Below are 59681 nucleotides of genomic sequence, written 5' to 3'. Positions count from 1 at the left end.
GAACAAAAAGAAGTCATTGAGTGCCAAATCAGGGGTGTACGGTAGATGACCTATCAATTCGATGTTTTGAGTGCTCAAATAGTCTCTTGTTTGAGCCGATGTGTGAGAGCTCGCATTGTCATGATGAAGAACAATCCGGCATCTCTTGTATGTTTTCCTTATTTCACCGAATTATGGCAAACAAATGGTTGTGTATCAATCAGAACTTACTATTCAGCGATCCTCTAGAGGCACTGTTGCAATATGACCAGTTTTCCCAAAGAAACAGGTCACTATTTTCTTTGAAGTGCTTTGTGTGCGAACAACTTTTGTTGGATTTGGTTCATCTTGGAACACCCATACAGTCGACTGCTGCTTACTTTCGGACTCATACGAATATATCAATGATTCGTCACCTATCACGATTTTATAAACGTCTTTCGAAGCACCGAGATTGAATTTCTTAAGCATTTCTTTGAACGATTGTCAAATTGTGTAGGATCCAACACGAACATAACTTTCGCATAGCTAAATTTTCATGTAAAATCGCATATATGCTGGTGGAACTAATGCTTAGGGATGCATTAATATCACAATATCTGACATGACGATCTTGCTTAATCATTTCGCACACAGCATCGATGTTTTATGGCACAACAGCCGATTTTAGACGACCTTCACGAAACTCGTCGGACAGCGAACTACGACCACGACTGAATTCACTAAATCAGCGATACACGGTGGTTTTTGATGGAGCTTCATCTCCAAAAGTCAAATTAAGTTGATTGATGCACTCTTGTTGTGATAATGCACGTCGAAAATCGTAAAAAATCTTCACACGAAAATGTTCATGATTCAGTTCAATTTTTTACCGAGACGAAACTTTCAACTAAATATATAAAACAAATAGCGTCCGTGCGAGAAAATGTTCTTGAGTACGTACATCGTAAAAAATGTCAAACTTTACGATGGAACCGTCAGAGAGACTCACATGACAACAGTGTTGCCAATTCCCGAAATATAAATAGTGACCCTCGTAAAACCAGGTGTGTTGGTAATTATTTTACAGTTTGTAGTGTCCATAAGTGTGCCGTATTATGAATTGGTATCATAAATAAAATGTCATTTTATTTTACTGAAATTAGTCTCAAAACTATACAAGTTACGTTCCGTTAAAACATCATCATAGACCTATAATTTTTTGAAAATGCCAAGTTATTTCAGACAAAAAACCTGTACTTGCGGCACGAATTACTTTTCTTGTTTCATCAAAAGATGAAGATGCTTAAAGTCATTGTATGCTGGTAGAGACTCACTCTGTGTTTGTTTCACCAATAAAAACGAGGTTTCCATAACCCAGATGAGGTCATTTCAATATTCGAGACAAAGAGCGTTGCAGTGGTGGATTTCGAAGTTAAAAAATAGCTTAAATGTTGTTTTGGAATGGCATCCATAAAATCCATAAATTGAAATGATTAACTCATTTAAAGTTCATTCTCTTGAGTAGCCTTATTGTTTTGATACATAAATATTCATATATAGGTGAAGCTAATTGCAACTCTTACAGTAATGATAGTAATAGTACTTTAGTATTTTGTGTGTTTTTGAAAATCTGATGTATCAAGTAGTTATTTTTATGCAAATAAATAAATTTATTTTAATACTATAGGAAAATTAATCCAATCTTTATTATAAGAAAAATGCCAGGAAAATTTCGAGAAGGGAAGAACAAACTCAAAGCCAGATTTCATTCAAACCAAAATAACTATTGCTAGTAAATTAGTTACAATTTATTATACTGGGAAGAAAATAATTTCGGTAATGTAATGTGAAATTTATAATTAGTTTCATGTTTATTTTCATCATAATAAGACTAAATTTAAAATAGATATTTGTTAGAAAACTTATTTTCAAAAATATATAAATTTTTCTGTCTTCCTGATCAAATATGACTATAACTTTTTTTTATTACTTACATTAATACAGTTTGTAAAAATATATTGTAAATGAGTATGTTAACCAAAGAACTTATAAATAGAATAATTTTAATTATATTCGGTGATAGCTGGGCCGGTCCAGCTCTGTCGTGCAACTTGAATCTAACTTGCGTCCACCTGATGATGTCTCGAGATATTTAATATAAGCCTATCTTCTTACGCTAGAGACCTTTATGGAGGAACAAGAATTCGTAGCATAATTCTACAGCAACTGCAACGTTATTTTTTGTTATAATTTTCAAATCGTTAGGTTTGGAATGTATTACAGTAGTCAGCATCATTAACTTAATTAATACATAAAACATTGTTGTTATTATAGTACTACATTGATTGAAATCGGATTTCAATTTATTATAAATGCGAAATACTAAGTAGTTCGATTAAATTCGTATATAACAGTTTAATTGAAAAGTCCCCGGCCTGGCACATAGATGGCACTACTAGAATTAAATCCATATTTTTTAGTTGGCCCTAACCCTTGAAAGATACGTGTATAAATTTTACAGATGGCGGATCATTAGTTTGTGAATTATAACATTTTGAGTGAGGCAACTTTTATTATTGTGAAAAAAATTGATCAAAAAGAATTTCGCCTGTTGATAAAATATTGTTTTTTGAATGGAAAAAATACAGTTGAAGCAAAAACTTGGCTTGATGCCGAGTTTCCGGACATCGCCCCAGGATAATCAATCATCAAGGATTGGTATGCTAAGTTTAGACGTGTTGAAATGAGCACTGGAGACGGTGAACGCAGTGGATGCCAAAGAGGTTGTTACCGACAAAAATATTTAAAAAATCCACAAAATGATTTTGAATGACCGTAAATTGAAACTGAATGAAATAGCAGACATTCTAAAGATATCAACAGAACAAAGTGGGTGACGCGTCAGCTCACTATTGATCAAAAACAATGACGAGTGGATGATTCGGATCAGTGTTTGAAGATGTTCAAGCCTAATGAACCTGAGTTTTTGCGTCGATATGTGATAATGGATGAAACATGGCTCCATCATTTCACTCCGAAGTTTAATCGAGAGTCATCCGAGTGGACTGCACACGATAAACCCGTTCCAAAGCGTGGGAAAACGTCACCGTCGGCTGGCAATGTTATGGCGTCTCTATTTTGGGATGCGCATGGAATAATTTTCATTTACAACCTTGAAAAAAGAAGGACCAGGAACAGCGACAACTATTACATAGCATTATTGGACCATTTGAAGGACGAAATCGCCGAAAAACCGCCGCATTTGAAGAAAAAGAAAGTGCTGCTTCACCAAGACAATGCACCGTGTCATAAGTCGGTGAAAACGATGGCAAAATTCCATGAATTGGGTTTCGAATTGCTTCCTCATCCACCGTATTCTCCAGATCTGGCCTCCAGCGACTATTTTTTGTTCTCAGATCTTAAAAGAAAGTTCGCTGTGAAGAAATATTCGTCGAATGAAGAGGTGATCGCCGAAACTGAGGCCTATTTTGAAGCAAAGGACAAATCATATTACAAAAATTGCATTGAAACGTTGGAGGGTCGCTATAATCAGTTTATCACCCTTGAAGGGAATTATATTGAATAAAAAAAAACAATTTTGTCAAAAATATGTGCTTTGCTATGGTAGTTTGAAAGTTCCTTTAACATTCTTGTTCTAATTTCTGAATGTTAATGAATTTAATCATTTCTTAGCTATTTTTATTTTGTTCATTGCGACATTTTTCAAACGAAAGCGAAAACTAGCTGGATCGAGAGGATGGACTTTTATGATGAAAAATATGTTTATTCGTGTAAATTACGGTCTATTGCTTGTTTTACTAATACATCGATAATTCATCAACAAAATTCTTTTTCAATAAGAAATAAAAAACATATTTTTGGTGGATTTTGGAAGTTTCAGTTATAATAAAAATGACTGGATGGGTTTGAATTAACATACAATTAGGGAATAATTAAACTACTTACAGTTTTTTTTTATGAAATATATTTTTTGTTACTTTTTTATTCTGTGACCTCCTACCGACCTATAAGTTTATTACCAATAATCTCGAAAGTTTTCGAGAAATTATACGTAAAAAAACTAAACTATATAATAGAAAAAAGAAAAATTATTCCAGAACATCAGTTTGGCTTTCGCAATAAGCATGGGACTATAGAACAAGTGCATAGACTTGTAAACCAAATAAACGCTGACCTAAATGCCAAAAGATATTATTCGGCTGCCTTCCTAGACATATCTCAGGCTTTTGACAAAGTATGGCATACGGGCTTGCAGGTTAAACTAAAGAAACTTCTCCCTTATCCGGACTATCAGCTATTAAAATCGTATCTCACTGACAGACATTTTATTGTAAATCAAGGCGATGAACATACCGAACTAAATCCCATATATTCAGGAGTTCCGCAAGGTAGTGTACTGGGTCCAGTACTGTATCTTCTGTATACGGCTGATCTGCCCACCACAAAAATAACTACTGTGGCAACATATGCAGACGATACAGCAATCTTAGCATCCCATGAAGATCCAGTCACAGCATCAATAAACCTACAAACCCACCTAGAGCAAATACAATTATGGTTGAAGACATGGCGCATTAAAGCCAATGAATCAAAATCCACGCATATAACGTTTACCCTGCGTAGAAGAACATGTCCACCAGTAAATATCAATCATCGTCAACTCCCCCAAGCAGAGCATGTTAAATATCTTGGTATGCATTTAGATCGACGCCTAACCTGGAAGAAGCACATACTCTCTAAACGGAAACAACTAGGACTAAAATTATATCAGATGTATTGGCTCATTGGGCGCAAATCCAAGTTATCATTAGATAACAAGGTATTGCTGTATGAGTGTATACTCAAGCCCATTTGGACATATGGAATTCAACTATGGGGTACCGCTAGCAAATCTAATATATCCATCATTCAACGGTTCCAAAATAAGGTGTTGCGTGCCATTGTTGATGCTCCGTACTATATTTCAAATAAAGTGATACAACGCGATATTCCTCTAGAACCTATAACGAGTGTAATCCAACGTGTTTGTGTGAAGTACTTCGAAAGAGTGTCAGTGCATCCCAATGTACTCGCTAATCAGCTAAATATGCGACGTGATAGTGAAGTGCGTAGACTAAAACGTTTAACACTACCTGATCTGATTACTGGACATATGTAGAGTTTAGAATAAGCATTAAAATAAGACTAATTAACTAAAATAATATTTTATACAGAAGATTACTTAATGAAGTGATTTTCTACATGCCATGTATATTTAATATAAACAGAAGAAATACTTATTGCCTATAGGGCAGATTGTGGACTCACGAAGAGTAATAAAAAAAAAACTTTTTTATTCAAAAACTACTTTAATGAATGAAATGGAAAACAAGTTTTAATTTACACATTACACATTCTTTGCGAATATAATAAGGTACAAAAACAAGGTTAAAAAATAATAAAACATAAAATTAAAAGAGTCAAAATAATCAACAAATTTCGCATAGATTATGTACAATTGTTTCGTCATTTTTTTTCAAATAAATACTTCCATACAATATTTCCAAGAAGTGCCGGCTGGTATATGATCATAGTGGGCAATAATTTAAAGCTATGTACATATGATTCGCAAGCTCTTCTTTGGTTATCTTTTTAAGAGGTAAGATTTATTTCTAGAATCATGAGTCGTTCAAATAATTAAAAGTCGTCAAATCATCACTGCGCGCTGGACAATAATAAGTCTTCAAGACCATAATTTCCAAAAGTTGAGTCATATGAATGTCCATATGACACGAGTTTAAATCAATAGAAATCCCATAGTGTTTGAATATGGTACCATTTAGAATAGTTATGAGTTTCTTTAAAGGAAATTTCATAAATATATTTTGTACAATAGTTTAATACTAAGAATTAAGTTGTTAATTCTGATGACGTAGGCGCGGACGCCATTTAGTTTTGTACGTGATCGGTATATAAACTGTTTGAACAATTACCAAAAAGTTATAGGATTTTCGACTAATTGTAAGAAATGTACATGTTTCTAATTATAGTTACAGCTAGTGAAGTGAGCCTTCATCAGCCTAATGTTAAGTAGAATTAATATCACAGTTGAAGAAAACAAACAAACGCAAAATTCTAATCGAGGTAGTAGGTAATAAAGTCACTTATAGTCCTGAGACTGAACCTTATCGTGTCCATAATAGAACCGCCATGAACCAAACTAACGCCACACTCGTCTGATAACGAGGACTCGTCGAACCGTTTTGTACTATAACCGTAGGAATTTCTTCATTCGTCGGCAATTTTGTCTTGGTGACGTTGTACCGATGATGGTTGTGGAAACAGAGCTTGTTCATGTTTCGCTGTATGGCCACGCAGTCGTAGTCCTCTGTACCATCGCATTTACATGTCTTGAGATGCGTGGCTTTGGTTTGACGGCGGAGGATGCTGATGGAGTTACTGCACTTGGGCGTGCACTTCTTCCCGTGGAACATTGCCTTGCAGTTGCGCCGGTAGTACTCGAAGGCGGTGGAGCATTGAGCGTCGGCGTTGCAGATCCACTGGGCCACCCGGCAGGACACCACCGGCGATTCGATGATCTTGGTCACTTCCGGTCGACATATTTCCGGCCCCCGCTTTTGCTCTTCGCAGTTGCTGTCTTTACACTCGCACTAGAAATAAAAAAAGCGTTCTTGAGCATGTCACTTTGGATGAATCAACTAACGTTACTACTATGAAGAATAATTCAGATTTTTAATGTAAAATGGTTTTCAGCTTTTTCAAAAACAAAAAAATTATATTCGCAAGACAGAACAATCTATAGTCATTCCAATAAAACAGTCAATACACGTCATCAACGCCGTTAAACGTATTGCCGTCTCTGAATTCTCTTTCCTGAGCATTTTTCATTCCCATTTTATTAATTAGCACTAATCTAGTTAAAATGAGACAAAATGAAGTCTGATGCGTCCGAACATGTAGCCAAACCGGTCTAAAAATTTCGATTTCTATTGGTACTAGTTGACAGTGTTGCCGTTTGTTAACAAACTGTTGTGGCTGTTTAATTAACTGTAGTTTGAGTCCTTCAATAAATATGCATTGATAACGTGCATTGACCGTTTTATTGAAAGGCTTTTATTACGTTGTATGCGAAGGTACATTCAGTCCTTTCGAGCCTCATGGCTTCATTCATTCGAATCCTACGTTACTCAAAATTATATTCATTAGCTATAGTTAAGCTGTGCGAAAGAATTTTATATCGATAACGTATAGCTGGCAACCCCGAGACGTTTATCTGGGAGGTTATTGAAGGGTATTTCCACTCATTCAGTACTCGACTATCGTTTGGTTTAGACGTGCCACCATCGACAGCCTCGTCTCCAGATAACACCGCTGCCATCCGTTTTATCTATTTCGTATTTTCCACATTTTTATATTACTTTAATAAATAACGGTCACATAATGTAAACACCACTGTTTCATTTCGTTTTACCTCCATTCACCTAGTCACATCATTTACCCTAAAGTGCAAAAAATTTTTAAGACAAAAAATGTTGAACAAAACTAGATGAAGCGAAATATTCACTGGCAAGTGCTATGTATTTAGAGAGAATATAAAGTATTTGAATGTATCTGAAAAATCTGAATGTATCTGTAAAGTATCTGAAACTATTATTGATGAAAACAACTAACGCATTTGAAGCAAATTGGGCTCAAGTTGAAGTTAACATTAAACAGTTGTAAACTATAGTCTGTTCAAAGTTATTTTGTATATGCGTCAACTAAATTTGTGACATAAAAGCGTCGCAATGTTGCCGCATCAACCCGAGTTTTGTTCAGTATGACTTTACATACAACAAAATTCTAATCTAAATAAAATAATTAAACAAAAATATTATCAAATATAATTTATTTTAACATTATAGTACATCTAAAAACTACAGTTAATTATACAGCCACAATAGTTTATAGGTTATAAATAACCTCTTATCACTATTGCTTTCAAGAATTTTGCATACGTCTGACAACCGGACGACTTTGACGGGCTCATTTGTTTACGTGTTCGAACTAATCAGACAGCATTGTGTCTCTTTTTAACTAGAATAAAATGAGAAGGAAAATATTGTCTGATTCTAAAATGAATTTACAAATTGCGGCAGGCAACACATTAAACATTTTGATGACTTATGTACAAGAAACTTTTAATAGACTATATACAAGTTCGTGTAGTTTGGTTCGCTTCAATCTTCTAATTTCCTGCGTGTTGTTCAGTATCTATAATACTTGCACGTTGCTGCGATTCAATAATCTTTTATTTATTGATAATAATTAAGGCTAAATCTCGAATAACTTCGTAGAGTGATTTCCAGGTTACTGTTTTCTGAAAGTTTGAGCATGACTCAAGTGATATAATTAAGTTTTTGTCTTTTACCGCGATAAAAAATGACATAAACAGATTTCCAGATATTAAAATGTATTTTCCAGTTTCTAGTCTATGTGTGGATATTGTTATCTGCCACTTGTAGTTTTTATCTAGCTTTAGACATGTCTTTTGCCTCAATGACAATATTGTTACATGACAGTACTGTCAGTTGAGTTTAAGTCAGACACACTTCATCACTTCATCATTTAAGTTTTAAGGAAAGATAATGCTTTCTTATATTGCCCGACAGAAAAGCGGTGGTATCAGTTTCAGACAAAATATACTCCTAATAATTTTATTTACCGGAAAATACGGATTCTACTTACATCCATTAGAGCTTTCCCTTCATTGGTGGAGATCAAGGCAATAAGGGAATGCTGACAAATCTCCGGGCAATGTGTTGACTGGATATCCCTCAAAACGTCCGAGCATCCCATCAAATAGTTCTGCAAGGCTTTCCCGCATCCATTGCGGTATGCGCATTTTAACCGAGCATCTTCACATGGAATTCCTGATACGAATCCCACTAGCGCTGCCAGTGGAAGCATATTGTACCACATGCCGACTGAAACAAGAAGAAACGGTTAATTGGGATGCAGTCATATCCTAATATCTGTATATTCCGTCCTCAAAATATTGAGAATTTGGAAGGGTATCTTAAATGGGCGCATGCGACAGTGTTCTAGTTTGTTCATTTGCGGCTAGATGGCTCGAAGGATAAATTTGGCAGCCAAGCTGAAATTTGACACTCCCTGCTTTCAGAAGATTCTGCTTTTTAGAAATTAAGAAGGCGTAGAGTAGAGAAATAATCAAGAACTTACTGGATATTTTGGACTCTTTTGGTAATTATATAGTTTCTATAGGAACAATTTGATTTATATACAAAGAATTTCTGTATAATTTTTTTCGACAAAGCTTCTGATGCTTTCATCTCTTTCGAATTGGAACATTTTTCAACTATTAGTTAAAATGATTTGTTTAAATCTGAAGACATCTCAGGTGTTGCGTCCCAGGATGTAGTACGGTTTCAAATAGAATGCACAGCTTTCCCAGCAATCCTGCTCTATGTCAGAAATGACTTTTAGTAATAAATATTGACTGATGGGAATCTCTTGTGAGGTCTTAAATAAGAGCAAAAGGGTTTGTAATGTACATTTTACACAGGCTGACACGGTTCCCAGTTGTTATTTAAATTGTAAGTCTTTTATATTGTTAATTATATGTAACTGATTTGAAAAATATAACAAGCCTCTATTTTAGCTGTGGCATAGAAAAAGGAAAGCATTGATCCAAATATGTCAGGAAATGTTATTGAGATCAACAGTGAAGTTATGAAGCCCGGCAGAATGACAAATGTAATTTTGCAAAGCCAGGAACGTTGTCGGTAAATTATATCTCGACTGTTCTATATAATTCCCAGATTATGCACAAAACTTAACAAGCAGTCTGTCCACTATTTTTACGATCAAGTGTATTGAGCATTTTCAACGAGACGTGATTAGAAGGATAACAGTTAGGTGTTGTTTGTTTTGGTGGATGAGAAAAGTGAACAGAATAGCAAAGGCCAAAAAATTAAACATTTTTTATTGCAGCATCTAAATATAACACCGCTTATATGGATGATGTACAATTATATACTTACAATAAATATTTGACAAAAAAAGATTTAAAAAGACATCTTAAAATAACTAGTCTTCAACATATATATTATATTTCGTATTGGCCGAGTTATATTTAAGATAATATAAAGGGTTCCTTATTCAATAGTTTATTAAATTTTGTATAGTGTTAAGTCTTTTATATTACGTTTTAATGTATTCTTAGTATAATATTTTGTCATTAAACATAGAAAATTCTACGAATTCTCCTTCGAAATACTATTAGCAATATAAATTTTACATATATTTAAATAAAATGCATTTTTTGCCAGCTTGGTGGTGCAGTGGTAAAGGCGATGGGACCGGTACTCCTACTGTTGCGATAGCCGCGGGTTCGAATCGCTGGGGCATGGTCGTAAATTTATGTTAGCGATTGTTTAATATTTGTGAATGTTCTACCCAAGAGTGTAAAATCCGACAAGGAAAATAATCCTAGTCACGCCAGTAAGCAGGCTGGGTAAGACCGGATGTCTTCTGGGATGATTTCTAAAGTTGGTCACTCGCCGGTCGGTAGGCTTAATGCTGAGGACTTGCTAATGCTGTTAAACTTTAGGCCCAGTCCAGATAAACCCATAGTTGGTAAAAGGAGTTTTAATATATACATATATATATTGAATGTTGGCAAACAAATGCTAAACTGTTCACAGGTAATATATGGGACATACACTTCTAATTCCTTTGTATTTTGTGATTCTGCCATAATAACGTCAATGTTTATGTATGTATCATAAAAATTATCACTGGTTACATTCAACCACAAATAATAGGAGAATCTTTCTAGGAATTCGCTGTGAGTTATCGCTAAAACTTTATTTATTTTTTGGTAGATAGCGGTCTGACGCATATCGTTTTAAATAATTATCATATTCAAGAAAGGAAACATGAAGCAAAATTTATATGCTTAATAGTACGCACACTATTTTTATTTGTTTTATATATTAGCACTTCTTGATCGGTTCCTGTTCTTCTCGATTCATTTGGAGACATCTATTTTAATCATTTTCGAATTTTTACGTCATTCTAAGCGTGGGAGCTTTTATGTCAAAACGAAATTATTTTTGAAGTGTTTTTGTGATAATAAAGTCATTTGAAGTACCATCAAGTGCCACACCATTGAAGTATGATAAGAGTTAAGTAGAATCAAAATAATGTATAAACTAGATATATTCTTAGTCATCGGTTGAAAAGTTCCCAGTTATATCGTAATTATTTTTAAACCTCCGATATATCCTTGATATGATTTTAAAAAATAAATAAATTTATTGTATTGTTAGAAGACCCATCGACCCTATCTTATATTGCATTTGAATTAGTTTTTGTGGAACATCCCCATAATTACATTCTATATGTCCATACAGTATATTCAATACGTGCTTGTATAATGACAACTGTGTACTGATAATTATGTTTTTCTTCCATCAATACATTTTCCCATGTGTATTCGTAATCATAATCCCTTCTCTGTATTTTTTATAACCCTTCCTTAACATGAACTTATATGAACAGAAATCCGAAAGATAGGCATAATAAAGAACTATAAAATTATAGAATATTAAAAAGTGTAAATTGTTGTTACAAAATGTGCAAAGAGTTTATTTTTGTAACCCACAAATATTCGTTCATTCTTGGCTGATTTATTTATTGTTTTGCAGTCTTTTCTTGGTTTAAGATATAGTAGTAACCTTTGATTAGCATTGGGAATTATCGATTGTTTAGTCGACTTATTTCTACTATCGACTGTTTCAGTCGTTATTTTTGGTTCGACTGGTTTTATTACTTTTTACTAGTGACTGTTTTCAGTCGCTAGTAAATGTCATTTATGTTTACATAGATTTATATATAATATATATGGTTTTATGTTTTTTTTGGTAGTTTGCTTGTAAACAACAATATATTATACATTAATATAGCATTTTGGAACGCTATTTTTCAATATTATTAATGTAATCGGGCAAAATGAATAAAATACTTTTTATTGTTTTAATGGCAATAAAAGGTAATATTTTTTTTGATTGACTTTTACATTTCTATCTAACTCTCCCGATTTTTGTCAAGTCTTTTGATTGTCAAAACTTCTTTCCTAAGATTTTGAAAACTAAATTTAATTTCAAAAAGTACCATGAAACGTATTTGGGATAATTATTATATTTGGGATAATTATTCCATTCCCTTTTCATACATTTAAAGTAACACTAAAATATGATATTAATTAACATTGTCAATTGCCCATTCAATATTATTTAAAATGAACTGATCCAAGCTATTAGGTCCGTCCTTTTCTCTCACAATTTATTATAGCACGAATTCGTACGTCTTCGTCTGATATCACGAATAAAAAAAACTCGTAATTACTATTTTCAGTCGTTAGTTTTTTGACTATCGACTGTTTCGACTATTTTCAGTCGATAGTTCCCAGCGCTACCTTTGATCCAATATCCAAGCATTTCTCCAATAAATTAATTATTGACGCAAACCAAATCATCAAAGAATATAAATATTAATTTTGATGAAATTCCAAATCGTTCTAACTAGTTTTTACAATAAATAACGAATATTTATGCTAAACGTCAAATAATCATTAACATAACAAAACAAATTACCATTTCGTGTTTGTTAAATTGATGTTATTCAAATTCACACTGTTTCTCTCAACCTTCTATTAATACTGATTAGTTATTTTTCGCCATTTTTCAGTAATACTTCCAATTAGCAATATTTATTGACCATATTTGAATTTGTAATACGTGAGCTTTGTGGGATTTATGTAAAATTATTCAGAATCGTTCGTAATAACTCTCGATAATTAATAGCCTTTTATAAAATAATGAACGTTTATCGAAGAAATATGATAATAGAGGCGATTATTTTCATAGATTATGTTTCGGTAAATCGGTTTTAGTCGTGTAATGTCTAACTTGTCCTCCTTACACTGCGGATTTAATTCGCCCTGAAATAAGAACGTGACAACTAATATGACCATGACCAATAAAATTGTACTATTAGTAGTTTTAGATTTGCAGTGCATCTGCACGTATAGAACGTAGCAAGATAAGCATTGGTAATTAATCGTAGAACTTTGTTTTGGTTGTGTTGGGCTACTAGTTGGTTTGATGTTTTACTATAAAGATTAATATTGGCTTTATTATTGACTAATAAAACAATCTCTTTGATTTCAGCTCAAGTTGAAAGTATCTTCCGACTAACCGGTACAGTTGCTTAATTTTAAGTCTAATCTGCTCTGATGTTTGTCTAAAGTGACGTGTAATACCAGTTGAAAAAGTCAAACAAAACTGTTATTATCATTGTCTTGCGTAACTACTGTAGATATCTTGAGGCATGTCGAAGTTTACATCGTGGAATAACGTTCTACAAAATACCCAGAAATATAATCCCAGATGTTGAACACGGGCGGGGTGCCAGCAGCGGCAACTAGCATACGATATCAAATATCTGGCAACCCCGAGATGTTTATCTGGGATGTCATTGAAGAGACGACAGTAAAAAACCTATCCATCCATGTAAGCATGTGTATTTGGTATATATGTATGAGAAGATAATGGGCACTAATTCTTTTGCAGATAATGTAGCTAGTGCTCAGGGAGAGAAGACACTGATTAAATTGCTAGACAAGATATTAGAAAATCATACCAAAAAACACACATTGAGAAGCAAATAAGGAAAATGGCATCGATAACGGAATAGATAATATATCTACAGATTCAAAATCAGTCAATCAAGAATCTCAAAATCGAAATTGTTAACTTAGAGGTGGTGCTTAAGAGATTTTAACAAAGAAGCAATTCGACAGGAAAATGTAAGATAAGTTATTTTGATTCAAATCTTTATTTTAATATTTTATTTACATAGTTTGTGTCTAAATGTGTATTGTTTGGTTTACATTTTCTTTATTTATTTCATTGACATCTAACCACAACTAAGACTGTGGTAGAAAAGGACGCGAGTTGTGAAAACTGTCAGGCTAGCTTAGAACAAGTGCGCATGTGCAGTCCTAGCCATTAGAAACTTAGTAAGTATAGGCATGGATGGATAGGTTTTTACTGTCGTCTTTATTAAAGGTTACTTATCATTCAGTCATAGACCATCGTTCAGTTTAGACGTGCCACCATCGACTGCCCAAGGGTCGTCTAGCGCCGATACTTTTTATCACTTGTATTTTCTACATTTCTATTATATCAATAAATAACGGTCCCAACATGTAAAGTAAGCACGCGTTTGCAAAAGTAGTCAAAGATAGACTATTATATCTCTAACTTTGACTTACTGGAATATTGAAATATAGATTAGTACAGCGTGGTTTGGCTGCCATACGGTTTCGAAATGCTGATCGTTCTTTCGATACGGCACCGATATGTTGTCAGAAAGAAGGAACAAGTAACGAAACGATCCTAATAAATAATAAATTTAAATAATAAAATAAATTAAAATTAAATCGAATATGAACCATATTACAACACACTACGTATTTTTTTAAAATTTTTCATTATGATCATAATAATTGATATATTTTACACATTTTTATGAACATTAAACAACTCAGATAAGCACCATTGATTCCCTACCAACCAAACAACCTCTCGCGACACTATCGTAGTAGTAGTAAATCTGAATAAACACGATTTACTATGGGTTAATGAACTACCAACAATGAACTTTCTCATGATTAGGTCGACCCAACAGAAAGAAACCAAGAAAATCCTACTACATATATATTTCGAACGCCAACAAACGATATCTGCTGATTCCGTATAGCGGTTACGTAAATCGTTGTACGAATAGTAAACAGACAGTGTCTAGTTGTACACGCGATATTTACTTTTTCGCTTTTTGATTTACGAGTCTAACAAACCTAATCCTACCGATTATTTGTCGATGTAATTAGTGTTACTAGATTAAATATCTTAAACAAATTGTAGAAAATTCCCCTTTTCAGTTGATCTAATCATATAAGAACTTCAGTGATTAATTTCTTTTCAATTTTTTTATTAATATATTACCGCTAGTCGTTGTCGACTAACTGACAATGTTTCTACAATTACTTAAAACCAGGTACTAATCTAGGCAGTCCTTTTGGCCCTTACTTAGTGTCTAATAAAATAAAAGTTAATGGCACTTTGTATTATTTTCTTTTTCAGTGTGTTTATATGGGACCGGAACCTTGTTGCGAATCTCTTAATTTCATCCATAGTAGTACCTGGGTGCATCTACAATGCTTCTCATGTTGTTAAAATATCCCAAAACACGTAAAAACTGATGAAGATTAGTCTTTTTGAGCCAATATTCCATGAATGACATTTTGACACATCAACTTTGATTCCAACAAGATGTTATAAACTGTTGTATCTCTCAAAACAACACCATCACCAGTCGTTTGAGAGATATTCATAGCTAAATCGCAGCTGCGATTTAAGTAATATTGATTGACTAGATTAGAATAGAACCAATTAATGCATTTAAGGAGAATATCTATTGAGCTAGTGGTATAATAGAGCCGCAACAGACAAATATATATATATATATATATATATATATATATATATATAGACGATATAGATACCTCTATAGACGTAATAAATTATTTGTTATTAATTAATGAAAATTTTTTAGGTTCTTTTTGGTTGGGACCAATATAAACGGTGTTTTGAATAATAAATACTGAAATAATCATTTAAAATTAGTAAAACACTTTATTACGAAAGCTGTTAAATTGTTACCAAAAAAGAATGCAATCGCATTCTTTATAAACTAAGGAAACCAATTATCGATGAAAAAATATTGCTTTATTCTTAAATTGGACAGAAATAAAATAAGAACTAATACAAATTGTTGAAAATTAAACTAAGATATCAATGATCAGTATATGATCAGAAAATATGAGAATGGTTTTGAGTTGGGACCAATGTTATAGTTATTTTTGAACAGCAAACACGGAAATAATTATTTAAAAATAGTTAGAAACTATAAATCGTCGGCGAAAAAATAAAATAAAATCGTATTCTTTAGAAATCAAGAAACCTAATATTTATCAACATATGGTCATTGTATAATATTGCACCATATTTATCTATAAGAAGAAGGTTGATAGATAGATAGATAGATACGTATATAGATAGTTTTTTTTAATTTTAACTGTATTTCTTTTGTAGTACAATTTGATTAATACCAAAGTTATTTTAATGAAAAGAAATTAAAATAACTTGTTAAAAATTCGGCTTATATTTATTATATCTTGACCAATGTGACTTTAAATTCTGCTATCTATTAATTTGTATTTTATGTATGAAATGAATGTTGTAAAAAGTTGGAGCAGTTGCACTATCGCTTACTTGATGCACTTTCACTGCACGAAGCACCGTTTGCTTGAAACTGTACCATGTGATGGCGCTTAGAACTGAACTAAGAGATCTATCGCGCGAAAAAAGTGCGTCCGCTAGTAGATTTCGTATCAGTAGCGTACCTGCAGGATGATTTTTATCGCAATTTTTACCTGAGATGTAGGCATATATTGTGGTACATCTTTTGTATTTGTTTCAAGAATTGAGTTTTATTATAGTAATTATTTATATATATATTTTTATTATTAATATTTCTTAAAGGTCGTTACGCTTACTATGATCAAAATAGAAAGACGTGAAAATCATATTGTTCGTTATGAATTCTTTGTTTCATTTTTTAAAAAAAATTTTCTTTAAAAATTCAACATCATATCACCACAACCACTATATTTATCTGATTTAATTCTTCTCGCATTCTGAGCATTCTATAAACTCAAAAAAGGCTTTGAGGACATCGTTTTGAGTCGATTTACGAAATTCAAATGAAATAAACTAATTCATGGGTGAGTTAGTTTAAGAGGATGAAATAAATGTAAAAAAATAACGAACCTTTTTGAGCCTTTCCAGGATTATTTAACTTCTGCTCTGATCTGTTTAAGGATTGTAATCGGTGATACTATTACTGTGACGCTCAACTTTATATTATTTTAGTTTGAGTGATTTTGGTTGATATTACTGAAAAAGACGAAACATTCACTGTCTTTTGCTGTGGACTAGATTGGTTGTATATTGTCAAAAAATAAATAAAGAACTATGGAATGCCCGAATTTTCCATCTGTTATTTGGTCTATCGCTTATTCAGGCAGAATAACAGTTGAACTGGAAATAGAAAATGAAGGTAGTGTCTAAGAAAAATAACTCAATAAACCTTCAAATACCATGAATCATAACCATGATACCTTGATACGTTGATCTGTCTTAGGGGAAGGCAGAATTTACAGTGCAAGATTACATCAATGACATCTTCTATAGAATGATGTGGGAATCCTCAAGCACGGATTACCTCGACCCGATCTACTTCCTGTTTTAGGGATGTAAAAACATAGAACAGAAACTAGACCTAATTAAAAAAGACTTCTCTTTGTCATGGTACATTTTCTTATCTAAATATTACTAGGGAATGAGCTATCAAAAATCTATTTGAATGAATTGAATTATTTATTTATTTATTATTTTAAAAGTCCATCAGCCTCTTGGGCTGTTTAGGGTCGTAGGTTACAATGTATGTCGTATATACAAAAATGACAATGACATTCAAAAATAATATACTATACAAATTACAATAGAGAAGAATTACAAAAGGTGTATCAATCCAGCGGCCGTTAAAAAGTTGAAAAGCATATCCAAATGCTTGGGTTGGACCAGTTGTTTTAATGACCTTGGCATTCCGAGCTGCCGTATCAGTACCTCAAACTTTTCACACACCAGAAGGATATGCCTGACGCTCTGTTGTGTTTGGCATTCGTAACATTATGGGGGGTCTTTTCCTTTTAACAGTCTGCTATGCCCTATTCGCAGCCGAGCAAGAATGCTCAATTGGAACCTGTTGAGATTGTTAATATTAGGAGATTGGTGAAAAACCCCCCTGATTACGCACAACTTGTTATTTTCCCTAAGGACATCCCAATTTAGTTTATCCAATTTTTTGTATAGAGTTTTTGTATGTGTTTTAGCGTCTTCCTTACTGAATAGAACGCTCAGTTTGACTGAATCTTTCTTTCTGCTTGCCAGATAGTCGGCTCTTTCGTTAGCAGGAAATTCCCTATGCGAGTGAACCCATATTGCCACAGGGCTCATTGAGCCACATTGAAGGCTCTCAACTGGACTGGTGCAATATGTTCTCAGTTTGAATTGAATTGAATTAAAAGGGTATTTAATTCATCTGATTGAACAATTTAACAAGATTAATATTAGTTTATGTCGCAATTTAAACTATGAACCCAAAAAAAATACAAATACTCCATCGATAATTTCATTAATTCATTAACTGGAATTTTATTTTTAAAATATTTGGGTGTCGTCGAATTATTTCTGTTTTTTTTTACATTTTATTACCACTGTTTATTTCAATGTTAAGATATAGCCTGTTGTGTAATTAATGTAACTTATTAACTTTAGATTCATTTTCGAAAAAAAAAGAGAAAATTTTGCAAAAATTCATGAGTTGCCACTGATTCTAATTTTACATATGGGTACCTCTTCTTGCTAAACGGGATACGTGACATGAGGCACGGTACCGTTAGTTAAAACTGATGTTTCATGAGAAAAAATAATGCGAATGGGTTATCGCCACTTATAATTGCATTACCGCTTCATCAGAGCTATGTCGTTGAAACAAAAGTGGCTACCATTTATATAAGATGTCCAAATTAGACGTGATTTAGACGAAACTTTTTAAGATTAAATTTAATGCTGTACTTCCTAGTTATTCAAGATTTGTACGACTAACAAATATTTTTAATAAGATTTTCATTTAAAATCTATAATATCACATGAATAAACAATTGAAATGAAAACTCAATCCCGAAATATAAAAGACAACCCTCCCATAATATATTTTAGGCAAAATTGAGAGATCGCGTTATATGCGTTTTAGTTGCTCCTGTTTTAGCTACTTTGTACTTGAATTTATTTATTTAACGCCAGATCTTTTGCAATTATTTATTTTGTTGATAACTATATTTATATTGTTCGTATAATTATATTTATGTAATAATCCTGACGTAATAGGACAAACATACGTAACGAAACACGATCTGATCGAGATGTATGTGTTATTTTTGATAATTGCTGTTCTCGCACTATATGAACTTGAACTTGTCATGGTCGATCGAAACTAGACAGTTTGGCCATGATTGTTCTGACTACATTTCAACTTGCACGTAGTACATCTGTAATTCGAAGTCTTATCTTGATAGTTGATAAAATATTGGCAATTGAGACGTTTTGATATAACAATATTTTTCTATGGTTAGTTTACATACACGTGTCTAAGTCTAATGGTGTGTATGTGTACTATCGTTAATTTGTTTTTTTTTTCTTCTCTCCAGATACAAGAGTTTGATGTTTTTGTTTGTTTATAATGCCTCATAATGTGTATTAATTTATATTAGAAATAACAACGTTTAGTTGATAAATAATAAATCTAAATTATTTGTGGAATACTAGAATATTGTGACAATATTAGTTTTCCCCTAGCATAAGATAACACAGTGGATTCACAGTTTTATTCTATTGCCCTACACTATTGTCAAACGACTGTCATTACCTCAATTGTGACTCATTTGTTGGACTCATAGTGAGCACTTGTATTTGGTGTTTTTCGTAATTCTATATTCTTCTATAATTAGTTGACAAGCAACAAAAACGTTGATCCCTTGTGTCAGTTAAACTATTGATAACACTGATATATTATATAGGCTAACAAAGCTGTTGTTTTTACAATTTTCCTGGCAATTATTAATATATAATATTTTCTCACCAAATAAACCTTCCCTGAACTCTCATAGATAATTCAAAATAAAATTAGCCAAATCGACCAGTAGTTCTATGGCTTTGGTAAGACTAACAAACAACAATTAATTTTTAAATATAGATTATATTATGTGGGTTCTTTCTTTGTTTCTTTTTTTTACATATTCTAAAGTCTCATTTTATCAAAATGGGTTTATCTGGACTGGACCTACTATTTAACGCGGGCTCCGAACTACGGTCCTCGGTATTAAGCGTACCGACTGGTGAGTGACCAACTTAGAAATCATCCCAGAAACATCCGGTCTTACCCAGCCTGGTTACTGGCGTGACTGGGATCATTTTCTTTGTCGTGTGGCGACCGCCACGACCCTTTAGGCCACCACCAATTCACCATCAACAACTACAAAGGTTGGTAACGCCAGTGGATTGGTACCATGCGGTTCCAGGGTATAAAAGACCATCACGACGACGTCTCGCTCTCATTTCTTATCACCGTCCCCCTGTAACAGTACCACTTCCACAGCGCTACCGTACTTCCTCTACTTAACCTAATATCCTATCAATTCTCCCATCGACCACATGTATCAATCGTAAGTTAGAATAAACAACTTTGATTCAACCAGTGTTTTTAGTTCCCGTCCAAATTCCTTCCAAAAATAGTAGTGAGTGTTCTGATAAATAATCGCAGCGGCAGCCACACATTTCGACCGACCGACCGACCCGACGAAGATTCCTACAGTCGGATTTTACACTCTTGTCTAGGACAATCACAAATATTAAACAACCACAAACATAAATTTATAACCATGCCCCAGCAGGATTGGAACCCGCGGCTGTCGCAACAGCAGGAGAATCATCCTGTTGCCTTTACCACTGCGCCACCAAGCTGGCTCTTTGTTTCTTTGTGTATTGCATCTAGTACTCCTTCGATATTATGCGGTCCGTGTTATATTGGAATGACTGATTATTCAGACTCAAAAAATTACTGCCTTCCAGTTATTGGCTGAAATTATTGAGAAAACAACAAATATACGAAGAATCTGAATTATATGGTTTAGATTTATAATTGGGCTTGGTAGATAGTGCTGGAATATGGTTTCGGTAATATATTTTATTTTACTAAATATAAAACTATATAAAATTAAGATTTCGCAAGACCTCCCACCATTTTGCACTTTTCAATGTTTTTAATTAAAAAAAGCCAATAAAGAGAGACTGAATGAATGAATTCTATGTTTATTAAGGACAGAAAAGTTTTGCTTTGTTTTGACATTTTAAAGTGTTTGTTTTGACGGCATGACAGCGTCTGCCGGATCCGCTACTAATAATATATTTACATGTTAATATTTATGTCCTTTCATTAAAGTTACAGTTTTTTTAATTAATAAGTTTTTTAATTTTCATTGAAACCAAACTCGACAACTACGATATAGTAAGCTTATAGTAATATTTGAAAAGCTAATATAGTATTATGGTAGACTGATAATCTCTTAACCGTCTTAAAATTTAATCGCCAGTGGAAGTCTTGCTGTAATTAAAGGAAAACTGAAATTATTTTCAGAAGCTGTAGGATAATTTGTTATCTTCCCGGCTTGTTAAGTCCCCGGCCTGACACATAGATGGCGCTACTAGAATTAAATCCATATGTTTTTTAGTTAGCCCTAACCCTCAAAAGATGCGTGTGTAAATTTGACAGCTGTCGGATCATCAGTTTGTGAATTATAGCATTTTGAGTGAAGCAACTTTTGTTATTGTAAAAAAATGGATAAAAAGGAATTTCGCGTGTTGATAAAATATTGCTTTTTGAAGGGATAAAATACAATTGAAGCAAAAACTTGGCTTGATGTAGAGTTTCCGGACACTGCCCCAGGAAAATCAACCATCAAGGATTGATATGCTAAGTTTAGACGTGGTGAAATGAGTACCGAAGACGGTGAACGCAGAGGACGCCCAAAAGAGGTTGTCACAGAAAAAAACATTAAAAAAATCCACAAAATGATTTTGAATGACTGTAAATTGAAACTGAATGAAACAGTAGACAGTCTAAATATATCAACTGAATCTACACATCATATCATTCACGAATATTTGGGTATGGGAAAGATCTGTGCAAAGTGGGAGTCGCGCGAGCTCAACGACGAGTTGATGATTTGAAGCAGTGTATGAAGATGATTAAGTGTAATAAATCAGAGTTTTTGCGTCGATATGTGACAATGGATCAAACATAGTTCCATCATGTCACTCCGAAGTCCAATCGATAGTCATCCGAGTGGACTGTACACGATGAACAACGATGAATGTATTTTGTGTACTTGATGACATATATGTGCATTCAATTTCATTACAGTGGTAGTTTATTTGGTCTACAGAGGGGTGGCTTGTAGGATTTGATTAGGCCATCTTAGGCTGAGGTCGAATTGAAGGTATTGCAACTATTACGGAACTATTACCTACTACGAGATGAAGAAATAACAATAACAAAATAAGGATTTTTAAAGGTTTTCCACTCTAAATTTAGAGCATTTTCACAGAATTTAGCACACGCTTGACCTTAATCATTGTTCTATGTTTACGTATAAAACTGAAAAATAAAAGAATAAACCAAATCAGGTAAGTGCGGTTGCTGCCTTTAAAGTATTTCCCCGTGTTTTTGACTATGCGCTGCACTGAAATTTTGAATGCAATAAATGAGTGCTTAATTTTTAACGACATTTCAATAATTCATAATAATTTCACGCTTGATTTCTAAGAACTTGGAGGTTTAATGTAAATAAGGTGATAAGAAATCTGAACAATTTTAAGATGCCGTCTCCAACGACGATTTATCTGAACTGGACCTAGAGTTTAACGGGGGCTCCGAACCACGGTTCTCGGCAGTAAGCCTACCGACTGGCGAGTGACCAACTTATAAATCATCCCAGAAGACATACGGTCTTACTCAGCCTGGTTACTGGCGTGACTGAGATCATTTTCCTTGTTGGATTTTACACTCTTGCCTAGGACAATCACAAACATGAATTTACGACTATGCCCCAGCAGGAATCGAACCCGAGATTATTGAACCAGTAGGTGGACCGTCCCGTCGCCTTTACCATTGCACCAACCAGGCTAGCTGTTTGTTAAACTTATATTTATTGGAATAACATTTTATAAAAAATGCAGTACAGAAAATCCGGATAAGATGGAAAACTAGAAGAGAATATAAAATGATATCGAACACGAACAAATCTGAATAAATAAATACACATTTCTTTTAGATATCTAGGTATAGAAATTGAAAGTAAAGGAAGCCCGAAAAAGGATATTAGTGCCAGAAATATCTCAGAAGCGTGAGGAGTGACAAGGATGAAGATGAAAGGACACTAAACTTTGAAAAACATTAAAACATTGAAACTATTTTTTCTCTAACGCATTTCTCTAATTTAAAAAAAGCTTTACAACTAAAAAATGTATTTCCAGTTGACAGGATTCGTTCATACTGTATAGTGATGGCTGTTGAAATATTTATGGCCGAACACGTTATTGTATACAAATAGTATCGTTTCGAATAAAGCCTCGTCTGTTTTCCCAAATAAGAAAAGCAATAAATGGAATCATTCGGAATGATTTAGTGTGGCACTTCCCGTTATAAAAATCTGTTTTAGTGGTGGAACACATGTCGGGTAATCCGAGACCTTTTTTTCCATCGCTTATGGCCATATTGGCTCCATACCGGGACAGATCGCGTCGAATGTCTCGAAGAAATCCGTCCATTCTTGTTCGTTTTCGACCTAAATCGTAAAATTAGCCTTATGCGGGCGAAATATTTGAAATATTACCCTTAGGGACCAGTGTCGTGTTAAAATTGTGATTGATGGCTGTTTCTCGGGATTTGTTTGCTCTAAATTAGGTAGAGTGTTCCAACTAGCTTAAGAAATAATGTGGGTCTTCAATCATAAACTTATTTTATTGTTAATAGATTTAACGTTGTAAATAACGTTTTTAATATTTGTGTATTATTTTTTTAATATACATCTAGTAGAATTAAATTTTTAATTTTACTTTTCCTTATTATTTATCTTTTAAACAAATCTACGTAGGCTGCTTTATTTATATATATGTAATATATTTTATAGAAAGAGTTTTGCAGTGTGTGTTACATTAAGAGTAAGTGTACATTAAGAGCTTATCTGTTATTGATATATAGAGCTTATTGTTAATCTTTTTATAGTTTTACATAAATAATGTTAATATTTCTAGATATTAACAATCTATTATTCGCTTTTTATAGAGGTTCACTGTAAAGTTAGCGGACTTAGTTCTGATAACTATTGAGTGGAGTTTTATTTTAGGTTGAGGGAAAAGGCGTCGTACTATTGCTACTAATTCTAGTAATGCCAGTCACGCTAGTGACCAGGTTGGGTAAGCCAGTCGGCAGTCTTAATGCTGAGGACTGTGGTTTGGAATCCACGCTAAACAGTAGGTCCAGATAAACCCTCGTTGGTAAAAAGGAGACTTTAAAATATTTAAGAAATTCTTCTTTTTATCTTTCTTTGTTTTTAATTTTTACAGTACATTAAGTATTATATTTGGTTAAAATTCATGTTTTTTTGTTGTTAATGCAGCTAAACATTTAATATGGATGAATGAAGGTGAATTTACGTAGAGAATTTCGACAAAATTTATTTTATAGCATTATATCGATAGATAATTAATGATTAGACAAAAACACCAAAAGATATTTGACATAAGGCAAATGTGTTAAATTTTGCCGTAATTATTTTTCAGTTCCGCAAATGCTAAAGCAAATTTTTATATTCCTCTTATTACATTCAAAAAAAAACTAAATCTGATAATGGGATAAATGCCTGATATTGATATTTTCAAGACATCTACGACAACTACCATAATTAGTTGAAATATTGATTAACTGCAAGTTATAATCGTACAAAACCACTTCAAATGACTCAATAATTTAAATAGCGTTTATTTCAACATTTTTTGCGCCTTGCAGCTGCACTGTATATTAGTACGGACACGGTCACTAAAATATTTCAAAAAATAAAAAACAATATAACCTTAAATTCGCCAAAAAGAAACCGTGTTTATGCGAAATAGGTGACGAATCAAGATCAATCTTGGTGTTTCAGAAATCAAATTTACGAAATGTATAAAACAGTAAGTAGTTTTATCAATCGAAACATAATTTAATACAATTATTTCAGAGAAAATTGTTAGTCTGGAAAGTATCCATAAAATTCCAAAAGATATACAGCTATTTGAGAGATGTAGAACATCCGTTCATATATTGTTGGATAATATAGGATTTAAGTGATGTAAAGATAAATAAGTGGTGTAATAATAAAGATGGAGGGGTTTAATGGAACTTCCAGAGATTGCTTTTAAAAGAATACAATTTTTAAGAACAACAAAATCAAGGAAGAATTATTATATCAATTTATATATTTAAATGAGACATGGTACGTTGGGTTGCTCATGGCAAGATAATAATAAATATTTTAAAGGCAATGAAAGCTGATAGAAAAACGTAAATGTTGGAATAACTATCAATTAGGTTGTGTTAGTCATAACATTCTTCATACTGGAAACAGGAATGGTTTTATTCCAGGTGCAGAATTAGTGTTTCTCTAAGTCTAAGTATATATATATATATATATATATATATATATATATATATATATATATATATATATATATATTTACTTTTTTAGAAATAAGCCTGAGAAAAGATAAATAGTAGATCAGATTGAGGAGGATATTCAAACCAGAACCAGGATTTATGTGAAGAGGCATTGTTGAAAATAGCATCTTCGGCTTGTGTGAGCTCGATCAGACACATTGAAGAACAAATTGACAAATGGTAGAATCTTCAGCAGGTTTTTGATAGATTGGAAATAAACAGCTTAGTTATTCACTTGATTAGTGTTTCTGAAAGTGCGAGTAATTGAATAAAAGCTTATGAATGTAGGTTTATGATTCAATGCTAACGATTACCAAGACAGGGCGATGAAAGAGGAAACCACTAAAGGTTAGTATACAATTAATATACTTTAGTTGTAGGGAATTTTATTATAGAGTGTGAAAGCTTTATGAGCATGTGTGTTATTGTTCAGAATATATATGAAGGTTTGGTTAACATGTATCAGGAGACAAATAACACTAACTGTTGTGCAGATATGGTAAATGCATTAAGGAGAATGCAGTGATTAAATGTAGTTTTATAAAGAAAGATGTATACAGATAGTAATAGGACAAACTAAAGAGAAATATCATAATATCATAATGACTTTACAACACAAAACATAAATACGCTCTCTAATGAAAGTAAAATACATTTTTCAGATATACAATTGTTAATTATGTAGATTAGACCTTCGGGGGATACCACTACAGTTTTACCACTACTACAAAAGTGCGCCTAGAACCCTACCGATAGTAGTGCGGAAAAAAGCTCAATGTATCACTACATAGTATAAAACAAAGTCGCCTTTTCTGTCCCTATATCCCTATGTGCGCTTAAATCTTTAAAACTACGCAACGGATTTTGATGCGGTTCAATAGATAGAGTGATTCAAGAGGAAGGTTTATATGTATAATACATGCATAATATACTAAGGCAACATTGCTAATTTTAGAGGTTTCTAACGTGATGTCGTAAATTAACCTATTTTTTTAGGCTTATTTAGCAATTAGCAAAAACGCTGCCTAACCCTACGAGTTAGATCAAATTAATGTACTACAGTATTGTACACCATAAAAAGGTCTACAAAAAAGTCCGCCATGGTATATGTTTATCTTTTAGGGATAACCCACATTAACCATTTTTATTGTTTACTTTTTACGTGAGAAAATGGCTTATTTACGAAGCTATTTTAAGCAATACGGCATTAATCCTTATCGAATTAAGTACCTTAAATACAGTGTGCAATTAATATAGATCAATATGGTTCCTTACAGCATGTAAAGTAAACAAATATTTTCGGAGATATTACAAATTTAAAATTTGCGTTTAAAAATGTGTAATGTAATAAAAATTGTATGAATTTAGATATTCCAAAGATAGCAGGAAATCTTCATAGTAAGTATAGGGGAAGAGGAATTGTTTTACTCCAAATTTAATGCGTGCAGGCCAAGGGCAGTAATGAATGAACCAAAAATACTGGATCGATTTTAATCATGTTTTCATTGAGTGACATAGGCATATATATTTTATGCCCGTGCAAAGTCGGAACGGGCCGCTATGTTTTTATATACAACGTTCATATTTTTTCTGTAGTGTATTTAATTTAGTATCAGCATTGCACCCGTGCGAAGCCGGGGCGGGTCGCTAGTATATAATAAAACAACTCTAACCTATAAATTATTGCGGCTGTAAAATTAATTGTAGTTGTAAGTTCCTCGATAATAAATGCATTTGATGTACTATAATGTTAAAATAAATTATATTTACTAAAATATTTATTCAATTATTTTATTTATATTAAAATGTTATGTTAGAGCCAAAATGTACTAAAACTCATGGGGTTAATGGGGCAACATTGTGACGTTTCGACAGTTTTCCCGTGTCACTTCTATTTTGAATTGACTATATATGGAGTACCAAATTGAAACACTACACAATAAAACTTGCAGCCCACAAAACAAATCCCCCTTCATATTAATTTAGTCACAGGAATACAAAAAATTATATACCTCATATTAGTTTGCTTTTAATAGCAGCATTAAGATCATCGTCCTCTAAATTATTTGTATGCACGAGGTTTTTTATTGATATTATTTTCGTACAAATAAATCACGTCTCCAGGCACTCACCTGGATGTATTCCAAGTCGATGTTAGACCTATTACGAGTCTGTCAAGTCGTACATGGTAAACAACTCGAAATAGTATCTCGACAAGTCGTAACGTTACACAAAATTAAGATTTATTTCAATCGAATTGATGCCGTTCAATCGACAGTTAGTGGCCTGTCCGTAGTAATAATAATTGTATTTTAAAATCGTTGAAGCGATTGTAACGGGTTATAAATTAAAATCTTGAGTCAACATTCAATTGAAAAAAAAAGCCATTAATAACAGTTGTAACTGAAGCGACGTGGATTAACTGCTGGTAGTAAAGATTTGCAATAGTTAGATTTTTTTTTGTTTTATCTATTAGTGAAAATGCGAATTATCAATGTAAATAATTATTAAGCAACTTATAATTTATTTACGTAAAATAACAGTCGATCAACATTTAATAATATTGACTTATTTAGTATACGGTGGTCTCTATTTATATTTCGGGATTAGGAAAAAACAAATAGTTAAGCTGCGAATATATTTTTATTGTTTTTTCAAAGTACTCGCCACGATGATCGATACACTTTTGCGTGCGCTTAAATCAATTTTCAGAGCATTTATTCCATTCCGAATGAGGTATCTCCAAAACTTGATTTTTGAACGCTTCATAGCTCCTTCGGGCCATAAAAATCGTTGACCACGCAGTTTATTCTTCAAGGATGAGAACAAAAATACGTCATTGGGTGCCAAGTCAGGGCTGTACGGCGAATGACCCATCAATTCGATGTTTTGAGTGCTCAAATAGTCTCTTGTTTGAGCTGATGTGTGAAAGCTCGCATTGTCATGATGAAGAACAATACGGCGTCTCTTGTTTGTTTTCCTTATTTCACCAAGGACTTCTGGCAAACAAATGGTTGTGTACCAACCAGAATTTACTGTTCTACGATCCTCTAGAAGTACTGTTGCGATATGACTCGTTTTCCCGAAGAAACAGGCCACCATTTTCTTTGAAGTGCTTCGTGAGCGAGGAACTTTTGTTGGATTTGGTTCATCTTGGAACACCCATACAGTCTACTGTTGCTTACTTTCGGGCTTATACGAATATATCCATGATTCGTCACCTGTCACGATTTTATAAACCCCTTTCGATGCACCGGGATTGAATTTCTTAAGCATTTATTTGCACCAATCGACACGAGCCTTTTTTGAGCGATTGTCAAATTGTGTGGGATCCAACGCAAACACAACTTTCGCACAGCTAAATGTTCATATAAAATCGCATATATGCTGGTGGAACTAATGCTTAGGGATGCCTCAAACTTACAATAGGTGACGTGACGATCTTGCTTAATCATTTCGTACACATCATCGATGTGTTCTGGTACAACAGCCGATTTTGGACGACCTTCACGAAACTCGTGGGACAGCGAACTACGACCACGATTGAATTCACTAAACTAGCGATACCCGGTGGTTTTTGATGGAGCTTCATCGTCAAAAGTCAAATTAAGTTGACTGATGCACTCTTGTTATGATAATCCACGTCGAAAATCGTAAAAAATCATCGCACGAAAATGTTAATGATTCAGTTCTAGTTTTTGCCGAGACAAAACTTTCAACTAAATATAAAATAAACATATAACGTCCGTGCGACAAAATGTTCTGAGTATGTATATCATCAAAAAGTCAAACTTTACTATGGAACCGTCAGATGGACTCACAAGACAACAGTGTTGCCAATTCCCGAAATATAAATAGTGACCCTCGTGTTCAATTGTTAATGATGGAACGTTTAAAATTGCATTTTTAATAGGTATTACTTTTTTATTTAATTTAAATAAATTAGCTTCCAAAGTCCATAAAACACTTACAAAGTTAAGTTGATACTGTTTTGTTATATCCCAGTCGTCAGTTTGGTTTTAACGATTTAAAAGTGTTTTAAAAGTGATTTTGATATTAAGATCATAGAAGAACTAGGAGGGCAAGTGTTCGAAGATAATGAATTGCTAGACTCATTGGAAGAAGATGCAAGCTAAAATTATCAATTTCAGACAGTTTAGTAGTTAATAAATAAACAGTTTCCTAATGTTTATATACGAAAGAAAAGATGCCAAAGGAAGGAAATTGGCTATCTCACGAAATGACTAAAACGTTCCATTTTGAACCATGCTTTCGAAATCCCGAGGGAGTGTGAAAATGGGTTAATTGTTAGATACCTGCCAACAGCATTCTTCAGTAGGTGTAGAAAATGATGAAAAATATTGTGATTAATATATATTGTACCAATTTTTCTCAATAAGGGCCTTTTTAAAAAATGGCCCGAATACATCAAACTAATACAAGATCTATCACAGCTGAACAATCACCTGAATTGTTGATGCTTTTTTGTCAATGGTCTTGGACGATATATCTCATAGTTCTTGTTTTTGCTGATATTATTTTGGTGTTTATGAATTTCGAGACTTTCCTGGTTGTTTTCTTGAAAAATAGTGTTGAGTTATCGTCAGAACCTGTCGAGCAAGTTGCTGTGGCCAGTTTCCTTCATGTTTTGGTTAAAACGGAATGAACCCTATTGATATATATTTATCATCCTTTCAATCTCCCTCCGAACACATTGTCATTCTTCTAAGAACATTTTGTCGCTGTTCATTTTTTACTCTATCCACTTAGAGGCCGTGATAAACTGATTCTATCTAGATTTAATTAAATCTCACCAAATTAAATGCGTATTTCATAAATACAAAAGGTCGTTTAGTTTCAAGGTAGAACTAATGTAATTTTGTTGATTATCAAGTTATTATTGTCGAATTATATATATATACAAATAAATCCTATTGACCAGAATCATCCTAGGTAAATAATCAAATGAAGAAGATATTGTTAAAATTCTAATTCGATCGAATGAAAAATTGATATTGAAAAAAATGTTTTCCACTACATGTTCTATAAGTTCTCCGTAAGATATTTTTATTGCTCTGAATATATAGATATATCTTTGCATTTATAAGATATTTCTGTAAAAGGTCTTGTTTTTCTTTATATTATGTCTCATCTTGCCATATAACTCTTCAGGATATTTATGTTCATAAGTAGAGAGGAAGGATCTAAGCTTTGCTGGGCTTCCGAGAACCTCGAAGAATCAATTTTAGTCAGACAGTAGTCATGTTGTGGCTTTTTATCTATTGGAATAGAAAGACGCAGCAGAGAATCTGAGCCAAGTAAGATTCAATCTACAAAACCATTTTTTTCTTAACATTATGAATACCATTCTACCATATCATTCTTCTATAAATACTCTGAAAATTAGTTTTTAGAATATTTCTGTATCAATATTTGAATATACAAATATTTTAGCGTAATTTAAGCCAATAAAAAATGAGAATTTAGTTTGACCGAGGACTTAAGTGATGTGTTGTGGAGAGACAATAGTATTATGTCATGGATGATTAGTCAAATATTAAATAAAATCACCTGAGATTTTCAAAGAATTGTACATTACTTTAACGTGTGCTCTCTGATTTCCTACATATTGAACAGAAGTAGTTTTACTTCCATTTTGCGGCGATTTAGCAACCTTATTTCATGTTTTAACGAGAAACCTTCGGTAACTTCGTACCTTCATTTAATTTTGAGGTCATCGTGCAGTTCAACAAGTGGAATATTAGTCGGTTCGATATTTAGTGTAATCTCATATTTACACCCAATAAGTCAAATAGGTTTTATAATTGACTGTTAAACCAATCTCATTCATCTCTGGCCAGGTTGGGACTATCTTACGACTAGCCGGTAGAGTTCTTTGATTTTGAGTCTGATTTGTCTTACGTGGAGTTCTTATGTTATGAATGATCTGTAATGATGATGAATCTTCTGCACATAAACTATGCATTTTTTTGGAAACAATAAGGTTTGAATAAATTTGTGCTTTTGCTCATTTTAGGCTCATATAAGGATTATTTCTGTATATTATTATAGTTCTCAGAATGTTTCTCAGTTATATCCAGATATGGATGTTACTTGTTATGAGTTTACAGATATTTTGATGTAATTTAAGGCTGCAACGAAAAATATTTTTACATACATAACCCCTTAATGATTATTAGGCATTTTTCATCACATTGAATGACCCTAATTACGCATCTGTTGTGGCCTAATCTATGTAGATGGCTAATGATGATGCTTCGAAACAATTCGGTGACATTTCGTTGAGCGCGTCAACCGACCGTCATTTGTTCTTCCGAGTTATTTACAGTTTACGGTTCGTTCTCTATACATTTAAATAAGGGGTCCAATTAATTTTGATATATCGCCGTGGAGTGGTTACTTTTTAATGAATGGCCGTAATGGCGGACGATTAGTCATTGCTGTTACTCCGCGACCGCGTCTTCGGGGCCGCAAGGCGCCGCGCGCTGCAGTTCTTTACCGTTTTGTTAGTATTTTTTTTATAATATAAGCGATGCGTGTTATGTGTTTTCGTTCAAGAATAATTCTACGGCTAAGAGAATGGTTCCAGGAAATTTCGAGTTTCGTTTATTATTGTTCGTTGAGTCTCTTTTATGAGGCAGAGCTCATTCACATGTTAGATGCTATCTATTAACTTCATTGATAAATATCATTAAGTATATAAATATCGTAGTTCAATAATGTTAAAATCTACAACATGCATTCAGTTTTTGTTATAAAAATAAAATTAAAGTTATTTAAAAAACTGGAAACAATAAGGTTCTTATACTACTGTTGCAACATATGCTGACGATACAGCGGTTTTATCATCACACGAGAATCCAATATCAAGCCACAAGAAATCTCCAACTTCATCTTAACAAAGTCGAATTGTGGTTGAAAACGTGGCATATCAAAGCAAATGAGACAAAATCTACCTATGTGACATTCACCCTTTTTAGAAGAACATGTCCCTCAGTAAAATTGAATAATCATGAACATGCGCAAGCAGACAACGTTAAATATCTGGAAATGCATTTCGATCGACGTTTGACATGGAAAAAACATATAGTTACAAAACGCAAACAGCTTGGGCTTAAACTAAACCAAATGTGTTGGCTGATAGAGCGTAAATCTAAATTATCATTATATAATAAGGTTTTGCTGTATATGTCAATACTTAGGCCCCTTTGGACCTATGGTATTGAACTGTGGGGTACTACTAGCAAATCTAACATAGATATCTGCGTAGAGGCAGCACTTCTCATTCGATCTCAATAGCGTATCCTTCTCAACTTTTGTAAAATATGGCCAAGTATTGTCACGCAAGAGGATGATTGTGTGTCTGTCATTTGATATTGTTGGCCTTTTTTACAATAATTCATTCAATTGGTTCAATTGACATCGGTACACATCTGTTGTAATAGTTTTATTTGGGTTAAGCGGCTTGTAATACACCAAATCTTGTTAATCTCACCATAAGCAGATTAAGATTTAATACCCATGAATATTCCGCTTTAGTATCGATGTAGATGGTTCTCCTGAACTTTGACTTGGACTCCATGACTTTTTACGGTTATGGTTATCGTACAATATCCACTTTTCAACCAAGAAATCATGAATGGGATTATTATTTCATTTTAATAATTGTATCACTGGATACACGTTTTATTTAATTATTTTATCTGCGATGAAATAATGAAAAGATGAAAAGATAAAGTTGGTTGATCGGTATTAATAGATTACCGTTTAATTAGAAGCAGTTACAAACTTATTAGGCTCATAAAGGTCAAATTAACACTTTTGAGTCTAAATCGTATAAATATAATTTGAATATAGTTAAAACCACTTCTATAGAGGTGTAGATATCTTTAATTAGTCACAGATTGTTTTTGATGTGTAGTAAATCCTTATAAGACTCAATTTTCAGTTTTCTTTTTTTTTAACTTCAGAATTTAATGTAAATTTAATATAATTAATATATAAACATAATATAATAATATAATATATATATATATATATATATATATATATATATATATATATATATATATATATTCATATATATTTTTATTATTTTAGTAAGCATTAATTTATTATTATTAAGGTTTTAATATTTTCTGTCTATAATATGTAGGTGTTTATAGCGTGGGGCAAAAGTCTCGCTACAATTTTCTAGCTCAGTTTCGCATTAACCATTGTGTTGTGTAGACGTCTAAATTTTATTATGGAGACGAGTTGAGTACAGTAATGCAATGCTAAGGCTGTCTGGTGAAATTGAAGATTTTTCGCCTTGATAATGAGCGATGAAGCCCATTTTCTTCCCAGTGGCCAGGTCAATAAACAGAACAGTCGATTTTTGAGAATACAGAATCTTCAATTAATTCATGAAAAAGCATTGTATCTACTAAAAACAACTGTATGGTGTGGTATTCATGCTGGAAACGTTATTGGTCCCTATTTATTTTTGAAAGTGACCGAGGTGTTGCAGTTATTGTTACTGCTGAACGGCACCAATACATGATTCGAAATTTTCTTGTGCCTGAAACGGAAGAGCAAGGACTAGAGGACATGTGGTTTCAGCAAGATGGGGCCACAGCACACACAGCTCGTTCAACAATTCAATTACTGAATGATGTTTTTCCACGAAAGCTAATTTCGCGAACTGGCGATTTAGAATGGCAGCCAGACCTTCGGATTTAACAGCACCAGACTTTATCTTATGTTTTTTTTAAACAAAACTTTATGTGAATACGCAACAAATGATTCAACATCTTAAAGACAATATTCGTTATGAAATTGAAGAAATTCAGCCACAGATGTTGCAGCATATCATGAAAAATGCCTTAAAAAGAGTCTAAAGTTCCATAGCGAATCGCGGTCACTATTTAGCCGATATAATTTTTCAATCATAACGAAAAAAAATTATCGACCAAAATAACCAAATAAACTTTTTATGGAAACCAAATTTACTTATCTTTTCTTTGAGCAAAGTTATAGGTAATCAAAACGGTAGCGGGACTTTGTCCCCACCTGTTACTAATGCAATATGGCAATTATGGTAGTATATAAAGTTCGGAAGAGAAGTTTGCTATGCTAACGCGCAAAGAAAGACTCCAAATATAATATAATCATTGTTGGTTGGGCTAAATATGTCCAACTGATAATTTAATCAAACAAGACGGGATAAATATGGTAGATCAGTATAGATTTTCCAAATTTTAATTAAGACTACTTCAGTCTCACTCGGTCAGCACTTATACATTATATAAGTTCGTAAGGTTTAAATTGGTTCATTTCAACAACATTGTTGAGTAACTGCGTTGCTTTCCTGTCGCTGTTTTAGTTTAATATTGTAATGCGAAATCTTGGATAACTTTGTGGATCCATTTGATCCATTCGAGATCATCGTGCAGTTCTTGGATTTGGCAACGTTGGACTACTAGTCCATCATATTTACATCCCATAAGCCCAAATGTGCTTTATAAGTGACTGACAAAAGCCAATTTCTTTGATCTTCTGAAAGTTTTGAGATACATTTGATTGTATCTTCCAATTAACCAGTTCAGTATTTTTATTTTGAGTCTGATCTGCTTTTATTTCTGTCTTATTTTAAATAAACATTATTTTGCTAATATAAAATTGATAGACAACAATTTGCCATTAGATGATTTACAAATAATTTAGAAACTTATTGAATGAATCAAGTATCTGGATGACTCTAAAAGAACTAAAAAGATGCGGATTTAACTAAAGCAACGAAAGGAGGCAATAAAATGTATTGTATAATTTCATTGTAAATGTTAATTTGTCTGTAAGTCATTACGTTAAAAGAATAAATAACTTTGTTGATGTTTCTTTTTAAGGTAAGGTCAATTGAAACATCATTTAAATGGGTATTTTCGATTTTAAATTCTTTCTGTGATATTTCTACGTGTCGTCCCAAACCAACAAACAACCATATTTCACTGTCCGACAAGAAGCTCATTACAAACGTTTACTTTTTACGCGGAATGTTAACTAAAACTATCTCTCCATCAAATCTCATGCCAATTAAACCTCATACGTTTATCGAATGGGATATCGTCGATGATTTATAACTTTATCACTCGCATGTTAACTTGATATTCACGAGCGGTGTTTCTAGCGCTCCTTCCACTTTGCGAAATTCGCATTTTAAGGTGTTCGGAGACGTGATCGGCGATTCTAATGAATGAAGTAACGATTACACATCCTATTCCAACAGGGAATGTGACGTGGACAGCTCCATATTTAATGAACGAGTTCGGTTCGACGTGGGGACAAGGGAGTAAATACGTATTTATCATGAAGCAGCTGTATTCTAAATATAGATTAAAATTTTCAAGAGAATATGCTTCTACGCATTGTTCAGTCAAATAAAATTTGGTAATAGATACTGTATATGTCAGTATTTTAGTTAGTAATGGGAATGGTTTACCTAACAAACCTGCAGAACAAGTCGAGTCTTACAGGCAGCGAAACTGCTACCTGCGATATCAAAATTATATGAGAAACTGCTGTTAAAAGGTATTAAACCACGATTTCGGAATCACCATTCGATATCGACCAAGTGCACAGAGTAACAGCGGTTGTTGAAAATGCAGTCGAAGAAAAGAAATACTGCCTTGCAATATTCCTGGATGTCTCACAAGCTTTTGACCAGGCATTGTATTTGGAATTAATCTACAGAATGCGCAAATTATTACTGCGAAATTACTGTCGACCGCCGGAATCATATCTTTTGGAAATCAAATTTAGATTGTCGCATGAAGGGGCATTCTTGCCACTTAAACCTATTTCGGAACCTCCTATATCTGCTCTATAGTGCTGATATCCCAACAACAAAAGAAATAGTGCTTGAAAAATTTGTGGATGACACAGTTATAATGGCAAAAGATACAATACAATGCCCCAAATATGTCCTTGTTAATTTTGCGTTGCGGCGAATTGACAGAAACTCTATTATATCACTTGACGGATGCCCGATTCCTCAAGCAGAATCAGCTAAATACCTCGGAATATATCTCGATGGTAGGTTAAATTGGAAACACATGTCAGACAAAAAGCAGAACAGAATTCGACTCAAAGTGAAGCAACTATGCTGGATAGTCGGAAAGTACTCCCAACTTGACCTAAATGTTAATCATTTAGTTAATTTGGACCTATGGGGTGCAAATATGGGGTTTGCACTAAAACGTCAAACCAACTAATAATCCAACATACCCAAAACAATGTTCTAGATTGCACGATGACCTCGGAATCAAATGGATATATTGTATCAAAGATTTTAGTGATCAAAGATTTCCCTTTAAAACATGAAATAAGGCTGCTAAATCGCAGCAACGTGGAAGCAATACAGCTACTGGACAACACGCATGAAATCAGAATATTGAAACGAACCAAACCACATGAACTTGTCAGTCAAGTGACATTATATAGACCTGTTAGATGTCACCAGTTACCTGTTATAACAAACCACTTAGCAATCTTCCAGTCTGTACATAGGCAGCAGCACTATTAATAAACAATCAATTTTTCATTTTCATTTCACTATCAGTTCAAAAATTGTAGTAGCTTTAGAGATGCACCTTTTGTTATTTCCAAAACAATGAACAAAACATCGTCGTGTGCTGATTAAACATTATTTTTTAATGGGAAGAATTAATGTTAGCATATCCTAGCACTCAGCTGTTGCTGTTATTTACATGACTGGTCGGATTACTGCGAATTAATATCTCAACATCCTCAAAGATGAAGTTCCTGTTATCACTAGCATGGTGATGTCAGAACACTGCCATATGTCAAGATCTATACACACGTCTAAAAAGGTTCATTTTTGGTTTTATGTTATAAGCATCAAAATATCACCAAAGATTTTCTCTGGCCGAACAATCTCTAAGCCTCGTACATACTTAATTGAAGTGTTACATTGACATTTTTAGAGCAGATCTCTCTCTCTATCCATCTCCAACATCATTGAAGCAACTGGCGGGTGTTTTGGTACACAAATGGTGTATAAAATGATGTAAATATATACGATAATGAAAATATTTATATCATAGTAAACATATATTTCTATATCAGTGTTTTGTTCATTAAACCTAATCTTTGCCATATAAAGTAAACTTGATGGAATAGCTAAATAAAGTATAGAAATTATCAGTATAAGTGCTACTATTGATGACTGGAATCAAAATATACCCATTTGCTGTTGGTTCCAGCAATACTCTATATCAGCTATCTTACGAAAATTGATGAAATATTTTTTTAAGAAACGGGTAACTTTGTTATATAAAAAGGTTTAGTAAACTGTCGTTTAAGATATTAACATTGTTGTGACCAAACCAAACCAAACTACTAGTTTATGTAGAATCACAGTACTGTCGTCTTGGTATTAGTGACATGGGCTCGAAATGATATGAAACAATTGTTCGACGTTGGACAGTTTGAATTTGTCTATACGTTGGAAACTGTTTCTATTGAAGATATTTGGATTTGTACGTATTTCTGTTTCATTTCAAATCATCCATGAATTCTTTTTAACAATAATTCATGAGATATTGAAATAATAATATACACTTATTCCTCAATAAAGTTATATGATTTTTCAACAAATGCTATAAAACTATCTTGATGGTTATTAATAAATTTATATATACATTTTTTTCACAAAGGGGCAAATAATATCAGTACATATTAATAACATTATTGTTAAATGAGTCTTTTACTTGATTTAAGATTTTCGAAACGTTCCATAGAGCACGAATTTGACGTATCCTGTCTTTTTTATTATATAAATTAAACAATGTTATATTGACAATCCTAAGCATATTGGTTAGTCTAAAGACAAATCTCAGAAAAACATAAAATAAACATAATTTATGCAATATCCTTTGGTTTTAGATTCATTTTACACAAAAACAATTAATAATGAACATTCTAGTTTAAATGAAACAAAATTAGGAACGATCAATAAAAAAAAACATTACGACTGATGCGACAGAAGATGGTTTTTATCAGGCTGGGGCCAATTATGACGCTCGACGGTGATTCCTCTCGAGTATGCCAAAGTCGCTTCGGAAAACATATGCCAGAGTCTATATTTATCTTTTGGGCGCCTGTCAATTTTATGAATAGGTCTTTGTGGTGGCTATTTCCACGTGAAACACGAAGGAACGACTGAACGGCCATCGATGTTACATTGTCAGGATCAGTTTACGTTGATATCGATGTTTATATGCAAGAAGAGAAGTAGAAATTGATATACGAGTTTGTATTTTGTGCTGAAATAAGTCTGAGAATATCCAAAGAACTTCATTATTGATAGTATTTATTTAGTGTTTACTTTGTAGCGTTTTATAACTCGGTTGTAACATTTTCAACAGCCCATTACTCACAAAATAGTTTTTAGTAACATTAACTATTGCCTTTAGAAGTGGTCATATTGCAAGACTTTTGCAAGGCAATGATTGACTTGGATAGCATTCAAGGTTCAGTAATCACATTAGTAGTCATTATATTCCAAAGCCCATTATTTCCAGGGATGTTTTTTTATGCAAGATCCCAATGGATATAAGACAATTTAAGTCGAATTTTGAAACAGATTTATGATTTCCGATTTGGACACTCGTCGACTACATTAAAACTCCAATCACAAAACCAGACAGATTGAAACTGTATCAGTTATTTGAATAAATAACCACACGATGCGCAATACTAATCGCTCGACTTTCCAAAATTAGTACCTATTGTTCTTTTGTTTATCCGAATTATCTGCAATACCTTTAATGCAAAGTCTATGAATATAAACTTGGAATGTAGTAATATCGGTATTAATTGTTGTTCCTGGCGATTAACATGTAAAATAAGGAAGTGTGACGGGATGTTTATATTCAGATTTCAATACATTTTAGAGTAGTAGATAAGTAACTTAATCTTATAGATATTAAGAATAGAATTACGATGATAATAAAAATAAGGAGTAGTTATATTTATCATAGGACAGATGTCAAAGCAAATACCTCAATTACTAAGTCATGAGTAAGAATGTAATGAGTTTAACAAAAGTGGAAATGGAAAGAGAACCTATCCGAGTCGTGTCCAAGTAATTTGATGATATTGCTTTGTTGAGGTTGCGAATAGAACTGTCAAGTCAACTTTATTTCTTCCTATTCCTATTCCTTCCTTTAAAATGATTTTTTACAATATGCATACAAAATTTAATTCTAATTGTTTTATTAATATTTATGTCAACCTTTACATAAGGAAATGCTGGATATTCAGAAGAACGTATTGTCTATTTGAAAGAAAATCTGCCCTATCAACATACAATAGTGCATAAGATAATTAGTATAAGATATATATTAGTATAAGAAAATTCTAAGAAAGTACTTAGCCTTTCTTATAATCTGCTAACTCTTAACAACTACTAAATAATTTAACAGTCCACTAAATTAATGAATATCTGCTTTAAATATATTACTAAAAATTACGTTGTTTAACACTTATATACACATATCATATTTTTATTCCAATAGTAGACAAACATGGGCATCATTACTGTAAAATTTCATATATTTTATATATATATATATATATATATATATATATATTCCATATATATATATATATATATATATATATATTCCTTATATATATATATATATATATATATATATTCCATATATATATATATATATATATATATATATATTCCTTATATATATATATATATATATATATATATATATATATATATATTCCTTATATATATATATATATATATATATATATATTCCTTTTATATATATATATATATATATATATATATATATATATATATATATATATATATATATATATATTTTGATATTATATATAGCAGAGATTTTCGTAGTCTTCAAAATAGTTGATGAATTCCAGAGAAATTCTTTTACTTTTCAGGTTAAATTTTATCAATGGACTTTAAAACATGTCCTTGGATTGATTATTTGTGTTTACGGAATAGCTAGAATTCCAATGAAGCTAAATCATACGAATAGGGCTGTTGTGTTGTATGAGTTGAAATTTTGAAGAACTTACTCTTAAGACGGATACCGATAAGTAATTAATTTTATTAATTAGGCTTGTTGACAGTTTGGAATGACGGAAGCAATTCCTAATAAACATTTTTATACCATAGGTTATTCAGTTTCCATTTTTTGTTGTAGTATTCATAGAAATAATTTGTTAATAAATCATTGGCAGTAAAATTAAACAGTCTATTTTCATAAATTAACTATTTAACATTTGACGTTAATTATATTGCAATATAATCATAGAGTTATAGAGATGCAACTCAATAGGGGACTCTGGCGCAAAGTTTTGCTTTGTCCAACATCCAGAGGGCGCTATAATCGACCATTCAAGTAATTTGATTGGTCAATTTAAATCTCCATTATAGGCACCTGTAGGAAAAATATTTTACTGTGAAGACATTTGAATGGCTCATTAGTAATGTTTGGCACGTGACAGCCTTGACGTCTTGTTTAATTGACCAATTAAATTTAAATAAAAAACACTTTTTTCTGAAATAAATTTGTTAAATTATTTCAATTAAATATACAGATATATATAATATTCAAAATTTAATAAATATAAATATAATCTATAACAACAAATATAAATGTATACTGTAAATGTATCTATAAAACATAAATATACTATAAAAATAAATATATCTATAAAATATAAATATTATATAGATAAATAAAACCATAATCAAAATACTTTGGTGCATTGCAAATCAAAATTATCTCTATCGCAGAAAGGGGGATACTGGCTGAATGATACTTGCTTCGAACACCCTGGTCGTGGGCCTCGAACGATGGAAATAGACACTACAAATATAGTAGGACAGTTTAGAAATTAATGGGAGCAATTATGAACAGAAATGTGACTGACTCCTTCAATTTACCTTCTATATCATTTTGATTTTGATCCACTTCCATTTGTACATATTCTAGGCTCGTGGTATTATTTTCACCATCACTATATTGTTCATAAGTACTTAAAGGAAAGTTTAAATGTATCACAAAAATGTCTCACATGGTAACGATAATATATATATATATATATATATATATATATATATATATATATATATATATATATATATATTATGGATTATGGACCGATTACCAAAATTCTAATTATATTGGAAAGAGTGCACTTCTGAGGTGGTTCCATTGGAACCAAATCACGATCTAAAGGGGGAAGGCGGGGAAATTGAGGGAAATAATATCCAAAATAATCAGATATTTGAGTATAATGTTATTGCTGAAATGAGGTGACGAAAAATCGGAAGTAGTTCAGTGCAAAATCTATTCAGTTTCTTGCAATTGATCAGTTCGTAGTGGCTAAGATAAAATTATAGATAAACAGGTTTAGGTAGGTATTAAGCTAAATTGTGTGAATATAGTAGAATATAATTACGAGTAGTAGATGGATTAAATAAGTTTTTTGTTTATTTTTATTAAGTTATTACAACGATCATTATTAAAACTTTTTTTTGTGTTAAAAATATAAGTTTGATTATTTTCTAATTGTTTAGTGAGTGAGTTCTTTATTTATTTTTTGAAATATGTTAAATTTTTTTATTAAAAATATTTTATTTATTGTATTATTTATTTTATTTATATGCGTTGGACCAATTTTGTTAGAATATAAACTATGAGTAAATATATAAACAGGAACTTGATATTGCAGGAATATTGCAACTAATTATCTTTTGTTTTTGTTAGGGAATTTGTTGAAGATTTAATCTAATTTCTTTAACATCATATTGAACAAATTGAACTAAAAATCTGGACTGTACTGGTTAGTCGGAAGATACTCTATATACTAATATATAATTTAGCCTAAGATCAAAGAGGTTGGTTTATCAGTAAACTATAATAATACCTGTTTGGACCTATATGATTATATTAAACAGACTTGTAATCATCGAGGAACTACACGATGATCTCAAAATCAACTGTATCAATGGAATTATCCAAAGTTTCGCCTTAAAAAATGAAATAGGGTTCACAGTAAGGTAGAAGTAATACAGCTACTAGAAAACATACAGGAAATCAGATGATTGTAGCAAAACAAACCATACAATATTGTGTAGACTATAAGTGTTATACTTAACTTAAGAAGTCTAATTTAATTTTAGCTAGTAACCAGTCTTGCTTGTATATTGATGCAAGCACAACAGAACAATAGTAACACAGATGTACTAAACATACTTAACGCTTGAGGGAATTTTTAAAAAATGGTGGCAAGTACTTACATCAAATATTTTGAAAATTGCTTTGCATTATCCGATCAAAGAATGAAAGACACTCGGTACACAGGAACGGTCCAAGTTCGCCGGGATTATATCCCAGACGAAATAATAAAACACGAAACACACCAACAATTACGAGACGTACAGTCCGACGCCACGGACTCGGTGCTATGAGAGCGCGCGTCTACCAATCAGCTGTATATGCGTGCGGGATCCCCGAATCACCACCGCCTTCGGCCGGTCACAACAACAACAACAATAACGACGACGACGACGATAACGTGGACGCACGGAACAAGATCTACGCGCCCCTCACTGATCGGTCGCTGAAGACGGTCTGCGATTAAGTTGTGCGGGGAAGAGTCTGACAGCGGTGCCCAGGTACCTGCTCTTTCTTTTCTCGTCCTTTCCGGCCGTGTTGTTCTTCTTCGTTCCCTCTCCGTCTGTCGTTCCGAAGACGACGAACGGGCCCTTTCAATGGTCGCAGCTGCGAGCGATGGAGAGCTCGTAAAAACCCCGAGGCGCATTTTACGAGGTTATTGTTGTTATTGTATCTTCGGTGCGTTCCCGAAACAGAGTCGTACCGGCAGGACCGTGTCGCAGCATCACCAGGAAGTTAAACTAGTCGCTCCGATATCCGCGTCTTTATTCGTAATTTATCAAATTAACAAAACAAAAAACTAATAGTTCAGTATATCGCAATATTCATAAAATATTCGAGTAATATCAAGTTCCTGCTTATTTATTAACTCATAATCTATATTCTAACAATATATATTTTCCAATGGTAGTATAAGCGAGACGGAGATGTATATATTCCTTTACATATTAACTTTAAAAAAGAATTAGAATTACTTTTATATTTGAATGTTCTGTGTGGGTTTGTAAAAAGGAATAGTAACCCCACAAATGTTTATCGTGTTTTAATATGTTAATTACTATTTTTCATTAACATACTGTAATAAATATACATAATACAATATAACTTAAACAAAACCTAACAACTAAAGATATACAATAACCATAAATACTAAATAAAATTTAAATATATACCTAAACATAAAAAAAACTAATTCATGCTATAGTTAAAAATGATCACATAATAACTACTAGAGCTTTTCTAAATAAAATAAATGTTATATGTTGTAATATACATGTTCAGTTTTTTCCCCGTCATGATATTTCTTCGATTGTTAATAATTTGGCCAGATTTTGAAAGAAGATGATGGCATAGATGTACTTTATATTTGTGATTGTAATTATAAATGTCTTTATAGGCAAAAGTGGAAAATCTGACAAGAATTAACAATCGCAGTCACGTCAGTAACCAGGCTGGATAAGACCGGAGATCTTCTGGAATAGTCTCTAAGTTGGTTGTTCGTGAGTCAGTAGACTTATCACTATTTTTCAATAACATACTATAATAAATATACATAATACAATATGACTTAAACAAAACCTAACAACTAAAGATACAATAACCATAAATACTAAATAAAAATTAAATATATACCTAATTATATAAAAAGACTAATTCATAGCATAGTTAAAAATGATCGCATAATAACTACTAGAGCTTTTCTAAATAAAATAAATGTTATATGTTGTAATATACATGTTCAGTTTTTTCGCCGTCATGAGATTTCTTCGATTGTTAATAATTTGGCCAGATTTTGAAAAAACTTATTCGGAAGGGATAGATGTTGCAGGTATAGTAAAATATTTTAAATGTAAATGATATAAATCAAGTAATATCATTTTATAAGCATGCCAAAAATCTAATTAATTTTTCTAATCGCCCAATAATAAATGGCATTTAGAAATACTAGTTGTAAAGTTGTTGTAGCATCTGGTGTAATTATTTCTTTCACTCTAGCTAGTTTTTTTTTATCCAAATGTCTTCTGATGAAATGCATTCTTCGTCAGTATTTGTGTCTTCAATTGTGTTGAGCCGTAGTACTGTATTTGTATGTAAGTTAAGTTATAAGTTAGAATGGAATAAATATCTTTTGTGATAATTTCTTGTATATCAGAAGTTGAGGATTCTTTTGTTTAGCTGAATGCATCATTGTACCGAAAAAATCAAAAATAATAAAAATAGATTGTAAAAAAGATTTCTCTGCCTTATCTGCTGATAAAATAAATCTAAAGGGTGTGGTGACATCATTATTTTCTTGTATTTTTTTATAGGCAAAAAAATAAATTGTTGAATATTAAAGAAGAATTTTCCTACCAGAAAATGCATTTATTATATTTAGTATAAATATTAAAGTCCATCACCTCTTTACGGTTAATATTTTTAAGTAATTTAACTACTGCTGAAAACTTCTTCAAAAATCTTTTCGAATCGATTCATTTTCTGAAGCTTTTCGTATCTAAATTTTGTTTTTAAGATTTTAGGAAAGATGATAGACTGACAATCAAAATACTTGAACAATAATCGAGAGAGTTAGATGGAAACCAAAAAGTTAATAAATTTTTTTAAAAATATTATTGCCATAAAAGCAGTCCAAAGTATTTTGTTATTTATCATTCACAATTTTAAACTTTTATCCCATTACGTTAACAATCTTGAAAAATAGCGTTATAAAATGCTGCTATGTTAATATACAATAACAGGGCAATTGAAAAGTCCCCGGCCTACCATAGTACAACACATTTTGTTGGCAAAATAAGTTTTTTTTGTTCAACATAATTCCTTACAAGGGTGATAACCTAATTACAGCGACCCTCCAACTTTTCCATAACCTTTTTGTAGTACGATTTGCCCTTTGCTTCAAAATAGGCCTCAGTTTCGGAGATCACCTCTTCATTTGACGAAAATTTCTTCCCAGCGAGCATTCTTTTGAGATCTCAAAACAGGAAATAGTCACTGGGGGTCAGATATGGAAAATATGGTGGATGAGGAAACAATTCGAAGCCCAATTCATCGATTTCTGCCATCGTTTTCACTGACTTGTGACACGTTGCATTGTCTTGGTGAAGCAGCACTTTCTTTTTCATCAAAGGCGGATGTTTTCGGCGATTTCGTTCTTTAAACGGTCCAATAACGCTATGTAATAGTTGCTGTTGATGGTCCTTCCTTTTTCAATATAGTTAATGAAAATTATTCCATGCGTATCCTAAAATACAGATGCCATAACCTTGCCCACCGACTCTTGCGTTTTCCCAGGCTTTGGAGCGGGTTCATCGTGTGCAGTCCACTCGGATGACTGTCGATTGAACTTCGGAGTGAAATGATGGAGCCATTTTCATCCATTGTCACATATCGACGCAAACAACTCGGGTTTATTACGTTTAATCATCTTCAAACACTGTTCCGAATCATCAACTCATCGTTTTTTTTGGTCAAAAGTGAGATCGTGCGGTACCCATTTTGCACAGAGCTTTCTCATATCCAAATATTCGTGAATGATTTGATGTACACATTCAGTTGATATACCTAAAGTATCTACTATTTTATTCAATTTGAATTTACGGTCATTCAAAATCATTTTTTGGATTTTTTAAATGTTTTCGTCGGTAACAACCTCTTTTGTGCGTCCACTGTCTTCACCGTCTTTGGTGATGATTTCATCACGTCTAAACTTAGCATACGAATCCTTGATGGTTGATTTTCCTGGGGCAGTATCCGGAAACTCGGCATCAAGCCAAGGTTTTGCTTCAACTGTATTTGTTCCCTTCAAAAAGCAATATTTTATCAACACGCTAAATTCCTTTTTATCAATTTTTTTCTCAATAACAAAAGTTCCTTCACTCAAAATGCTATAATTCAAACTAATGATCCGACAGCTGTCAAATTTATACACGCATCATTTGAGGGAAAATATATGGATGGATCTCTAGTCCATTTGTAGATCTTTTTCTGCAGTCTTAGGCAGATATATATCTTTTGCCATAATAACTGTATCGACTGCAACTGGTCTAAGTACTATTACATTTGTTGTTGGGATATCAGCAGTATAGAGCAGATACAGGAATGGTCCCAAGACATTAATCCTGTGGAACTTCAGCCGAAATAGTGTTGAGAATACCCCATCATGCGAGACAGTAATTCTGCGGTAACAATTTGCTCATTATGTAGATTAATCCCAAATGCAATGCCTGGTTAAAAGCTTGTAAGATGCCTAGGGCAGTATTTTTTTTCTTCGAATACCTTTTCAACGACCGTCGTTCCTTTGTGCACTTGATCGAGCGTCGAGTGGAGATTTTTAAATATAACCTAAAAATCTGGTATGTTTATAACTGGTTTAACATGTATTAACCACGGTTTAACTGTTAAACCTCTACTGAGCACTCTCTACACCTACTAGTGACTAGTTAAACAAATTAGATATGACAGACGACTTGTTCTGTAGTTGTGTCATGTTTTTTTAAGTATAATTGTGCCATCTTAAACAAGTATTAAATATATATGTAATCATGATGATTTCTAAGCCGTTCTTCCAATAAACCAGGTAAAATATCATCAATTTTAGGATCCATTTTAGGGTTGTCGTTTTGTTGTTGTTTCGTTTTGTTCATATATCGAAGCAATTTTGTTTATATTCGGGATCTTTTAGTTCGTCTGTTTATTGATTCTGTTAAATGTTCTTTGGTATGCAGCGTTTTTGGGCCTGTGTAATACTTTTTAATGTTTTTTGTTTGTGATATCTTTAAGGGGTACGTTACCTTGAATACTTTCTTGATTATTTCTTGTCATTTAATCGTGTTGAAGCATCACTAGGCTTCAATGTGTATCTTATCCATTATTTATTAAATTATTATTAAATTTATCCATAATGGTCGCTCTAATGAGAGTCATATTTGTTAAGACAGTTATATGAAAACATTTCTAATTACTTGAATGAGTCATAATACCACACATATTTAAATACCATTAAAAAGGAGCATTATGACACAAACATCATACAATATTTTGTCCAACAGTCCGTATAAAAACTAATATTTGTTCAAATAATCATGAATAATAATGACACCTTAAACGTTTTTCCTTCCAACGCTTGCGATAAATCAAATTTGATATACTGTTAGCCGGAATTGAATGTCATACATCATTATGCAGTTCAGAAACAAATCCTAACATTTTCTATTGTCTGTTTGCATCGACTGAATGCGTAATATGGACTTCACAGCCAAATCAACACACTTTATTTTAAATTCGAACGTGATGTTTAAGAATTGGGGGCCGTTGCTTGTTGTTGACAATTTTACAATGCTAATTGATGGCCGTTCGTGCTGTTATGTGTGAAAAAAAACAACAACGTCCTTTCAAATCAGTTGCACATACTTTGCCGATTACGTTGGAAAAACAAATCTGTTAGTTTCTCTGTTTTTTTTCAATTCCTTTCTTCTCAATGATTCTTATTTGTACATATTTTTTACAGTAGCAACATTTAATTATCTCCCTCCATTTATAAATATTGCTGATTGCTACTTATACTTTTTCTACATCCTTAGACAGAGATATATCTTTTGATATAATAACTGGGTCATTGACAAATGTCCCAAATACCGTTCCTTTTGTTGTTGGGGCATCAGCAGTTTAGAGCAGATATCACACATCAATTGAAAAGTCCTTGGCCACACATTTTTTTGGCAAAATTAGTTTTTTTATTCAACATAATTCCCTTCAAGGGTGATTCAGTGATTATAGCGACCCTCCAACTTTTCGATACCAGTTTCGACGATCACCTCGTCATTCTACGAAAATTTTTTCCAGTGAGCATTCTTTTGAGATCTGAGAACAGAATATAGTCGCTGGGGGCCAGATCTGGTGTATACGGTGGAAACAATTCGAAGCCCCATTCATAGATTTTTGCCATCGTTTTCACTGACTTAAGACACAGTGCCTTATCTTGGTAAAGCAGCACTTTCTTTTTCTTAAAATGCGGCAGTTTTTCGGCGATTTCGTCGTTCAAACAATCCAATAACGCTATATAACGCTGTCGATTGGACTTCGGAGTAAAATGATGGAATTATGGTTCATCCATTGTCACATATCGATGCAAAAGCTCGGGATTATTATGCTTGATCATCTTCAAACAGTGTTCCGAATCGTCAACCCGTCGTTGTTTTTGAGAGTTGTTTCACAGAGCTTTCTCATACTCAAATATTCGTGAATAATATGATGTACACGCTCACTTGATATCTTTAGAGTATCTGCTATTTCATTCAATTTCAATTTACGGTCATTTAAAATTTTCGTAAATTTTTTAAATGTTTTCGTCGGTAGCAAACTCTTTTGGACGTCCACTGCGTTCACCGTCTTCGGTGCTCATTTCACCGCGTCTAAACTTAGCATACCAATCCTTGATGGTTAATTTTTCTGGGGCAGTGTCCGGAAACTCGGCATCAAGCCAAGTTTTTGCTTCAACAATATTTTTCCCTTCAAAAAGTAATATTTTATCAACACGCGAAATACTTTTTATCAATTTTTTTTTCACAATAACAAATGTTGCTTCACTCAAAATGCTATAATTCACAAACTATGATGATTCGGCAGCTGTCACATTTATATACGCGTCTTTTGAGGATTACGGCTAATTAAAAAACATATGGATTTAATTATATTAGAGCCATCTACGTGTCAGGCCGGGGACTTTTCAATTGACCTTAGTTATTTGTATCTTATGTTTCGTTTTTTTGTATTGTCATATTATTATATTTCTATATTTTATATCTTTATATCTTGATTCTTCTTTATTTTATATGTTGATACTTATTTTTATATTAAATTTTTTTTTCGCTTTTGATACATTTGTATTTTGGTCAAACAAAGGACAAATCGTACTACAAAAATGGTATCGAAAAGTTGGAGGGTTGCTATAATCAGTGTATCGCCCTTGAAGGGAATTATGCTGAATAAAAAGAAAATTGCCAAAAAAAATGTGTTTTACTATCGTAGGCCAAGGACTTTTCAATTGGCCTGTTAATTCGAATAATGCTTGTTTTCTCTGTATTGTTCTAATTTTAGTATATGTACCGCCGAAGCCAGTACATTTGTTACACCACACTGATTAGAACAAAAGCAAGTGGCTTGGTTCTTCGGTTGGCGCTGTGGTCAGGGCGATGGTCCTCTTACTGGTCGATAGACGCGGTTTCGAATCCTGAGTATTATGAGGCATGGATGTACTTTATGTTTGTGATTGTAATTATAAATGTCTTTATAGGCAAAAGTGGAAAATCTGACAAGAATTAACAATCGCAGTCACGCCAGTAACCAGGCTGGATAAGACCGGAGATCTTCTGAAATAGTCTCTAAGTTGGTCGTTGGTCAGTCGGTAGACTTAATGCTGAGCCACGGTTCGGAATCCAGATAAACCCTCGTTGGTAAAAAAGAGACTTTAAAATATATAAAAAAAACAAGTTAATGTTAGAGACATTTTTAGATACAATGACCTGATAAAACAAAAACTAGTTCACCGAAAAAAATATGTAGCGCATTCGAAAGTATTAAGGTGTAGTAGTAATACGCGAGCTTATTAAATTTCTGACAGTTAATTTAGTGAAATAAAATGGATTGGTTCACCTTTATTTACATTTTACCTGGGCAGGTTTTTTGCCGTCCGGTTTCCTATTAGGGCCACGCCCACTCGATTAAAACGGTTGTGTTATGTAGTTCAACTGTTTTACAGGGTGATTATGGTATCGGGCGGTATATTCATTTTTTTTACTGTTCTTAGAAATAGACGTAATTTTCCGTCTCACGCAGGTTAAATATCCGGCTTGTTTCCAGAAACATGTTATTATACTAGAAGGGATATCTTATCAACTTGTTATTATTCTGTGTTCGAAAACGTTGCGTTCATCTCGATCCCAAGAAGACAGAAAGCACATGTTAATTTCTCATAAATACTAAAATAACTACAATAAAAAATGTTGCTTAATCAGAGAGGCGTAATTGAAGGTAGGAAGATATATAGATAATCATAAGTTTTATTTTAACTTTACATCACATTATTTTCCATTGATAAGAAAGAAGATGTAGTTGGTTCTAGAGGGATTACTCATATTTTGCACAGCCATGAAGATCTACGAGCAAATTATAGAAAATCGTCTAATATCAATAGTAGATAAGATGCTAACAGAACTGCAGATGATATATTAGACTTTACCAGGTGTATATAATTTTCAAGAAAATGGATGGTGATGATTTATTCAAAGTATAGGCCATTTGGTTCTATACATCTCGCCCATCTTTCATGCAAATTATGGATGCCATCCCAAAAAAAGTGCTTGTCCTTTGAGCAAAACCATTCACCGAGCTTCTTTTTCCTTTTCTAACATCTTCTGAATTGGTAAAGTGCTGCTCGCAAGCGAATGCCTCATTGATGCGAAAAGTTGATAGTCAGAAGGGGTAAGGCCTGGTGAGTACGGCGGGTGCGATAATATGTCCCATTCAAGTAGTTTCAAAGCTTCCTTGACGGGAATATCGTGCTGTAAAATCACTTTACCGTGTCATCGAGTCTACTCTGGACATTTTTCGAGCAATGCATGGTTCAAATTTTTAATTTGTCGGTAGCCAACACTATTAAATATTTCACCGGGTTTCAATAGTGAGTAATAGACCATGTTACTATGGTCCAAACACAGAGCATTGTCCTCCGATCAAAATGATTTGGCCTTGGAATCGATCGACCGGCTTCGACAGGTGATAACCATGATATTTTGCACATAGAGATTTTAAAATAAATCCACTTTTCATCACCCGTCACTATTTGATGGAGAAATTACTTCCTATCATACCTTTGAAGCAGCAGTTCACAGACGATTTTTTGATTTTCTATTTGCCTGTCATTCAATTAATGTGGCACTCGTCTTCCCATATTTCGGATCTTTGCCATTGCTCGTAATCCGTCACTAATCGTTTCTTGCGCCACATTTTATGATTCTGCCAATTGTTTTTGTGTTTTGGTTAGGCCTTCATCCAACAACTCCTTGTTAATTGACTCTGAAGTTTTCCATCTTTAAACTATTTCGTTTCTTTATCTTCGTATCATCATTTTTGAATTTTGAAATTCAAACCTCAGATATTTTTAAGGTTAGAGCAATCTCACCGTAAGTTTCTATCAGGTAACGGCTTTCAGTAATGTGTGCCGTAACTGCAAGCAAACAAAACATTTTCAAAGGGGTATAAATCAATGATGGTGTGAACTTTGGCAAGATATGACATGAAGCTTGACGTCAGTAGGATAAAATGACATAGGTGTGAATTCATAACATTGCATACTTAAACTTAGCAATATCTCTTAGGAAAACCGATAATGATTTTCCGGTATACCTGATACTTCGATATAAATAACGTCAAAATAGAATAAAAAGTTACCGTAACAGTTTAAAAAATACATAGATCCCAAAGTTTCTATTTTGTTATTATGGAAAATTACTAATTGAATTTTTGAAATGTATATTATATCTAAAAAAAGATAAAATACATTTTTTTAAAGTTTCGAAGAATCTACTAATAATAAATAAATTTTAATGACTTTCTGGTTATCTTAACCGAGAGGGTCTTCTTTAAGCTAATTATATAATGAAATCGTTTTGTAAAATTTTGGATATAAGCGATTTAAAAACGCGGCAGGAAATGTTATTAGACATTTTTATAACTTATTACTCTTCAGTTATAAGACGAATTGAGTTAAATAAATATATTATTTAAAAATTTCTTTTTTCAAATAACATTTCGACTATGTATATAGTAAACAATATCAAGATGTGAAATGATTGATGTTTGAAGAAAATGAGTACGTGAAAAAGTCCTAAATTGTGAGAAAATTTTTGCCATCTATATCAAAATGATAATTTATTATCTTCTCATATTTATTTCACACAAATTTTTTTTTCAGGTTGAAAATAATGTGCACAAGCACCATTATTTATTTTACAGGTTTAAAAAATGTTGATAGCAACAATCTCTATAATTAATATTTAAAATGCAGTTTACGAAATTTCTGTAAGTTATATTACCGTGAACTTATAATATTGTGAATAGATAAATATGTTTAGGTAGGTATTAAGTTAAATTGTGTGTATATAGTAGAAAATAAAATGCGTGTAGCAGATAAGTTTTTATTTTTTATTATTTAATTAATATATTGTTTTATTAATATTACTCTTTGCAGAACATCCCCATAATTAAACACCGTATGTCCATAGGTCCATGTATATAGGTTTCAATGTTTGCTTATATAATAGCAATTTATTATGTACTGATAATTGTGATTTTCTTCCAATTAGCCAGTACATTTTCCTGTATTTCAATTCCATTTCTTTTCCTCGGTCGGTCGGTTTTACGGTCCTTTTATAGGTGAACTGCACATGTACAGATTTACTTTCATTAATTCTTATTTTTCAAGCTTGTGTCCAATTATTTATATTGTCACTTACCTGTTTTAATTTTCGTGAGGTTTCTTCACTATTGTCCCCGACAGCTATAATCGCAGTATCATCAGCAAATGTAGCTATCGTGATATTTTCCATTTGTGGTATATCACAAGTGTAAAGTAGATAAAACATTGGTCCCAGTACACTTCCTTGTGGTACACCTGCTTTAGCTTCTTTTATTGTAGAGTAAGCTTCTTCTTGTTTGACTCTGAACATTCTGGTTGTAATGTATGATTTTAATAGTTCGGTGTGTTGTTTTGGTAGCAATTTCTATAGTTTATGAACAAGGCCTTCATGCCAAACCTTATCGAAGGCTTGTGCTACATCTAAGAATATAGCTGAGCATACTTTTTGACTTTCGTAGGCTTTTTCAATAACATCTGTTATTCTGTGGATCTGGTCAATTGTTGAGTGTTTGTTAATAAACCCAAACTGATGTGTTGGTATTAAGTTTTTTCTCTCTATGATGTAGCAGATAAGTGAAATAGGGTTTTTCTTTTTTTTATTTACTTATTATAATGATGATTATGCACATATATTTGTTTGAAACATTTTCTTGGTGTTACGAATCTCAGTTTGATTAGTTTTTACTTTTTAGTGAATTCCTTATTTATATTTTGTTAAAAATATTTTATTTTTCTCTTTTTAGTTTTGGATATATACTCAATAAATTACGCAGTTCTTTTATTAAGTATTACAATGTGTACGACAATTAAAGGTGCAGCCCGTATGAGGAAAAATAGAAATAAAGAAACAGATTAGTAATAAGGATCGAAAATAACGAATGCTTCAGGCCCCGATGGTAGCTACCCACTCTAGGTGATTTGACAAATATTCTAATCAAACTAGAATAACAAAAAGTTGTTGCCCCCGTCGGGAATCGAAATCGCGAGCTCCGGATGTGAGTTGAACACTACCCAATACACCATAGAAGCAGCTGCCTGCGGTATTTCTACGCTTTTTCATATGATATGGTCTGTGCCTAAAAGCAAACTGAATGGCTTTTACTTTGAACTACTTCCGATTGTCGGTTACAGCAGTTTAACAACAACATTATACCCAAATATCTAATTATTTTAGATAAAGAGTATGTGAAAAGGTTGTACATGCCTTTGAAATTTGAGGATTTTCCTCGATTTCCCCCTTCCCACCATCAGATCCTCGGAAGAATATTCTTTCGAACAAAAAAATAATTTTAAAAATCGGTCCATAATTGATGGAGAAATATATTTCCTCCTTTTCTGAAGTCAGTTAAAAATGTGTAATATTTTTTCACACAACTAAAATGCTTAGTTATTAATAATTATATAACAACAAGGAAATATTTCAATATTAATATCAAATAAGATGATTACGATAAAACCTTTATTGTATTCTTGAAATTAATAATTCGGAATAACTTCTGTGTTGCCTCTCTTGCGATTTACGATTCAAATATATAACAAACATAAACATAACGTTGTCTCATTAAGTCAGTGTAAAAAGCAGTTGGTCCTCGCCTAAAAAAATACTCTGTGTGTGGTTAGTTTCGAATTACTTTACAGTAATAACAGCTGATACTTGTCGTTGTCTACTTACAGTAGTCAGTCACTTCCTCCTTTCTATATTAGGCAATAAATCTAAAACAATAGACACACGTTTTCCGAAGTGCTGACGATTCTTACGAGCAGACTGGCGACAGTGAGCATGTCGATGGAACAATTCGACACTTGCGAGGACCTGATACATATCTTCGTTGTTTTTTCTTTGAATGTTATTTTTATGTTTGACTTACGTTCAGTAAACACTTAAATGATCAGTAGCAACCTAATATCACGACTAACTGTATCAAATGTCGGTCTTAAATAGTTTCTGTGAGGAACTTAATATACAATAACAGGCCAATTGAAAAGTCCCCGGCCTACCATAGTAAAACAGATTTTTTTGACAAAATTAGTTTTTTTTTATTCAACATAATTCGCCTCAAGAGTGATACACTGATTATAACGACCCTCCCACTTTTCGATACCATTTTTGTACTACGATATATCCTTTGCTTCAAAATAGGCTTCAGTTTCGGCGATGACAGCGAGCCTTATTTTGAGACCTGAGAATAGGAAATAGTCGCTGGGGGCCTGATCTGGAAAACATGGTGGATTAGGAGTAGGATCGTTTTCAGTGACTTGCGTTAAGGTCATCAAGCGGTCCAATAACGCTATGTAATAGTCGCTTTTGATGGTCCTTCCTTTTTCAAGGTAGTCAATAAAAATTATTCCATGCGCATCTCAAAACACAGACGACATAACCTTGTTAGCAGACTTTTGCGTTTTCCCACGCTTTGGAGCGGATTCACCTTGTGCAGTTGACTCAGATGCCTTTCAATTAGACTTCGGAGAGAAATGATGGAGCCATGTTTCATCCATTGTAACATATCGACACAAAAACTTGTGTTTAATACGCTTGGTCATCTTCACACACTGCTCCAAATCATCAACTCGTCGTTGTTTTTGATCAAAAGTGAGCTGGCGCGGCAACCACTTTACACAGAGCTTTCTCATACCCAAATATTCGTGAACGATATGATGTACACGTTCAGTTGATATCTTTAGAGTGTCTGCTATTTCATTCAGTATCAATTTACGGCCATTCAAAATCATTTTGTTAATTTTTTAAATGTTTTCGTCGGTAACAAACTCTTTTGGGCGCCCACTGTTTTATTTTGGGGTGAAAGAAATGAAAATCCATGTTAAATTCCTTTAGGACTGACGTTTCAAAGATATGAAAGAAAATCCGAGATCCATCTGTTTTTTATCATATATCTTAGAAACTAAACATTGTGCACAATTTATTATATCACCATTCGATTCAGAGTAAAATGCTTTATAAACCCAGTAACTTATATTAACCTTGATCAGAAATGGGAACAAAAACATTGAAAATGGCGAAAAATCGCAAAATTTCCGACCATTTGCATGGAAAAACTGCGATATTTTTTAGTATCTCGGATAAAGATAAAACATTCAAAATATATGTATTTTGGGGTGAGAGAAACGAAAATCTATGTTAGATTGCTTTGGAACTGACGTTTCAAAGATATGTAAGAAAAACCGAGATACATCTGTTTTTTATCATATATCTTAGAAACTAATCATTGTGCACAATTTATTATATCGCCATTCGATTCAGCGTAAAATTCTTTATAAACCTGGTAATTTATATTATCCTGAGATTACTTGATCAGAAATGGGAACAAAAACATTGAAAATGGCGAAAAATCGCAAAATTTCCGACCATTTGCATGGAAAAACTGCGATATTTTTTAGTATCTCGGATAAAGATAAAACATTCAAAATATATGTATTTTGGGGTGAGAGAAACGAAAATCTATGTTAGATTGCTTTGGAACTGACGTTTCAAAGATATGTAAGAAAAACCGAGATACATCTGTTTTTTATCATATATCTTAGAAACTAATCATTGTGCACAATTTATTATAACACCATTCGATTCAGCGTAAAATTCTTTATAAACCCAGTAATTTATGTCAACCTGAGGTTACTTGTTCAGAAATGGGAACGAAAACATTGAAAATGGCAAAAAATCGCAAAATTTCCGACCGTTTGCATGGAAAATCTGCGATATTTTTTAATATCTGAGATAAAGATAAAACTCTTAGAATATATGTATTTTGGGGCGAAAAAAATGAAAATCCATGTTAAATTCCTTTAGAACTGACCGTTTCAAAAGATATGTAAGAAAAACCGAGATCCAACTGTTTTTTTGTCATATATCTTAGAAATTAAACATTGTGCACAATTTGTTATATCACCATTCGATTCAGCATAAAATTCTTTATAAACCTGGTAATTTATATTAATCTGAGATTACTTGATCAGAAATGGGAACAAAAACATTGAAAATGGCAAAAAATCGCAAAATTTCCGACCGTTTGCATGGAAAATCTGCGATATTTTTTAATATCTCGGATAAAGTTAAAACTCTCAGAATATATGTATTTTGGGGTGAGAGAAACGAAATTCCATGTTAAATTGCTTTAGAACTAATCGTTTCAAAGATATAAAAGAAAAACCGAGATGAATCTGTTTTTTTTAAATTCACTTTTTAACATATATCTTATAAACTAAACATTGTACACAATTAATTATTTCACCATTCGATTCAGCGTAAAATTCTTTATAAACCTGGTAATTTATATTATCCTGAGATTACTTGATCAGAAATGGGAACAAAAATATTGAAAATGGTAAAAAATCGCAAAATTTCCGACCATTTGCATGGAAAATTTGCGATATTTTTTAATACCTCGGATAAAGATAAAACTCTCAGAATATATGTATTTTGGGGTGAAAGAAATGAAAATCCATGTTAAATTCCTTTAGAACTGACCGTTTCAAAGATATGAAAGAAAAACCGAGATCCATCTGTTTTTTGTCATATATCTTAGAAACTAAACATTGTGCTCAATATATTATATCACCGTTCGATTCAGCGTAAAATTCTTTATAAACCCAGTTACTTATATTAACCTGAGATTACTTGATCAGAAATGGGAACAAAAACATTGAAAATGGCAAAAAATCGCAAAATTTCCGACCGTTTGCATGGAAAATCTGCGATATTTTTTAATATCTGAGATAAAGATAAAACTCTTAGAATATATGTATTTTGGGGTGAAAGAAATGAAAATCCATGTTAAATTCCTTTAGAACTGACCGTTTCAAAGATATGAAAGAAAAACCGAGATCCATCTGTTTTTTTGTCATATATCTTAGAAACTAAACATTGTGCACAATTTATTATATCACCGTTCGATTCAGCGTAAAATTCTTTATAAACCCAGTTACTTATATTAACCTGAGATTACTTGATCAGAAATGGGAACAAAAATATTGAAAATGGCAAAAAATCGCAAAATTTCCGACCATTTGCGTGGAAAATCTGCGAAATATCTTAATATCTCGGATAAAGATAAAACTCTCAGAATATATGTATTTTGGGGCGAAATAAATGAAAATCCATGTTAAATTACTTTAGAACTGGCCGTTTCAGAGATATGTAAGAAAAAACGAGATCCATCTGCTTTTTATCATATATCTTAGAAACAAAACATTGTGAACAATTTATTATATCACCATTCGATTCAGCCTAAAATTCTTTATAAACCTGGTAATTTATATTAATCTGAGATTACTTGATCAGAAATGGGAACAAAAACATTGAAAATGGCAAAAAATCGCAAAATTTCCGACCGTTTGCATGGAAAATCTGCGATATTTTTTAATATCTCGGATAAAGTTAAAACTCTCAGAATATATGTATTTTGGGGTGAAAGAAATGAAAATCCATGTTAAATTCCTTTAGAACTGACCGTTTCAAAGATATGTAAGAAAAACCGAGATCCATCTGTTTTCTTGTCATATATCTTAGAAATTCAACATTGTGCACGATTTGTTATATCACCATTCGATTCAGCATAAAATTCTTTATAAACCTGGTAATTTATATAAACCTGAGATTATTTGATCAGAAATGGGAACAAAAACATTGAAAATGGTAAAAAATCTCAAAATTTCCGACCGTTTGCATGGAAAAACTGCGATATTTTTTAATATCTCAAATAAAGATAAAATTTTCAAAATATATGTATTTTGGGGTGAGAGAAACGAAATTCCATGTTAAATTGCTTTAGAACTAATCGTTTCAAAGATATATAAGAAAAACCAAGATGAATCTGCTTTTTAACATATATCTTATAAACTAAACATTGTACACAATTAATTATTTCACCATTCGATTCAGCGTAAAATTCTCTATAAACTCAGTAACTTATATTAACCTGAGATTACTTGATCAGAAATGGGAACAAAAAAGTTGAAAATGGCAAAAAATCGCAAAATTTCCGACCATTTGCATGGAAAATCTGCGATATTTTTTAATATCTTAGATAAAGGTTAAACTTTCAAAATATATGTATTTTGGGGTGAGAAAAACGAAAATCCATGTCAAATTGCTTTAGAACAGACCGTTTCAATGATATGTAAGAAAAACCGAGATCCATCTGTTTTTTTATCATATATCTTTGAAACTAAACATTGTGCACAATTTGTTATATTACCATTCGATTCAGCGTAAAATTCTTTATAAACCCAGTAACTTATATTAACCTGAGATTACTTGATCAGAAATGGGAACAAAAAAGTTGAAAATGGCAAAAAATCGCAAAATTTCCGACCATTTGCATGGAAAATCTGCGATATTTTTTAATATCTCGGATAAAGTTCAAACTCTCAGAATATATGTATTTTGGGGTGAAAGAAATGAAAATCCCTGTTAAATTCCTTTAGAACAGGCTGTTTCAAAGATATGAAAGAAA

General features: G+C 32.6%; 1 protein-coding gene across 2 annotated transcripts; it reads right to left on the bottom strand.

The window, feature by feature from the left end:
• Positions 1-5310: 5310 nt before the first annotated feature.
• LOC143194868 (uncharacterized) lies at positions 5311-43303 on the bottom strand. Of its 2 annotated transcripts, none has more exons than XM_076401626.1 (3): positions 42923-43303; positions 8710-8948; positions 5311-6632 (listed from the first exon to the last, which is right to left on the bottom strand). In XM_076401626.1, exons 2-3 carry the CDS (start codon positions 8941-8943, stop codon positions 6147-6149), a joined length of 720 nt encoding a protein of 239 aa, XP_076257741.1. In that variant the 5' UTR covers positions 8944-8948; positions 42923-43303; the 3' UTR covers positions 5311-6146. The 2 variants fall into 2 exon arrangements, with proteins under 2 accessions (XP_076257741.1, XP_076257740.1); XM_076401625.1 differs by lacking the exon at positions 42923-43303 and adding an exon at positions 16386-16518.
• Between the last annotated feature and the right edge of the window lie 16378 nt (positions 43304-59681).

This window comes from Rhynchophorus ferrugineus, unplaced genomic scaffold (genome assembly GCF_030347505.1).
Source record: "Rhynchophorus ferrugineus isolate W39M unplaced genomic scaffold, kcgeb_rfMv2 rfM4, whole genome shotgun sequence".
Classification (NCBI taxonomy): Eukaryota; Metazoa; Arthropoda; class Insecta; order Coleoptera; family Curculionidae; genus Rhynchophorus; species Rhynchophorus ferrugineus.
The sequence above is the reverse complement of the archived record's forward strand: the minus strand, read 5'-3'. Positions and strand labels throughout refer to the sequence as shown.

Excerpts from the sequence above, each read along its gene's own strand:
- LOC143194868 (XM_076401625.1), bottom strand. The coding sequence starts at position 16,434 with ATGGTACAGTTTCAAGCAAACGGTGCTTCGTGCAGTGAAAGTGCATCA. Across the intron at positions 8,949-16,385 it reads GTGCAGTGAAAGTGCATCAA|TCGGCATGTGGTACAATATG; the intron begins GTAAGCGATAGT and ends TTCTTGTTTCAG. Across the intron at positions 6,633-8,709 it reads AAGGGAAAGCTCTAATGGAT|TGCGAGTGTAAAGACAGCAA; the intron begins GTAAGTAGAATC and ends TTTTATTTCTAG.